The 52,782-nt window shown below is 50.4% G+C and overlaps 1 protein-coding gene and 1 pseudogene across 1 annotated transcript; one reads left to right on the forward strand and one right to left on the reverse strand.

The window, feature by feature from the left end:
* Positions 1-10,287: 10,287 nt before the first annotated feature.
* Positions 10,288-12,935, forward strand: LOC134154710 (uncharacterized; annotated as a pseudogene).
* Positions 12,936-15,657: 2,722 nt separating this feature from the next.
* LOC134154711 (transmembrane protein 209-like) lies at positions 15,658-29,367 on the reverse strand. The gene is made up of 15 exons (XM_062601390.1): positions 29,358-29,367; positions 27,291-27,417; positions 27,116-27,174; positions 26,244-26,375; positions 25,028-25,266; positions 24,412-24,616; positions 23,767-23,942; positions 22,742-22,813; positions 21,508-21,604; positions 20,014-20,139; positions 19,483-19,580; positions 17,383-17,497; positions 17,185-17,282; positions 16,291-16,364; positions 15,658-15,712 (listed from the first exon to the last, which is right to left on the reverse strand). Exons 1-15 carry the CDS (start codon positions 29,365-29,367, stop codon positions 15,658-15,660), a joined length of 1,683 nt encoding a protein of 560 aa, XP_062457374.1.
* Positions 29,368-52,782: the final 23,415 nt, after the last annotated feature.

Below are 52,782 nucleotides of genomic sequence, written 5' to 3' on the forward strand. Positions count from 1 at the left end.
TCATGTGGGCTTTGTGGGGGGCTTTGGCCAACTCTGTGCTGGTTCCCACCACACAAGGGCTTTATTCTGGGCTGCCTTCATGCCTTTCTCCTTCTCTGTTGCTGGGTGCCCAGCAGCAATCCATTGCCCATCCCTGAACACCGAGTCCTTGGGGCCACGGAGCAGTGGCTAATGCAGTTGGCAGGACGCAGGTAATGGTGTGAGTTGGAGGCTGTCCTTGTAGGGGACCCTGCTGCTCTCCTTGCTGCCTGGAGAGAAAGTCTTGCTGTGGGCACCCGGAGCTCTCCAGCGGGCACGTTGTGCAGCTGTGGGTGTTTTGGCGGGAGGTGATTTCCGTGTCTGTGGATGTGATCCCCATCAGTGGAACCCCCGTGCTGCTGCTGCAGAACTGCCTTCTGCTGCAGAGGCAGGTGCCCCCCCTTGGGAGCGCTGCGTGGAGTCCAAACTCCCCAGCTTCCCCGGGCTCATGCCACCTCCCTGGTGCCTATTCGCAGGATGTTTTCCACCACCCCAGAGTGTTTTGCCAAACGGCCGGCACCAGGCGCCTGGGAACAACCGCCACGTGCTAGAGTGCGAGCTGTGTGGGCTGTGAATGAAAGCGCTCCGAAGGCAAGACAGGTAGGTGCTCCTCCCTGAGCTCCTTTGTCTGCAGAAGCATTCTTCTCTGGGACAAGAGCCCTTCCCATGGGCTCTGCTGAGCCCTGGCTGACTTGGCCCAGGGCTTGCCTTCAAAGGCACTGCTTGGGCTCTAGTTTTGCAATATAGCTCTTGCTGCTGCTCCCTCCTTGAACACTCCAGCAGAGCCCCTGGGGCCCTCTCTTTTTTTCTGGCCATGGTAGTGCTGGGGTTTTCAGTGAGAGACCATGGAGAGTTTCTGCTCAGCTGTGTGATTATTGAGATGCTTGGTGTGGATGAGAAGGGGATGTTCAGCGTGGCTGGTCTTCCCTTCAGGGCAATAGGGTGCTGGCAGGAAGGCTCAGGAGAAAGGTCACAAAGCCTGGGACATGTTGCAGTGCCCCTTGCTCTTCTGCCGCTGGGGCTGCGGAGCCCCTGCCTGCAGCAGCCATTGTCTGGTGGGGTGCCCCAGGCCAGGTCAGAGCCAGGGGCCTGATGATTGCCAAGGTCCTGCAGTCCCCGGATGCTGGTGAGAAGCATGTGGAGAGCAGCGGAGTGGACTTGGAAGTGGGGCACATTGCACAGTGTGGAGTTGTCTTGCAGGTGCAGGAGGGTGCTGAGAATCTGGTTGAAGAAAAGCCCAGTATTCAGAAGATTGTCCGATACCAGCTGGGAGAAGACAAGCAAGTGACCCTGAAGGTCTACTTCTCCTGCCTAGAGGAAGAGGAGGAAGGGCTGGACAGTCAAGAGGGGCCTTGCAAGACAGGGCAGGTATGTGGCAGCTCCAGGAGAAGCCTGGCAGAACTGAGGGGCAGTGAGGTAGCAAGGGGTGCCACTTGTAATCCCGGAGCCACTGTGCTGCCTAGAGCGTGCTGTGACTTTTCCTGACATGAGATTTACGTGGCTTAAAGCTTGTCACTAAGTCCCTCCCTGCAGCCCCCAGCAAATGCCCAGCACTGCTGTGGAGCTGAAGGGCTGTGGCTGCAAATGGGAGCGGGGTTGAGGGAGTAGAGGAGGAGATAAGCAGAAGGGCTCTGAGGCCGAGTGAGAGAGACAAGGTGTCAGTGCGGCTGCAGCCCCATTGCCCCATGAGCAAGCCACAGGGCTGGCCTGGGCTCAGCCTTGCCTTCCAGCCAAGGGGCAGCTGTTGAGTGCTGAGAATGGCCTCCAACAGTGGCACCTGCAAGATCTGAGCAGCTGAGCGCAAAGGGATGCTTCCAGCGTTGGTGTGCCCCTTTGCAAAGCTCTCCCTGACTGCTGAAGCCAAGACGACACAGGTACCCGCCAGTCCTGGCACCAGCAGCCTCAGCCACAGGCTGATGAGCTGTGTCCAAACAAGCTCCCATGTCTCATGACGGTGAGGCTGGCAACACCCTCAGAAGCTCCCGCAAACATCCCCGGCCCTCACGAGTCTGCAGTCTTACTGGGCTTTCTGGCAGGGCAGAACACAGCCTGTTCTTTCTGCCTCCTTGTGCAGGGGGAAGAAGAGCCGTGTGCGGAGACACAGGCAGGCAGAAAAAAGAGCAGCAGCAGTGGCAAAGAGCCCAGCAGAGCCAGTTTTAGCAGAAGACGCAGCAGCAGTGGCAGGGGCAGTATCAGCGGCAGTGTCAGCGGGAGACCCAGAGGCAGCGGCAGTGGAAGCCCCACTGCAAAAGAGAACGGCAGCCCCAGTGTCAGTAGCAGGCAGCGTGGCAGTGGCAGTGGGAGCCCCGGTGGCAGACAGAGCGGCAGCCCCAGTGTCAGCGGCAGGGGCAGTGGAAGCCCCAGTGTCAGACCAAGTGGCAGCCCCAGTGCCAGTGCAGGACAGAGTGGCAGTGGCACTGGAAGCCCCACTGTCAGAGACAGCGGCAGCCCCAGTGTCAATGGCAGTGGCACTGGAAGCCCCACTGTCAGACCAAGTGGCAGCGGCAGTGGCAGTGCCGGACACAGCGGCAGCGGAACTGGAAGCCCCAGTGGCAGACGCAGCAGCAGATCCACTGGCGGTGGCAGCGTCACTGGGAGCCCCAGTGGCGGGCACAGCGGCAGCCCAAGTGCCAGCGGCAAACACAGCGGCAGTGACAGTGGGAGCTGCAATGTTGGACACAGCGAGAAACCCGCTCGTAGCAGCAGTGGCAGTGGAAGCTCCAATGCTGGACACAATGGCAGCCCCACTGGCAGTGGCAGTGGCACACGAAGACCCAGTGTCAGACAGAGCATCAACGGCAGTGGGAGCCCCAGGGGCAGCGGCAGTGGCCACAGCAGCAGCCACAACGGCGGCAGCGGTGGCAGCAGCAGCAGCAGCACTGCTTGTGAGCCACGCGAGCACCCAGGAAGTTCTCTGCAGCTGAATTAAACCAACTGCCCCAAGTCGGGTGCCTCTTGGCTGGGTGTGCGGTGAGCTCGTCCATTTGCAGTGTGGGAGCTTTGGGGAGGCCTGAAGAGGAGAGCTGAGGAGTCAGGGCTCAGGGGCTGCTGCCAGGGCAGCTCTCCGCCGCGGTCGTGCTGTGGCTCTTTGGCTGCAGCTGCAGCTGCGGTGGCTGTGGCCTAGGGGTGTGCTGCGTCTTATTGGTGCCGGGGAGAGGCATGGAGAGGGCCCTGCCATGGCCAACGCATGTCCTGGGGCCAGGGGGCCTGTGGGGAGAGGAGGAAAAAGCTGCTGTACGCCTCTGAGGGGAGGAAGTGCTTGAGCCTGGGCCCCCCTTGCTGGGGACCAGTGCTGGCTGCGTGGTGGGAGGGAACTGCCAGCTCTTGTGTGTGTCTTGGGTGCCCTTGAGTGCTGGGCTTTTGCGGGTGTGATGGGAAGAAAGCGGGTGCCCAGGGCCAGAAGGGGAAGTGGCCACCCCGGAGGCTTCGTGCCAGCAGAGTCCATGGCCACCTGGGCTGTAGCACCCCGGAACTAGTGGAGTTGCAGAGCCTGAGGGCAGGTAGGAAGGAGGGCAGCAGAGCCCAGAGGCTGGCCTTGAGGCAAGCAGGCTTCCCCTTCTGCAGAGACCTGCTAGGGGGACGCCAGGGTAGGCAGCTCAGAAGGGCAAAGGAGCTCAGGAAAGCTGGCAGGCCTTTAAGCTGCTGAAGGAGAGCCTCCTCCAAGTGCCACTCTGCTCCACCTTGACACTCCAGCAAGCCCAAGTCAGGGCAAAGCCTACGGCCCCTCACTAGCAATGGCGATTCTGGAGGACCAGGCTTCATCGTTCCATCTGGTACGTGCTCATCTGCAAATGCAGGAGCTTTGCTTGAGCGCCTGCTCAGGGAGACTTCCATCAGCACTTCATGAGCATCGACTCCCCTTCTCTCTGCAGACTGACAAGCCTCGGTAAGGATCTGCACCTCAGACCAGCTTCTAGCTTCTTTGTCCTCCACGCATTTTCCATTACCCCCACAGCAGGAGCTGCGAGAGAAAGCGCCCATCACAGAATCATCGAAGGGTGGAGGTTGGAAGGGGCCTCTGGAGATCATCTCGTCCACCCCCCTGCTCAAGCAGGGTCACCTACAGCACACTGCACAGGATCACACCAGGCAGCCTCTGAATGTCTCCAGAGAAGGAAACACGGAGGTTCTGCTTGCAGACTGCGGCTCACGAAGTACTTGAGGCCAGGGTTCCGAGAGCTGCAGCCCGCAGTGGGAGAAGAGGCCTTTGCTGTCTTTGGGCTCATTCCTCAGCTCTGTGCTTGCGTCCTATTTTCTGCCAGATTTTTCTGCTCTTGCACCTCTCATCCTTGAGGGGACGACAAATGGAACAAGCCTGCCCTTCAAAGGTAGAACTCTGAGAGACAAAAAGAGGTTGCTCTTGCAAACTAAGCAGCAAGCGGAGGGAGCCAGAGCTCCAGTGCTGGGAAACACGAGGCATTAGACTGATCTCATCCGAAGCTGGCGTCCTTTGATGGCTTTGCCATGGATGCCGAGGGAGTGAAGAGGCTTAGGCCAACAGCTTAGCAGAGCAGGAGCAGAGAGCACTGGCTCCAATCACATGGTGTTTCAGCACAGGCTGCCTCAGCAGCAAGTAGGCACAGAACAGCAAAGAATGCAATGATTGCCCCAACAGGGTCTTCTTCCAGCAGCCTGGGGCCTGGGAGCTTCGTCAGCCAGAGGCAGGAGCCACAAAGCCTTTGCCTGCTTGGTCCTTCCAGAAGCGCACCCCCACCTTGGGCTGAAAGCACACCGTCAACCTGTGGCAGGGCCACATGCGGCTCCTTGCTTGGCTTCTCTCTTCCTCTTCAAAGCACTTTTGCTGGCCTTCTTCTCACCTCTGCAGGGCAAGGAGATTCGGCTTTCAGCGACCTCTCTCTTGCCTCTCCTTCCTGACCAAGAGCTGTTAGCTCACAGCCTGCCCCGGTCTATGCAAAGTTCAGATGTGGTCATTTACTCCCCAAGAGGCCTTACTCCTCCTGCAGCAAATACCCTCTGGCACTTTATTGCCCAGCCATTCCCTGTGCATTGATCCTTCTGTAGCTCTTATTTGGGGAGCCTATAACATGGAGAGGAATGAGTGGTTCTGGTTTCGGTTTGTTTGAAAAGATTGATCCCTACCAGAAGCAAGCAAGGCAGAAAGACATCTTGGGCTGGCTTTTTTCTCCAGACCTTGTTTGTCACAGCAGAGAGTCAGCTGCCCGTATGTGAGCATGATTTGGATTGGAAAAGGGTGCGGGAACTCCTCATCACAAAGGCCTTAAGCCATACTGGGGAGCCAAAGTCCTCAGAGAAAGCCCACAATTTTCTCAGCCTGGTCTTCAAGTATGGCCTCAGAAGGCAAGTGGGCCTCTTGGCATGCTGGGCTGCCACCTTCAGCAGGAGCTCTCCTGGAGGGGCTGAGTTCTTGCTTTTCTCTTTACTCATACAATTTCAAGAAGAAAACAAGAACTCCCCGGCAGTGTCCCCGGCCACACTGAGACAACTGTGACTCCTAAGGGCACCATTTGCACAAGCACATGGGAAGAGTCAGCTTGCCTGCTGTCAGAGAAGGAAAGCTCCTCAGATCCATTGGAGATGTGGGCCTTCCACTTGTGTATGCAGTGTGCTTCCCAGGCTCCGACAAAGGAAAGGTATGGGGGGAGGAGGAGGGGAAACTGGTTCCTCTGGAGTCCCTGCTTTGTGACAGGACCTATTTCAAAGCACGGAGCTCATCAGAGAGGTCCTTTTTGCTCCAGGATCTTTTCCTCACCCAGCACTGTGATTTGTTTCTCTACAGCTTTTAACACTTGCTGGCGTGTCCACAAACCTATTGCCTAACACTAGCATTTTTGAATGTCATCCCATGCTGACTGGCAGCAATGTCATTTATTGGCTCCTGAGACTTTATCTGATTGTGATCGATGCAGGAAGACAGTGAGGGTCTTCTTGGTTGGTTTACATAGTCCTGTAGAGGAGCTTCCCTGGAAAAAAGGATGTTTTGACAGGGCAAGTGGTACCTGTGTCTGTGTTTGTGTATGCATATACATCTCCATCGAGAAGGCTCAGCAGAAAGCGGCTAAAAGATTTGTCCTCCATAAAACTGCCTTTCTGAGCTGTGAAGGAAGATGGGATGCTTGGAGACAGAGAGACCTGCAGGGGTCCAAGTTGGCCAGTGGTGTAAGTAGATATGGTCGGTGGGTTTTCTGAAAAAGTTTGGTGCATATCACAGAATTACAGAGTGGGTAAGGTTGGAAGGGACCTCAGGGGATCATCTAGTCCAACCTCCCTGCTCAGGCAGGGTCACCTAGACCATGTTAGACAGGGTTGCATCCGGGCAGGGTTTGAATCTCCCCAGAAAAGGAGACTCCACAATGTCTCTGGGAAACCTCTCCCAGTGCTCGGTCACTCTCACAGGAAAGAAATTCCTCCTCATATTGAGGCGGAGCTTCTGCTGGTTCAGTTTGTGCCCGTTGCCTCTTGTCCTGTTGCGTGGCACTAGTGAAAAGAGTTCGGCCCCATCCCTTTGATGGGGATATCCAGTGGAATTTCCTTCACTCTCTTTCAAGAGCCCGTTGAGTGATAATCAAACACAAAAAATCAAATGTCTTCCTCTGTGTGGGCCCCTTTCATTTTGATTTCCTCTGAGGGCTTTACATCTCTCTACATTTTTGCACTGTCCAATCCCATGTACTATTTATTTCCACAAACACTTTGGGCTATGTGTTCTGGAATACTAACACTGGATTTTTTTTCCCCCTCTCCCAGGTGCAGGTGAAGCTGGAAGTACATGTGTTGGCCTCCACACATCTACTGAAGGATCTTCAGCAAATGCCACTTTCCAGGGTAATACAGAGGCATTGTGATATTCTGAGCAGAAAGGATGTGACTGGAACAAAACACTATGCAAAGCTGGTGAAAAATATTTGCTTTACCCAGCACGGTAATGGTTTCCCACTAAATGGTCTGGCTGTGAGAAATCCTTGCCGCAGGCTGAACCTAAACTCCAAGGGGTTTCAAAAACTGCCAGGCACACTGCACTTCCCTCTAACAAGCCTGCAGGGATATGGAGCTTGTCTGGCACCGTAAAGTCCATGTCCCTTCTTGTGCGAGTAACCAACTGGCTAACCTTTCTTCTGCAGCTTGGTGGAGCTGCCTAAGTATTTTGTATGGAAGCACATGTGTGGTCTTGCTCCAGTCAGGCGCTGCCTTTTAGCCACAGCAGTCCCTCTGCTCCCTTCCATTCTCTTCCTGCTACAGACATGTAGCGTTTTCAGCGTTCTCTTAGCACTGAGCACATTGCTCTTGGATCTGTTATGTGTCCCCTACTTCAGTCCTCCTGCAGTGGAAAACCCTGTAGTGCAGCCCAGCATGGCCACTGGCAGGCACAAGGCTTTGATGCTGAGTGTGAGGGCACTTGTGCCTTGCACCCGGGAGCCTCGCAGCAGGAAAATGGTGTCAGTGCTGACAGGGAGGTGATTCCAGCCCCACCCACCTGGAAGCCAGGAGGAGGAACCTTGCTGCTGCTTCTGCTAGTGAGCTCACTTGGGCCTCAAGACCTGAGAGGCCACCAGTGGCCACAAGGCTGCTGTTAGTGCCTAGGAGGGCACAACCAGCCCGAGGAAGCAGCAGGGGTGTTGGTGTTAGAGAAATACTGTGGGAAAAACCTTGCAAATAGTTAACAAGACTCAAGGACACGGGGGAGAGAAAAACAGTACTGCAAAGGATAACCAGCTCCGGCTAAATGACCTTCATGAAACCACAGCGCTGTAAAGATTGCGAGGAGTAGGTAAGACAAAAAGATCAGAATAACCCAGAAGTGACCTTAGGTTCATTAAGGCTTATTAACATATTGAACTTCACACCCCTAAATGAATAATGAGATGGAAATGACATGATAATGATGTTACCGCCTCTTCTTCGCTTCCTATGCTAATTAACAAGAATGTGAAAGCGCAAGCGCAGAGCGATTACCTGAGGTAATGAAACTGTAACCAACAGGAAAACTTGCATGAAGTACTCTTTGAAAAGCGTGTATAAACAAAGAACGAGAAGGGGAGAAAGTGTGCTAGCTTTGTGGATTTACCAGCTAGCCCCCATCTCTGCGCAGAAATGAAATCAACAAACACCTCGACCCTGTGTGTCTATTGGTTGCTTGCACACCGGGTAACAGCACCCAGATTTTGGGACAACAGTTTGGCGACCCAGGTGGGACTTGCCAGAAGGCCTTGCCCGGATCATCTTGCAATTCCCGACAGCGGACTGGATCGGATCAAGCTCCAGGATGCACTGACCTGTTGATGGGAGAGTCCTCCGACCTCCCTCCGTAGTCGGGGCGACAAGAGCCGCAAAGGTGCAACGCTGACCAGAGGTATTTGTGCCAGGGTGAAAGGGGGGTGAATCTTTGGATTGGTGAGTATAAACTTTACCTACTTCCACGGAAGATTATGTTGGATTATGTCACACATAGACACTCGGCAAAGGTTGCCTTAAATTGGCCAGAGGGGTCAGAGCTGAGTGCGCACAAAGGTACGGGAAAAAAGGTATTTCTAGGTAATAAGGTTGGTATTTCTAGGTAATTAACATGGGATCAAGCCAATCCATGATTCCTCCCTGTAGCCCTTTGGGTTGTATTTTGAAACACTGGAATATTTTTGGAGGAGATAGGATGACAAAAAAAAAAAGAATGAAAAGATGTTGTAATCAATGGTGGCCAATATATAAGCTGGAATGTGATGAGAAATGGCCAAAAAATGAACTATAACACTATATTACAGTTACTGCTGTTTTGTTGCTGGAAGGGGAAGTGGGATGAAATACCCTATGTGGAGGCTTTTGTGTCACTATATAGGGAAGCAGAAATGCAGAGGGATTGTGAACTTATAAGTAAGGAGGAATCTGTAATGGTTGCAGTAGGAAAGAAGGAAGAGAGCGGGTATTGTGCTAACAGACAAATTCTGAATGGAGAGGAGCAGGAGGATGTACAACTACTGACAGTGCCCCCCTCTTGTGGAAACGATTCCACCGCAGTTGAAGCATCGGCCCCCCCGCTAGAAAGCCAAGAGTCCAGCCCTATTTCTGGCCGAACTAGGAGACGGAAACAACCTGTTCTACAGGCTCCTTTGAGACAAGCGGTGGGACCAGAAGGGCTGCCAGTATTTGTACATGTTCCTTTTACCTTGGATTTACTAAACTGGAAGCAGTCTATTGGATCATATAGGGAAAATCCTGAGAAGCTGCATCAGCTTTTGGAGACTATTATGATAACTCATAATCCGAACTGGGGAGATGTGCAGGCGCTGTTGAATGCTTTCCTGACGGGAGAAGAAAGGAGGCTGGTAATTGCTAAGGCAAAAGAAGAGGGTGAGAGAAGGGACAGAAAGGGGGATCCTGAGGTCTATTTACGCACCAGAAAGGATCCAGAGTGGGATCCAAATAGGAGCAAGGGTAGGGAGCTATTGAGGCAGTATCAACAGCTAATCTTATACGGGTTTCGGTACAGAGTTCCGAAACCAAAGAACGCATCAAAACTGTATGAAGTAAAGCAAGGGCCTGAAGAAAATCCCTCTGCCTTTTATGAAAGATTATGCGAAAGAGCCAGAAAATGGACAGACCTGGATCCAAATGAGGAAGCGAATCAAAGGCTGTTTAATATGCTCTTTATTGGCCAGTCAGCTCAGGATATTAGAAAGAAGCTGCAGAAGGTAGATGGAGCTGGGGGAATGTCTATTCCACAGCTGATAGAAATAGCGTATAAGGTATATAATAATCGAGATGAAAAGAGAACAAGAGAAACACAAAATCGAATGAAACTGCAGGCTTCTCTCCTGGCAGCTGTCCAGAGGAATGAATCCCAAGGCAGGGGCAGGGGAAGCAGGAGAGGTAACAGAGGAGGAAGAGGTGGAAGGGGAGGGAGGCCAGGAGGAGGCCTCCCTAGACCCGCTTTGGGTCCAAATCAATGTGCAATTTGTAAGCAGGAAGGGCACTGGAAAGATGAATGTCCAAAGCAAAGAAGGATAACAAAGCTACAGAGCCCAGCAAACACCGACCTAATTATGTTAGAGGAGTCAGATATGGAATGAAGGGGACCAGGGGAGAAAATCAGAATTTCCTCAGCTGATCCCCTGGTTCCAGTAAAGCTGGGGAATGAAACTATAGATTTTTTTATTAGATAGTGGAGCCACTCATTCAGTGATAACTAGTTGTAAAGGACCCTTAAGTAAGGGTCCACCATTGTTGGGGCTACGGGAAGGAAAGCTTTGAGGCCATTTTTTGCAACCAATGGAGTGCACGATTGGAGGTACTAAATTGACTCATGAATTTCTCTCTATGCCAGAGTGTCCCCTCCCTTTATTAGGATGGGATTTACTATGCAAACTGAATGCGCAGGTGACCTTTTCTGAGAGTTCCGTGCAGCTCCACAGCCCTCCAGAATCGGCATGGAGAGCACAGATCTGCCTTTTGATGGGATCGGCTCCAGACGATAACAGTGCAAGTATCCCTTCAAGTGTATTGGATGCGGTGATTCCCTTGGTTTGGGCCTCAACAAAGCCAGGCAAAGCAAAAAACGCGACTCTGGTCAAAATAGAGCTGCAACCAGGAGCGAAGCCAGTTAGGGTGCATCAGTACCCTGTTAAGCTAGAAGCACGTAGAGGATTGGAACCCCTAATTAATGCCTTCTTGCAATATGGCTTGCTTAGAGAGTGTCAGTCTGAATTCAATACACCAATCCTGCCGGTAAGGAAACCGCACTCCCAAGAATATCAACTGGTCCAGGACCTGAGGGCAGTGAACCAAATAACAAAAGATATCCATCCAAGTGTGCCAAACCTATATACTCTTTTAGCCTCAGTGCCTGAGACTAACAATTGTTTTACAGTGCTAGATTTAAAGATGCTTTTTTCTGTATTCCTATAGAGGAACAAAGCCAGACAATTTTCGCCTTTGAATGGGAAAGTCCCACTACAAGGAAGAAGGAGCAGTTATGCTGGACGGTTCTTCCTCAAGGATTCAAGGACAGCCCTATCCTGTTTGGTGAGATCTTGGCCAAAGAACTAGCCCAATGGCAGGAAGGTAACAAAAATGTCACTCTTTTACAGTATGTGGATGATATTTTGAGTGGAGTGGATTCAGAGCAAATATGTTTAGAGGCGACAGTGAGTCTGTTCAATTGTTTGGGACTTGCCGGGTATCGTGTTTCAAAGAAAAAGGCTCAGATTGCGAAGAAGGAAGTCCAATATCTTGGATTTAAAATATCAAAAGGAGAACGTGCACTAGGAGCGGAAAAAAAAGAGGCTATATGCCGAATTGCAGGACCCCGCACAAAAAGACAGCTGAGAAGATTCTTGGGAATGGCAGAATTTTGCCGTATATGGATCTCTAATTTTGTGCTGATAACTAAACCTTTATATGCAGCCCTAAAGGGTCCGGGAGAATGGTTAGAGCGGACCCCAGAATGCCGTGCTAGTTTCGATGAAATAAAAAAGAAATTGACGGAAGCTCCAGCACTGGGACTCCCAGATATGGCTAAACCCTTTCAATTGTATGTGCATGAGCGGCAGCAGGTGGCCTCGGGAGTAATGACCCAAATGCTTGGGAGCCGGAAAAGACCGGTGGCATATCTTTCTAAACAATTAGACAAAGTAAGTAAAGGATGGCCGGCCTGCCTCCGGGCTATAGCAGCCACCGTCTTTATTAATACAAGAGGCCCGCACATTGACTCTGGGTAGCAGCTTTGTACAGAATGGAGAGAGAAAGGCTGGATATGCAGTAGTGACTCAATGGAAAGAAGTAGAAGCTAAACCATTGCCACAAAACACCTCAGCACAAGAGGCTGAAATCATTGCCCTTATACGAGCCCTTGAAATCGGAAAGAGCCAAAGAGTAAATATAGATACTGACTCAAAGTATGCTTTTGGGGTAGTTCACACTCATGGAGCGATTTGGAAAGAACGAGGGCTCTTAAATTCTCAAGGAAGTAATATCAAGTATGGACAAGAGATATTAAGATTGTTCAAAGCAACAGTGGAACCCAAAGAAGTAGCTATAATGCATTGCAAAGCCCACCAGAAGGGAAATAGTGAAGTGGCACAAGGAAACAGGAGAGCAGATATGGCAGCCAAAAAGGCAGCACTAGCAGGACAGGTGATTGGGGCTTTATTACCCAGTAGAAAAATGCAAATGAGACCTCCTGAATATTCAGACAATCAATTGGCAGAAAGGCTAAAATGTACAAAAAATGCTGAAGGGTGGTGGGTCACTCCAAATGGACAAGCTTTAACTACAGCCAAAATGATGGAAGTGCTCCTCAAGAGACTGCATGAAGAAACTCACATGGGAGCAGATGCTATGATAAGCAGCGTAAAAAAGATATGCCGTGGGATCAAAGATGCTATCAAATGCTGACCTTATTGTAAGGAGATGCCCCACCTGTTGTGCAACTAACCCCAAAATTCAGAAGAAACCACCTATGGGAGAACTAAGAAGAGGGTTAACCCCAGGGGAACACTGGCAGATCGATTTCTCTGAATTGCCTAAATGCGGTTGGTTTAAATATTTATTTGTTTTGGTAGATACATTTTCTGGTTGGCCAGAAGCCTTCCCATGCTCCACCAATAGTGCAAAAGAGGTAATTAAAATTTTACTAAAAGAGAATTCCTCGATTTGGGATTCCTGAAGGCATATCCTGAAATAATGGACTTCATTTTATTTCAGAGGTGGTTCAAGGAACATCCAGATTTTTACAGATGAAATGGGAATTACACACTCCATGCAGACCCCAGTCTAGCGGTAAGGTAGAAAGAATGAACCAAACACTTAAAAGACGTATTTCAAAACTGTGTCAGGAAACCCATCTTAAATGGGTAGATGTATTACCAATGGCCTTGATGAGAATAAGAATAACCCCAAGAATAAAAAAGGGAGTAAGCCCTTTTGAAACACTTTACGGGAAACCTTACCCAATTAATGAAATAGGGGGATGAAGTGATCAAAGGCATGTAAGAGGGGAAGAAATGTTGAGGGAGTATTTATTGTCTTTGTCTCGGGTACTAACATCTTTACATAGGTACTTTAATCAACGTACCCCCCCTTCCATTGGATTCCCCTGTGCATGACTTCAAGCCTGGGCATCTAGTTTATATTCGGACATGGAAAGAAGAACCACTAAGAGAAAAGTGGAAAGGACCTTACCTGGTGCTTCTGACAACTGGTACTGCAGTAAAGGTGGAGGGAATAAGTTCCTGGACCCACTATTCCCGAATAAAGAAGGCACCTTTGAATGACTCGTGGACTGCCACACCCACAAGATAGGTCCCAAGATAATACAGAAGTTACAAAAGTGATGAATTGCACTTGGAAAATTGAACTCTTTTACATGGAAATAGAGTGCTCTTAAGTGTTATTAGGTGTTATTTTGCATTCTGATAGTATTGTTAATTATAGATAGAGCTGATTTACAAGAATATTGATTTGTTTAATTTAATTTGTTTGCTATAGAGTTAAGATGGAAAATGAGGACATTGTTAACTTTGTTATGCACGCTCATTGGTACAACTAACCTGATTTTGTAGCTTATACGGACCTTCAGAAAAAGTGACTCAGATTACCGCTTGCTTCCCTGTTCCCCAAATCTCCCGGATTACCCATGCCATGGGAAATACTTAGAATTAATTTAACATCCATGTAAGAATAATTGAAGTTGTTTAAATGAGACTTGCTAGATAAGTGATATTAACAAGTCTCGAAGGGGGGAATTGTTAGAGAAATACTGTGAGAAAAAAAACTTGCAAATAGTTAACACGACTCAAGGACAAGGGAGAGAGAAAAACAGTACTGCAAAGGATAACCAGCTCCGGCTAAATAACCTTGATGAAACCACAGCGCTGTGAAGATTGTGAGGGGAAGGTAAGACAAAAACAGCAGAATAACCCAGAAGTGACCTTAGGTTCATTAAGGCTTATTAACATATTAAACTTCACACTCCTAAATGAATAATGAGATGGAAATGACATGATAATGATGTTACCGCCTCTTCTTCGCTTCCTGTGCTAATTAACAAGAATGTGAAAGCGCAAGCGCAGAGCGATTACCTGAGGTAATGAAACTGTAACCAATAGAAAGATTTGTATAAAATACTCCCTGGAAAGCGTGTGTAAATCAAGAATGAGAGGGGGAGGAGGTGTGTTAGCTTTGTGGATCTACCACCTAGCCCCCATCTCTACACAGAAATGAAATGAACAAATATCTCGACCCTGTGTGTCTATTGGTTGCTTGCACACCGGGTAACAGAACCCAGATTTTGGGACAACAGTATCGCAGTTTTACCCCTCTGTTTAAAAAAATAAACCACATCAACTTCTAACCCCCTTTTTGATTTGCCTGAATTTGCAATGGATCCCCCCCTTAAAAAGTGGGGCCCGCTCTTTGAAACAAAGGCAAGTGTTTTCCCCCAAAAGCCAATTCCGCAGAAGGGGAACGGCGGCACGTGCAGGCGTGGTGAGACGCTCGCGCAGGCGTCGTTCCGCAGCGGGGACGTTCCACTGCTGCCCGAGCTTTGAGACCGTCACTGCAACGGGAACCGCAGCTTGGCCGGCGGCCCCAGAGCTTGACTCGTTCCCGAGAAGCCGGAGGCTCTGGCCAGGCGGCGGCCACTCGCCCCCAAGAAGTTCCTGGCGAGGCAGCAGGAACTTCGGGGTGTTCCCCGAAGTTCCTGGGATGAGCCCACGCAGGTGTATCCACTCTGGTTTCATGTGGGGATGCTGAAGCCACATGCCAGTCTGCAAGGCCCTAAAAGTAAGGAGCTGCTAGCAGAAAAGCTAACATGAGAAATAAAAGAATTTTTAAAAAATTAAAAAGCAAAGGCAGGGTAATGTTCTAGTCGTACTCGATCACCCACAACATCTTCTGTCTCGTAAGATGGTCACATTTGAATGGTATGCTTATTTTGTTTTGGTTTAAATCTATCTTATAAACACCTACTGAAACCAGCAAGTCAAAAAGTTTTCTCTTTCCCTTATATCTGCAGTGGAAACACCTGAAGCATCCAGAGAGGTCACAAAATCCAATTATTCCAATGAGCAGGGATAAAAGACAACGTCCTTTCAGATCGCATGTAATTAAATTAACCAAAAATCGGTGTAAGCGCTAACTTGGCGCCTGTTATGCCCGTCTGGAATCTCTTGGATCTTGTGAATCCGGCAGTTGGCCGCGTTGCAGTAACTGTCTTTTCAAGGGACTGCTCGCCAGCGAGCGGCTGGGTACAACTGCGGGAGACACGTCCCAGCTGCGCTGCTGCATTCCACCCTCAAACGCGGCAAGCGCGGGTTCATTGCTGAGCCCTGCGGGCAGTTAAGCTCTTTAGAGTGCTTGAAGAGTAAATGCAACAGAAATAGCAAGGGGGGTTTAAATACGATTTGTTAAGGTGAGGAGCCAAATAGAAAAGACCTGCCTGGAGTTCCTGTTTAGATACATTTCATCAGTAAAAAACAATACAACGTTTTACAGAGTATCCTCCCCAAAACTGTACAGAAATTACAAACATTTCCCCTCTGTCCATAAAGCAGAGTTTAAATTATCCCATTTCATAGTCCATATTCAAGGCAACAAGTGAAACAATGCTGCTCAGTTCGTCTTGTAGGAGAAGCAGGATCGTTCTTCTGAGCTGCAGTCCTGCTGGAGATGTTACTCTCCAAACACCCCTAGAACATTGACTCCTGATGCACCAAAATTCACGTGCCTGCAAAAACAGCATTATAACGATAAGACACAAGTAAGTTAAAGCTCCTATTTAAAACAAATCTTCATTACAAGAAAAACTGCCAATCCCACACATCAGCATTTTAACATTTATGTAGGTATCGTGTTTCACCTCGAATTAAAGACAGCTCTTTCAGAACAAAAAAGTCCGGACATTTCCGGCTTTCACTGTGCACTCGAAACTCCTCTTGTTATGCCAAAACCAAGAGATTACAGCACTATGGCAGTGTCTGTCTCCTGTTTATAAATAGCACAGTACTTCTAGCAAGAAGGTAGCAACCTGGTTGTCTGGCCAAGGCCACTATTCCGCAGCATGGACTCCACAGGATTTTTCAGCCAGCACAAGACCAAAGAAAAGCACAAAACATTTCCTGCACGCTCATGCACACAAAACTGACATGATTTTGTAAAAAGGCTGCCATTACTTAAAATGAGAAGAGCATTTTAATTCCATCAGTATCGTCCTATGATAGCAACTTCAGTTACGGTATTTCAAAACAGAAAGCTCCTGCTCAGATCTCGTGCGCAGCGCAATGATACGGAACGTTTGACACTTACCCAAGCATCCCAGATTCTTTTGTCTTTATGATGTACAGAAACATAAGCAATGTATGGAACATGTTGTTTCTGCCCTGAATACCACGGGAAGAGAAAAAAACTTGGAAATGAAATCACATGCAAACAACCACACTAATATCTTAGAATGTCTTATTTAAAACAACTGTCATCCCCTGTCCTGATCTTAGGTGGAGCAGCACAATTTTTCCTTCAAAACTTTTTGCAAGATACATATACTGCAGTGTGCGCCCTGTCGGCCTGTTATATCATCAGAGATGAGAAAAAACTATAACAGAGACCTCGCGAAATGGTATTACAGCTTAGACTGCTGGGGTTTTGCCTCAATTCTTATCTTTCAATTAGGCAAACACCAGAAAAAGACCAAGCTTGTTTTCTAGATGGATTATCACCCTCAAATATTTTTAAATGCTTTTTAAAAGAGCTTTTCTGAAATCAGAAAATCAAGTCACAATCGGGGCTCAATCATAAAATCAAGATGTACAGGAAAAGTCTAGTATTTTGATATTGAGATTAGATGTTTCCCTCCAAAAGCTCGTACAGACAAGCATCAGTCTCGTTGGCACTGAGGAATAGCAACACACCTCAGAGCTTACATAAATTAGGATTTTAGAATAAATCATCAGAAAATAAACAACAAGAGGAAGCTGCTGCCTGGGCACTGATGTACCTAAGCTAGGCACTGAAGCTATCGTTCAGCAGCAGACTAAATACCACATGATGGTCAAAGATCGTGGTAACATTTGCTTTCTGCACTGAGCCAGCCTACATATTCAATGGATGTGGCTAGTTCCAAAGGAAAAGGAAGAATGAAAAAGAAACAGATCAGGTCTGCTCAAGGTTTCCTGACAGCAGAAAAAACTAACACGATCATACCTCGGGCAGATTGTAGACCTGGCGGTGGTAGATCAGCTCATAGTGGGGTGGATTGATGTTGCTTTGGTAGATGCAAAATACATTTTCATTTGTAATGTCTGTGAATTAAAGTTTTAAAATAAGATAGGGATTTTAAGAGCGCTGATGGGATCCAAGCAGGAAACAGCAGCTAAACAAGCAGTCCAAGAATGCCAATACCTGGTTTATCTGGTGTTTGAACAAAGTGTTGGGCAGTGAAGGTTCTGCCATCGGGGTATTTGGGGCTAGGGGGCAGTCTGGCATCGAGGTAAGTGCAGAATATGTGCATAAGGATCTGTGCAAACAAAAACAAATCTCATTTTAGTATCATTAAGAAGACTGACAGGACAGCAGCTTTCTTTCCATAATCTCAGACATTAGTTAGGGTATTTGAGAGTCTGTTGCTGCATCATGGACTTAATTAATCCCACCATGTTTAGAAGCCCAAGGCAGCTTAACACTTAGAGCACTGAATTCAATGGTCCAGGGCACGCCACAGACATCAAGACAAGTTTATTCTTCCTGTAAATGAAACCCTTTCAGTCACAACACGTTAAAAAGGTGCTGCATGTGAACTGAACTCCTGACATACAAGTAACTATCTTCACATCTCACAGAATTTGCAAAGTCACAGATCTGAATAGCATGTATAGGACAAACTACAAGATACCTGATTTCATGATGGTTTCTACGCTAGCTGCAAAGATTTGGCTTAGAGAGGCCGATCCGATCTAATGACAACTTTTCCAAACACTACACTTACCCAGCAAGTTGCTCCTCTCTTGTCAAAAATGGCAAAACAAAATCAATGGACAAACTTGGACTGCTCATGAATCTTACCAGCTCTCAACATTTTGGAAGAAAGTCCTAGAACAAGTATCTTCTTAGCTAACAGCGAGAAAATCGCAGTACTGCATGTTGTGTTTTAACTCTTACAGTAGAGTTCTCAACATTCTTTGGGTGCAGCGTGACCAAATTACTCTGTAGTATGATACCTCCTGTGTTCAACATAGGATTTGTTTGGCAGACAGAAGAATTTCTATGGGCTAAATGCCCAAAGCCTCAAAAGGTCTAGCGGAAATTATTGCTTTAAGTTGCATGCAATGAGACTAACATTACCGTTAAAAACTCTTCATTTGGCACTTATTGTCTTAAGTTAATGCCAAAGCTTCGAGACAATGTTTAATATTAATTTCATCTGTTATATCAGAACTTCTTTTCCAGAATCTTTACAAGTTTAGTACATTGTCCAACACTACCTCTCTTAGCTGGTTTCATTAAAAGACAATGAATTCAGGGTGTGATGGTCTGTGTTACGGTCTTTAATACTTTCAAACTGCTCAGCTTGCTGTCTACCAAGATAGCTAGAGCTGCTTCCCAGCTTGTCAGTCCCAAATATTTAGTCATCTTCACAACTAGAAAATCAAATCTTATTTCAAGACAGATTTTGCTCAGCTTTAGCTTCCAGCAATTCAATCTTGTTGCATCTTTGTCAGCAAGGTTGTAAAACTTGCATATGAATCTTCTTTCTGCTTCTCCCCAGTAACTGAACATCTATAGAGGGAATCAAATCACCTGAACTCTCCTTTCAAATACAGAGTTCAACTGAAGAGTCACACGTGAAGCTTGTTCTCCACTCCCTGGGTTATCTTGTGGCCTTTCTTTTAACTATTTCAGTTGAATTTTCAAGTCACTGTATTCACTGAAGTGCTTTCTCCTGACCTTTTGCATTAATTGGCTAAGCATGACTACAAGTCTGTTCTCAAGTAAGATAATGTAATCCCTGTGGATCTCTCAAGAAATATTACTGAATTAAATAAACATCAAGACACGCCACTTAATAATCCGTTTGTTCTTCTAACCATTACAGCAAAGGAAAATTTTAAGGTTCATCTTGCATGAGAAACTTGGTTAAAGCAGACTTTTTTTTTTTTTTTTTTTTTTTTTTTTTAATAAGGTAAGAATATTGCTCTAACAAATCCGCAACCTTCTGTCAGGTTGCTCCCAAAACAGTTACCTGACTGACATCTCAGGTGAGTCTAAATAAGAGACTGGCTTAAGACTAAGACATGAAATCGCGTTTTTGTGATCTGCACAATGTCCAATCCCATTGGCATTATTCCTTGCATAATTTCACTGACTACAATGAGAATATCAGGATCGTGAGGCAAACAGGATTTTGACCATGTTCCTCAAAAGACTTAATTGCTACCACACACAAAAATCTACCCTGAAAGACACACTTTAGGAAGTTATATTAAGCCTTCTTTGAAAACTTACAGCACAGTCAGTGGGCAAGTCAGCATCCCACTTACGGCCCTTGAAATCTCCTCCTCTGTTCCATCGGAATGAGCTCATGTATCCTCCCTGAGAAAGCTCTGAAAAAACAAAATTTATTCAGCTACTGGAGGTTGAAGGTGCAAGGATATATTTGACACTAGCTTCAAGAACACTGCATGTATTTTCAGTGCACAAAATAGGAAAAATTAAACTAAGGAAGTGCTTATAAAGATATAAAGTTAGGGGAGTGGAGTTTACAAGGTATTTTTTATTGGTAATTAATGAAGGGATTAAATAGGACACTTCACACCCCAAACTGAGAGAAGAAATAAAAACTTCCATGCCAAGTCCCACATCATTACATCGGTCTGAAAAGAGGAAGTTGCAAAAACTACCTCTGCTACTTGAAAAGCAGCTCTTCTCCCTGCTGTGACTGTAGTTCAAACCTCTTAATTGACGGGGTATCTGACACCGCCGACGCTTGACCCAGCTAACTGAAACGTTTTAAAGTCAGTATGGTAGACCACATACCTTTGATCCTTTCAAACAAATACTCTTGGTTCGCTGCAATATCCAAATACTGCATTATAGCGTACAGTGTTGGCATGACTGGAGCTTTAACAAGCGCTGCTTGTTTCAGATTGCTGACGCTGGCTTCTGCATGCGACAAGAGCCAGCACGACATCTGCATCCACGACAGAAATTTGAACATTCTCCCTTACAAGGCGTTAACAAATGCACTGTTACAAGGAGGAACTGGCTTTTTTGTCTCACTATTTACTAAGGTAACTTACTAAGATAATTTACTAAGATTTATACACAGTTAACAGCTTATCCAATACTCCAAATGTTTGTTTCCAATCCCAGTGAAGTACTAGCTGTCTCCCTTAAACCACACAACATAAACGCTATGCAGCACTGTGCGGTTGCAAAAGACGACAGACCCTTATCTGAAGGGCTTGCATTCCATAAGAAAACAGAAACATATGGTGTGAAAAAGGGAAGAAGTAACATCCATTTTAAAGAGCAGTAGGAGGGCAGCAAGGTGGAGATGAGGTCAGTAAGTGATCAGTTTTTCACAGGCACCACAACAGATGCAGATCTTGAGGACAGACTACAAACAGGCCAAAAAAAAAAATTTTTCTTCTAATGCCCATAGCTCTCCAAAATACACCTGAGATTATCCTCCCCAACCCCACTTAGTGCTACACCTAGTACTTAAATAATCTTTAATGTATCTTAACCTTAAAATGATCTTAGATCTTAAATGCAAACGATTAATAGCCTATCTGTGATAACAGAACTATTCTAAGTTAAAATAAATAAATAAATAAACTTTAATGTATCTTAACCTTAAAATGATCTTAGATCTTAAATGCAAACGATTAATCGCCTGTGATAACAGAATTAATTTAAGTTAAAATAAATAAATAAATAAATACTTCCTAGGTCTATAGATTTATTATTATCACAGTCATAAGACGACTTCTCAGTTCTTAAACACTATTTGGACACAATGTATCACATCTAAGTTTTCATAAAACTTTTTGTGGCCTGTTTGCTTTCAGACAAGATAGCAGGTAACAATTTAAGGAAGTAACAGCAATAGGTTTTTCAGGAAGTAGCTGATTTTAAGTTTGGAAAGACACATACTAACGTAGACAGAGAGGGCTGACAGGCAACCATCCTTGCAACGTGTGATAGTTTTCTGACAGTTTAAAATACAAGGATGTTAATCTGAGCCTTTAACTCTCCAGGAATGAATTCAGAGGAAACAAGAGGCTTAAGAATTTTATGCTATTGCAGCATCAGCATGCCTTTATCAGTATTTCCAGAAATCCTATGAAGAATCCTTCCAGTTTAGTAAAATGCATTACATGAAGCAAAGATCACACCAATACAAACAGGAAACGGAACTGTAATTCTTAGCAGACTTGTTTGCTATACTACCTATGCAGTGCCCTGCTATGGGGTGGCCTGCTACCAACCACCACAGGGAACCCCCCAGTTACTCTATCATCATACCTCCAACCTGCATTTCTGGGTACCCCATTCTTCTCAGCTGACTGCTCACAGACTCAATCTCTTGTACAAGTGGCACTAAAATAGTCTCATTAATCCACTAGGAAAGAGAAATGCAAAAATTAAAAAGCTTAGAAGCAACAAGAATGTGACAAAAATGTTAGTTTACTCTCTAGTCAGCATCACTGTTACAATCACAAAGGAGTTTAACAACAGGAACTTTGAAGTCAACCAAGGAGCAAAAGTAATTAAGAGCATCAATTTAGATAGGGGTGATTGGCTCTAGAAAGACCCTCTAAAATGCCAAAAATTCACTATAGAGAACTTGGGAAAACAAATCTCCAGAAAGCAGTGATACTGATAAAGCTTTCCTGTACAATGAGAAAAGGGGTATTCTGAGGCACTGCATGTCACTCATAGTGGTAATTTAAACTTTCATGGGTCCACTCCCTCTCAAAACCCTTTCAGGAAATGAAGGGCCTGATAAACACAGTATGTGACACTTGTATGTGACACAGTTTGGGAACTGAAGCCAAGCTGCCTGTAGGTTTATGAACAGATGCTTAGGAATCTGGTACAGAACAGTCATAATCCCACATATCATAGAAATCTTTTACATTTCACTCGTCCCACTACTTAGAAGAACTACATATGTGATAGTTGCTGACTGAAGGGGTAATTCAAAGTTAGGCTTACAAATTATTTTGTCATAGTATGTGATTGTATTTCCTCTGCTAAAGCAATTGCCTAAGACCAAAATTTTCTTTTTGTTTTCTTATTACACTCCTCAAGGCTGTTGGAAAAAGTCAACGGGCTGGCATTTCCCATGCTTTATTTGAGTCCAGAAGGAGTTTGAAATACAGGAGAAAAAAAAACAGAAAAAATTCAGAAAATTGGGTTGTAGAAAGAAAAAACAAGTCTTTTCACATCCACTGTGTGTTAAGATGCACGTGTCTTCATTCAAAGGTGGGTGAACTTTACAACTGTGAAGTTTTCAGAACAGAAAACACCTAGGTCAGCAAGTGCAAAAGTTCAGGTTGAAAATGTGTCTTAATACTTCTTGGTTACAAGCATGCTGTTTTAGTCTCCATGTCCAAGCCCACCCTAATCCTCAAATAGACTCAAATATGTAATTCTTCTCACTTCCTTAGGTATACAGGGAGCACTGAGGTACTTTTTCATTCTGCTGTACCTATTCTAACAGCAAGAACAGGCAGTTCACAGGGACCGGACTTACACTTCTGAACCTAGCGGTCCAGGAATCCAGGTAATCAAGCTGTCGTCGATTCACAATCACCCTTGCCCAAACCTATGGAAAGAACATTATTACCTACATACAGCAACCTAACAGAATACTAAAGAGTTTTTAGGGCCTACGACGTTTTCTGACCGCAGCCACAGCACATAATGCAAATTGCATTTCTTCCAGAACTCTCATCTAATGTCTGTATCATGTGAATTCTACAGTAGCTTACCATACTACTCTCCTACTCTCTTTTCACAGTACACTAAATCTCCCGTGAGTCCAAACGCACAGTTTTGCGTTCCCTGCTCTGTTAGGATAAAATTGGTCCAAGTTGCAGGGTAGACTAAGTTAATGTACGACATAAAGAAAACAGATCAAATTTAATTAAAAGCTACATTAATGACATTCTTTTGAATCAGACTTATTCCAGACACAAGTGTAAAGGAGAACAATTTTACACACCTTCAACTATTTCACTACATTAGGTACAGGTCAGTTTCCAGTCAATTTTTATGTCACAAGTTTATTTTATCCAGAGTACAAAATGGTAAAAAAAAGTTCCGCAACCACCATTCTTGAGTTGAACTCAAAGTCTATCTGTTCTCAGATTACACAGTAATATTAAACAACTTCAGATAAAATAATTCTGAACAGTTGGCCAAACCAACAGAAGTTTCCAGCTTTCCACCGTGGCCCACACGGTGAGTATTAGTTAATTACAAAGACCACAAAGCATGAAACCTGAAATTCTCTCAGGAGTCAGTTTTCCACCTAAACACAGGTACCTTGTTCACCAAGGAAGAAATCATTTTACAATTTTACAATTGTAAAATTTTACAGTCCGGAATTTGAAATGTATACCCTTTGTGGCAAAAAGTCTTACAAGCTGTATGAAAATGGTTAAATGCTATAGGATTTCTCCCTTTCTAGCACCATTGACGGAGTTCACATTTGGATGGAGCCACATATTTTAGAGCCCTGTTTTTCTCTCTTGGCTCCTTTGGTGCTGAGCTTACTTCTTCTGCAGTCAGTGGAGAGCTCAGACGAGCTTCGTCCTTGTGTGCTGATGGAGCCTGGGGCATGCAAGCCACCTGATACTGGTACTTTCTCAGCACCTGTGCTTGCTCTACTAAGGAACGGCTGTAGTTCCAAAAGGTTGGGCTGCTGGAAGGAGAGCTGGAACATGAACTTGCTGAAATGACATTGAACAGTCATAAAATTATCACCAAGTAATCACAGAAGCAACACTACAGGCAATAGGTCACTATATTAAGGCTTTGACAGGAGAGACGTGCTCATGAATTATCATAAATACATACACCAAAATCTGTCTGCATAAACACTGATTTCATCTTTATATTAATAAGGCACTGTCCCTATCCCAGACAAAAACTGCCTGCAGGTAATTTACCACCTTTAGCTCAACTGCCTTCTCCACAAAATATCCCTCTCATCGAGGTGATAAAGCCCTTCAACTCATTATAGTCCACTATACACAACAAATGCTACAGAGATTATTAGTATATCTATAATATAGACTAGTACTTCAGCAGCTCTCTTTCTCTGCAGGAATCTTTTCCAACTTTTCTCATCCACTCTCAAATAAAACCAACATCCCCTCCTTGCCAAGCTTTTCAGGCTACATGAAGTTATTTATGTACCCAATTGAAGTCTACGCTGTTTCTCTTCTTCGCTTCGAAGGTATTTTTGCAGTGACTTGCGGTCTGTGATTTCATCATCTTGACTCATACGGGAATTATACCGCATTGGTGAAAAGTGGCAACGAGACCTTAGCCCGGTGCTTTCCACTGGCCCAACACTTGAGGCATATGGTGAACCAGCAGGAGAAGAGCTGAAGCTGGAAAGCTTTGGGAAACAAAAGCAAACAGTTGTGTCACATGAGGAAAGTGAGAGTTCCATTTTGACTTTATAAACTAAATGAATAGATCGACTCAACATAAGAATTGATTACTCTGCTGATTGCTGCTATAAAATATGCTCTCGTTTGGGGGAAGGTTTTTGCTATTTTGTAGTTACATTCTAGTTTCTTATTTTTGCTGTGCTCTGAAACAAGCTAGCTACTCTAAAACAAATAAATTAACACCAGGGAAAGAGGATGAATACTGACAAGACAAATTTCATCTGCTTTGCAAACAAAGCGAACACACACACAGGACCCTCCACTGCCGGCCGCACACCTCCAATGGCTTACAGCACAACACAAGGACACGATAAGCAAAGCCAAACCGTTCCCCTTGAAGCCACCTTGGTCATTACCTTACTGTAGCTGCTGCTTGGTGAATAGGTTAAAGCACTGCTATAAGAAGCGCTGTTGCTTGACAGAGCCTGCTGCTGAGGGCTGTACCCTGAGATACAACCAGAAGTAAATTTTGGACTGGCCCTGAAGGGCCGGGATGGGCTGTAACTCAGCACAGTTTGACCCTGGACTCTAGGAGAAGGCGTAGAAGAAGGGACTTTCTTCGCTGCCAGCTCATGTGCTGGAATTATTTGTACCGCTGCAATAAGCAAAAAAAACCACAATCAGCACTGTACATGCAGCAGCCCAGAACTCTCCTCCTCACTTTAAATACACAGTAAAACACACATACACAACTCTCTTCCCTTAAGGAAATTCTAGGACACTAAAAAGACTATTCTAGTCTGACCCCTACAGGATTCAGCAGTCAACCCCAAAGACATAAAAATCAGAAAACTGGGACACGTGATCATAATTCAATACAAATTCTACAATTTAAAATTTCAGTTAAATTCTACCAAGCACCTTTGCATAGCCCGAGGCAATTATTTAACTTATTTGGTCAGCTACTCTACCTGCCTGCTTCATGTGTCTTTAGCACATCTAATGTCTCATTTACCTGTGCAAACCCAGATATTACACTCCTCAGCTGCGGTGATATAACCCTACTCCCGTATCTGCCGCTCTTTCTCTGGAGGCAGCCTAGTAGTATGTAACACATTGTACTAGCACCTTGCTTTTGCTGTATTTTCAAACTCTGCCAAGTTTTTCTATATTTTACAACATCACTCAGACATTCAGAACTTTTCAGAGCAACTCCTCTCTAGCCTGTCATTTTCAGACTGCACACTAAGGTCTCTTTTCTCTTTCTAATTTGGCGCTCTCCAGTCAGTATGATGATAGTAGGATACCAAATTTAAATACAAACCTATACACTCTGCCTTGTTCTCAATCCCATTTATAGGTTACAAATTCCTTGTCCAGCTTCATAAAGTTTAAGTCTCTCTCACTGCCCTTTAACAGCCCACTCTCCTTTTGTATTGGTTGCTTCCTCTCCACTTCTCCCCTTAATTGCTCATCAATTTATCACTTTTATTTTGAATTTTTATAGGCTGCAGTTAGTTCATCTTACTGCTCTTGTCAGATGAGGTAACTGAGAACTCACTTCACTAAAGATTCATGGGCTTGAGAAAGATATCATCTTTAAAAAAAGTATTTATAATTTATAACACCTACCTGCATTCTGCATCCCTAGAAGGATCTGCTGTCTACGAGTCATGACCAAGGTAGTTGGTGCCATTGTGTACTTGAAGTACATCCAAAAATCAAATAAGGCATTCAGACTGAACAGGGATACAAGCGCAAGCTCTAGAACAAACACAAAGGTTTTTATCATGCTAGGCACCATAAACAGGAGTAACAGTAAATGATCTGAGAAAACAAGTTTATACACAAATCAAGAATAGTTTATTGTTAGGGCTACCAATAACTGCCAGTCTGAGCACGGACGTAAGACAACTTCTCCTTTTCATGCAAGAACCATTAGAGATAAATTTCCTTTCTATATTGAAATTCATTTCTGTTGCTACAATATGTATTTGTAAAAGCGAAAGGTATTTTCCAGACAGGATACAAAGCACTGCAATGAAGTTTCATGCTATTTATCAAGTGTCTTCTGCCAAACCTTCTGTCACTCGTTACCTGACATTGCTCTCACTCTTCTTCCTTTTCATCCGCTAATAGTATTAGATACAATTACTTTTGAGCCTACTCATTTGAAACCAAATTTGATTATTTGGAAATGTCCTGCAGCCCTACAATACAACACAGCGCTACTATTTCAACTATTCCCCAAAGCCTTATTGCACACATTAAACACATTTAAGGTAGGAAACCTGTTCTTCACCCTCTTTCTTACTTGTCACTAAAATGATGAAATTCCAACAGCACCAAAAGGGATAAAGGAAAACAAAATGAAGCTTGGTTATTAAAAAACAACAACAACAACGAAAAACCCCAAACCTTAAAAATGCTTTCCCCAGCAAGAAGAATGAAGGCTGAAACCTTCCCTCCTCCCTAAAACTAATTCACATGCTGTGACAACTCACCAATATACCAGAGCGGCCAAAATGCGATGTTGTAATAGGAACTTATAAGTTTTCCAGTCCTAAAAAGAAAAGGAAGAAGCGATCAATTTAACAGTAACTGGGTCCTATGAAATATTTAAGCATATACAAAGTAGAATGCTTTACTTAGTTGAGTCAGATATAACAATCAACATACATGTCAGTATATATCATCCCCCCAACAGACATATTAAGGAGGCCCCAGGCCCAGACCACTTTCCGCTCTTCAGCCTCCCTCCTAATCTTCACAGTCCTGTCAAGGAGCGAAGCTGCAGAAATCTGTTCTGCCGCCATTGTCTGCAACAGGAAGCACACAAAGAAAGTTAAAGACTGAAAATTTATATACAGTTAGATTCTCACTCTGTACAAGACCTTTAAAAAAGTAAAAAAGCAAAAAGAAATTACATAAAAGGACTTCACATTGAGGTACCAAATCGTGTGTAGTGTTAAGAATGAGCTTCAGTGGTTTAAAAACAAAAAACAAAAAACAAAAACAAAAAACCCAAAACAATATTCCTCTTATAAACTGCATAAGCACTGTCACCTCTTCACAGTGAAACAGTTTCCATTTTCTCCACTGAGGTACAGAGGACAGAAAAGAGAGCCAGATTCCAACAGCGTTTTTGAGAAATAGCATTTTTCGGAATGCTGAGGCAACACTGCCTTCTCCAAGCAAGGAAAACAGACCAAGAAAACATCTTGCACAACCTGGCAGTTTTCCTACTGAAAACACCCACCTATCTCCTTCTGTCAGCTCAGGACAGCTCTGTACCCTCCCCACACCCTCCCCCCTTTACACCACAAAATGCCCTATGTAACAGAAATAACGCTTCCTACATATTCTACTCCTCTCATCACTCTAGCACACACCATGCCACACACACACACACACGCGCGGGCGCGCTTGTCACCCGCCGGCAGCCCGCCGCACTCCCAGGCCTCGCTGCCAGGCCCTGAGTCGGCAGCGACACCGCCGCTCCGCTCCGCTCCGCCCCCGAGGGCGCCGCGGCCCAGGCCCAGGCCCAGGCCCAGGCCCAGGCCCCGCCCACCGCCCCCACCGCAGCCGCCTCCAACGATTGGTTGCGCGGACGTGACGTCACCGGAATCAGTTCTGCGGGGGGGGGGGGGCGGGGCGGGGGGGAACGCCGTTGCCGGGGAGATGCCGTTAACGGCGGGGGGGGAGGGGGGCGGGGGAGACGACTCCGCTTTTGAAAAACAACGTTCGCCCGTGCACAGCCCGGCCGCTTTCCTACTGAAAACCCCCGCCCGTGTCCGTCTCCAGACCCTCCGCACACCCTCCCGCCTTTATGCCACAAAATGCCGCACACAACAGCAGTAACACTGGCCACTTTCCCTGCTCCTCCCATCAGCGCAGGAAACTGCCACGCCTCCCCCGGCCACAGGCTTCAAAACCTCTCAGCTACTTCGTCGCTGAACACAAACATACAAGAGTTACCTCAGAGAACACGCGGTTTAACTGAAATGACAGGATTTCACACACACAGCCCTCTCCCACCTCCACCACCCTAGACCCTTCCCCACACCCCCCCCACTCTGGCACACACCACGACACGCACGGACACTTGTCACCTGCCAGCGGCCCGCCGCGCTCCCAGGCCTCGCTGACAGGCGCTGAGCGCGCACGCCCCGGCTCCCCCGCAGCCAAACCCCGCCGACCACAAGCAGACTCGGCCCCGCAACGAGCAGGCGCCCCGGGAGGGCGGCGACACCGCCGCTCCGCTCCGCTCCGCCCCCGAGGGCGCCCAGGCCCCGCCCCAGGCCCAGGCTCCGCCCGCCGCCCCCACCGCAGCCGCTCTCACCGCAGCCGCCTCCAACAATTGGTCGCGCGGACCTGTGACGTCACCGGAGGCAGTTCCGCGGGGGGCGGGGACGCCGTTGCTGGGGGGACGCCGTTGCCAGGGGGACGCCGTTGCCAGGGGAACACCGATCCCAGCCGGATGCCGTTGCCAGGGAGACGCCGTTGCCAGGGGAACGCCGATCCCAGCTGGATGCCGTTGCCAGGGGGACGCCGTTGCCAGGGGAACGCCGATCCCAGCTGGATGCCGTTGCCGGGGGGACGCCGTTGCCAGGGGGACGCGGATCCCAGCTGGATGCCGTTGCCAGGGGGACGCCGTTGCCAGGGGGACGCCGTTGCCAGGGTGACGCGCAGCCGCCCCGGACGCCCCGGCCGATGGCGCCTGCCCGACCCGGCCGCAAGCGGCGCCAGGCGCCATGGCGGCCCCAGCGCGGCGGCCGCGACGCCCCCCGCACCCTGCTGCCCGCCTTGGCCGCCACCGGCCGTGCCCACACCCGGCCGTACTCTTCCCCTGCTCGGCTCCCACTACGGCCGCGTGCGGGCACACCCCCCGGCTGCCCCACGCCAGAGCCTGGCCAAACGTGTTGCTCCTGCCTGCAAACCTCACCACGAGGAGCAGGGAGGAATAAAAGCACCGCTGGCCGCTGAAAGGGAGCACAACGAGTTACAGCAGACCGCTCTGTGAGCGCGGGCCAGCGGACAACCTCAGCTGCTCCAAAACCCTTCCTGCCTTTGCCTCAGATCCCAAGCACCAACCTGAAAGTAAGAAAGCCTAAAAAAGGAGATTAACTACAAGCCTAGACCGCACAGTTATCGATAAACACAGTGTCTAACGCTTGGCCACTCTGTGCAGTGTGCTGTAGGTGACCCTGCTTGAGCAGGGGGGGTTGGACGAGATGATCTCCAGAGGCCCCTTCCAACCTCCACCCTTCGATGATTCTGTGATGGGCGCTTTCTCTCGCAGCTCGTGCTGTGGGGGGAATGGAAAATGCGTGGAGGACAAAGAGGCTAGAAGCTGGTCTGAGGTGCGGATCCTTACCGAGGCTTGTCAGTCTGCAGAGAGAAGGGGACTCAATCCTCATGTAGTGCTGATGAAAGTCTCCCTGAGCAGGCGCTCAAGCAAAGCTCCTGCATTTGCAGATGCGCGCGCACCAGATGGAACGATGAAGCCTGGTCCTCCAGAATCGCCATTGCTAGTGAGGGGCCGCAGGCTTTGCCCTGACTTGGGCTTGCTGGAGTGTCAAGGTGGAGCAGAGTGGCACTTGGAGGAGGCTCTCCTTCAGCAGCTTAAAGGCCTGCCAGCTTTCCTGAGCTCCTTTGCCCTTCTGAGCTGCCTCCCCTGGCGTCCCCCTAGCAGGTCTCTGCAGAAGGGGAAGCCTGCTCGCCTCAAGGCCAGCCTCTGGGCTCTGCTGCTCTCCTTCCTACCTGCCCTCAGGCTCTGCAACTCCACTAGTTCCCAGGTGCTACAGCCCAGGTGGCCATGGACGCTGCTGGCACCAAGCCTCCGGGGTGGCCGCTTCCCCTTCTGGCCCTGGGCACCCGCCTTCTTCCCCTCACACCTGCAAAAGCCCAGCACTCAAGGGCACCCAAGACACACACAAGAGCTGGCAGTTCCCTCCCACCACGCAGCCAGCACTGGGCCCCAGCAAGGGGGGCCCAGGCTCAAGCACTTCCTCCCCTCAGAGGCGTACAGCAGCTTTTTCCTCCTCTCCCCACAGGCCCCCTGGCCCCAGGACATGCGTTGGCCATGGCAGGGCCCTCTCCACGCCTCTCTCCAGCACCAACAAGACGCAGCACACCCCTAGGCCACAGCCACCACAGCTGCAGCCAAAGAGCTACAGCATGACCGCGGCAGAGAGCTGCCCTGGCAGCAGCCCCTGAGCCCTGACTCCTCAGCTCTGCTCTTCAGGCCTCTCCAAAGTTCCCACGCTGCAAACGCACGAGCTCACTGCACACCCAGCCAAGAGCCACCCGACTTGGGGCAGTTGGTTTAATTCAGCTTCAGAGAACTTCCTGGGTGCTCGCGTGGCTCACAAGTAGTGCTGGTGCTGCTGCTGCTGCTCCTGCTGCTACTTGGCTGTGTCTCTGCACACAGCTCTTCTAACCCCTGGGAAGAAGGTAGAAATGAACAGGCTGTGTTCTGCCCCACTAGAAAGGCTGAGAAAGTCTGCAGAGTAGTGCAGGCTAGTGTTCGCTGATGGTTTTGCTATATTGACTGTCATGGGACTTGAGACCTTGTTTGGACACTGCTAATCTGTTGTGAACCAAGACTGGGGGGGTACCTGTGTCCAGTATTCAGCAGTCAAGGAGAGCTTTGCAAAGGGGCACACCAACACTGGAAGCATCCCCTTGCGCTCAGCTACTCAGATTTTGCAGGTGCCACTGTTGGAGGCCATTCTCAGCACTCAACAGCTGCCCCCTTGGCTGGAAGGCAAGGCTGAGCCCAGGCCAGCCCTGTGGCTTGCTCATGGGGCAATGGGGTTGCACCTTGTCTCTCTCGCTCGGCCTCAGAGCCCTCCTGCTTCTCTCCTCCCCTACTCCCTCAACCCCGCTCCCATTTGCAGAAACAGCCCTTCAGCTCCACAGCAGTGCTGGGCTTTTGCTGGGGGCTGCGGAGAGGGACTTAGTGACAGGCTTTAAGCCACATCAAGCCCATGTCAGGAAAAGTCACAGCACGCTCTAGGCAGCACAGTGGCTCCGGGATTACAAGTGGCACCCCTTGCTGCCTCACTGCCCCTCAGTTCTGCCAGGCTTCTCCTGGAGCTGCCACATACCTGCCCTGTCTTGCAAGGCCCCTCTTGACTGTCCAGTCCTTCCTCCTCTTCCTCTAGGCAGGAGAAGTAGACCTTCAGGGTCACTTGCTTGTCTTCTCCCAGCTGGTATTGGATGATCTTTTGAATACTGGGCTTTTCTTCAGCCAGATTCTCAGCACCCTCCTGCACCTGCAAGACAACTCCACACTGTGCAATGTGCCCCACTTCCAAGTCCACTCCGCTGCTCTCCACATGTTCCTCATCAGCATCTGGAGACTGCAGGACCTCGGCAATCACCAGGCCCCTGGCTCTGGCTTGGCCTGGGCCCCCCGCCGGACAACGGCTGCTGCAGGCAGGGACTCTGCAGCCCCAGCTGCAGAAGAGCAAGGGGCTCCACAACATTCCCCAGCTACATCACAGCCTGAGCAGGGTTCCCTGCCTTTCCCATGGGATCAGTCTCCGATGTCTCCTGCTGCCAAATAAATTGTGGAGGGCATTGTCACTTCCAGGAGCAGCAAGTGCGGGCTTCAACATGGTGGTTTTCTTGAAGGGAAGGTTACTTACACTCTCCTTTGAACCTTGTTTTGAACCTTCCTGTCAGCATCCTTTTGCCCCAAAGGAAAGCTGAACAAGGCTGAATATCCCTTTCTTGTTTGCACCAAGCATCTCAATAATCACGCAGCTAAGCAGAAACTGCCCATCTTCTATCACAGAAAGAACCAGAAATTCCACTGCCACCAGAAAGAGGACCCCAGTGGCTCTACAGGCGTGTTCATGGAGAGTGCAGCACTGAGAGATGCATTGTAAAACTAGAGCACCGCCTTTGAACTCAAAGCCCTGGACAAAGTCAGCCAGGGCTCAAAGAAGGGCACTGGAAGGGCTCTTGTACAACCAGCAACCACAGGACAATGCATTTGCAGAATGCAGGCTAGCACAAGAAGGACCCCAGTCAGGAACACTTACCACTCCTGTGTTCTGATGGCCTACATTCACAGGCTGTGTAGCACGTACCCTAGCTTCTGGACGTGGTTTCTTTCCACCTGCTGCTGCATTCTGTGCAGAGCACTGTGAGGAGACTGGGAATGGACTGCAAATATACACACGGGGAGGTGGTATGAGCACAGGGGGAGTAGGATCTCCACTCCCCCCTCACAAGCTGGGCACCTGCTTCTGCAGCAGAAGGCAGTGCTGCAGCAGAAGCACAGGGGTTCCACTGACTGCAGGTACATCAACAGCTGTGAAGACTACCCCCAAATAAAACACTCAGGGCTGCACATCATGCCCGAAAGAGAGCTCTAAGCTCGCCCACAGCATGACTTTCTCTCCATGCAGTGAGGATAGAAGCAGGGTCAGCTACAGGACAGGCTCCAACTCATACCACTACCCCTGTCCTGCCACATGCATTAGCCACTGCTCCATGGCCCCAAAGACTCTGTGTTCAGGGATGGGCAATGGATGGTTGCTGGGCTCCCAGTGTCAAAGAAGGAGAAAGGCATCAAGGCAGTCAAGCACAAAGCCTTTGGCAGCTGGGAGCCAGCACAGAGCTCTGAAGAACCCTTCCCCACAGACAGAGCCCATATGAAGGCGGAGCATGCGTGCAGGTCACTGGGACTCAGCCGCTGGGAAGCCTTGCTCCCAAAGCACTTTCAGAGCAGCCTGCCCCAGCCCTGGCAATGCAGCCCTAACCAACCTGTGCTGGGTGGCTGCTCCCTTCATCAGGCAGGGGGAAAGAAGCAAGGCAAAGTACTCACGTTGGAAAAATACTTGGAAGAGGAGTAGAGGACAAAAAAGGAGCCGCTCTAGTGGCTGTGAACATTGAGTCCCTCATCACCTTCATCTGCAAAGGTGAGAAAGAGAGGTGAGATGCTGCCAAGGAAAGGATCTTGCTGCTCACAAGGGCAGCCCATGTTTCCATGCTTCAGAGAAGAAGCTGCCTCTCAGAATTGCAGAAACAACCCTTGCTCTTGCTCTGCAGCCCCTCCATTCTACACAACAACAGCTGTGGGGGAATAGGGGAGAATGGCTAAAAGCTCTGGCAGGCTTTTGTCGAGGGCAAGAGCCGAGAGTCTGAGTTAAGAGAGCAGTTCCTGCCTATAGAGAATTCAAGGGAGGGAAGCCCAGGGGAAGGCAGCTCACTAAACTCTAGGGAAATGTGTCGGTCAGCCTGCTAGGGAGGATGAGAGAGAGCAGTGGGGGCTGCAATACATCTGTTTTACCAGGAGGAAACGTTTTTCTCAGTCCCTGCGCTCATCCTTTCCCTAAACCTTCCTGTCAGCACCCTTTTGCTCTGAAAGGCAGTTGAGCAAGGCTGAACATCCCTTTCTTGTTCAGACCAAGCATCTGAATAATCACACAGCTGAGCAAAAACTCTCCATCTCGTATTACAGAAAGGCTCAGTGCTTCCATGGCCACCAGAAAGAGCAGTGTGTTCATGGAGAGTGCAGGAGTTACAGATATATTGTAAAACTAGTGCACAAGTGGCATTTCTGAAAGCAAAGCCCCAGGGAAAGTCCGACAAGGCTAAGCAGAACCCATGGGAAGGGCCCTTCTACAGCCAGTGCCCAGAGCACAATGCTTTGGCAGAAAGCAAGCTGGCAAAAGAAGGACCTCCATCAGGAGCACCTACCTCTGTTGACTTCTGATGGCCATGTACAGGCCACGCAGCTGCTGCTCGAGCTTCTGGCATTTGCGTCCTCCTGCCCAGTAATTCCTTCTTCGCAGAATGTGAGTGAATTCCTGGAAGCATGCTGCAAATACACACCACGGGGATGTGTGCCACAGGACACTCAGGACTGCACAACATGCCCAAAAGAAAACTCGAGGAGCCCACAGTTGAGACTTTTTCTCCAGGCACCAAGGAGAGCAGCAGCGTCAGCTCCAAGGACAGGCTCCAGGACACACCATTACCCACTGTCCTGAGCACTCCAGTAGCCACTGCTGTGTAGCCCCCAAGGACAAGCTTTCTTGGAAGCTTCAGAAATGGAACCGGGAATAACTGCTCCGTCCCTTGCAGTCCTTCTCTCTTCAGGCACTTATGTCCCTCCTTCCCATCCTCTTCAAAGAGCCCAAACAACCTGTCCTTGCCTCTAAGGGCTGCCTGAGCCAAGGGCACATCCTCTCGAGCCTGCTGCTCGCCACCCCTGACTGCTGCCTGGAAATGACCTTCCTTCCTCCTTGCTGCTGGCAGTCAAAGGAAGGGCATTGCCCAAGGGGAAACACCACAGCTTTGGGGAGATATTCACCCAAGGCATCCTCCCCTCCAGCAGCATTCCTTGCAGCCCTCTCTTCCACCTCACTCCTCTCTACTAGGCTGCTCACCACAGCTCTACATGCCTGGAGACATTGTTGGCAAAGGATTCTGTGGCAGCAGGCACAGAGGCTCTCTCTCACCTGAAACAGGGCCCTTCTGCCTCTTCCAGGCCCTGCATGTATGTGCACACACATAGACTCCCCTTTGCATTCACATCCACCAACTCTGCACAAGTGTGTGTCATGCTTCAGTGACACACAGAGATGCCAGCCAGTGGGGTGTAGTCACACTCTGTTGGTGCCAGCCACCAGAGGGGACTTCAAAGGAAGAAAAGGGCTCCTAGCTCCCAAAATTCATCCACAACTCTGCAAACAGCCTCTGCTCCTTGGCCTTGCTGCCAGCAGGGCTCCGATTTCACTTTGACATACAAAGCTCGATCCTGTCCTGGCCACAAAAGACATCCTCCGCCTTTCCTCCTGCCTAACTGCATACTCACAGGTCTGAGCAAACAACGCACACCCTGTGGCAAAGCTCACACCAACACCTCCCTCTTCACAAGGCTTGACAAGAGCATGCAGACTTTTCCTCAGCCTCCAAAATTGCCCTGAGACACCCAGCACTGCTCTCCGCAAATGAGCAGCATCCACATTTATTTCACCTACGCGCTAGGAGAAAAGGCCCTCCTCTTCCAAAAGGACCACTTACATTGACTTTCCCAAAGGTCTGGAAGCTGAAAGCAGAAGCAGCAGCGGAAAGAAGCCAAGAGCAGGCTCTGACAGGCACTTGCTCCGGGCTGCCCAGCCAGCAAGAGAGGCCTAGTCCTCATGGCAGAGTTTAAAAGGCATTCAGGCGGCACGGCTCCCTTCTGCCGGGGAGGGCGGCAGGGCTGTGTGAGCAGGGTGTGCGTGCAGCCAGGTGTGCCCAGGGCTGTGCCTGAGAGCAGTGTTCTGGGAGGTCAGGGTGCCCAGGGCCATGCCTCTGCCACCTGCCTTGGTCAGCACTCAGCCTGCCTGGGCAACTGCCTGCAGGGCTGCGGGGAGAAGCCGTGGGGGGAAGGAGCAGCCCACAAAAGGGCAGGATCACAGTGCCCCAGAGCGGGGGCTGCGTGGGGCAAGGCTGCTCAAAGCTGCTGCTCAGCCCCAGGAGCTTGCCCAGAGGAAAGTCAAGGCAGGGACGACTCCACAGGGAAAGATGTTTCCCCAGTGTTGGCTTTCTGTTCCATGCTGTTTTTTGGGGGGAAGGGAAAAGGAGGTGCCAAGGCTGGAGAAGAGCTGGAGACTGGGGAGGCTGCTGAGGGGTCAGCAGGTCTGTGAGGAAGCTCAGAAAGTGCTTTTGCCCCTGCTCTGCCCATGCACAGCAGCAGCAGCAGCAGCTCTGCTGGCCCCAGGAGCCTTTGTGGAGCTGCTCCTTGGCACCTGCCAAGAGGTGCGTGCCCCGAAGCAGTGCCCTGCTGCTGGGAGGGATCTCTGGGGCACAGACAAGTGCCCCAGAAGTGGGCTGGGGTCTGTTGGCTAAGGCAGGCAATGGACGCAGGAGAGGGCATTTGGTGCTGACAGGAAAAGCTGCAGGCGGTGGAGCCATGGTGCGAGAAGGGGAGGAAGGTAGAGCAGAAGTGCGGTGGGAGGGAGAGTTAGGGAATTTAGCTCTCTTCCCCTCCAGTGCAGACGTTTTCTTCCCAGAAAACATGGAGAGGAATGAGTGGTTCTGGTTTTGGTTTGTTTGGAAAGGTTGATCCCTACCAGAAGCAAGCAAGGGAGAAAGACATCTTGGGCTGGCGTTTTCCTCCAGACCACGATTGTCGCAGCAGAGAGTCAGCTGCCTGTATGGGAGCATGATTTGGATCGGAAAAGAGCACGGGATCTCCTCATCACAAAGGCCTTAAGCCATACTGGGGAGCCAAAGCCCTCAGGGAAAGCCCACAATTTTCTCAGCCCGGTCTTCAAGTATGGCCTCAGAAGGCAAGTGGGCCTCTTGGCATGCTGGGCTGCCACCTTCAGCAGGAGCGCTCCTAAAGGGGTTGAATTCTTGCTTTTCTCTTTACTCATACAGTTTCAAGAAGAAAACAAGAACTCCCCGGCCTTGTCCCCTGCCACACTGAGATAACTGTGGCTCCTACGGGCTCCATTTGCACAACCACCCTGGAAGAGTCTGCATAGGTATTGTCAGAGAAGGAAAGCTCCTCAGATCCACTGGAGATGTGGGCCTTCCACTTGTGTATGCAGTGTGCTTCCCAGGCTCCGACAAAGGAAAGGCAGACTTTATGCACCCTGAGAGCTCCTGGAGAGACAACACAGCAGGGCCAGCAAGCAGACGGGCTCTGCTGGACCTCCTACTTAAAAAGAAGGGAAGGCTGCATGCGGATATCAAGACTGGCAGCAACCTTGGCTGCAGTGGCCGTGAGAGTGTGGAGCTGAGGATCCTGAGAGGATGGAAGAGCACAAAATGTGGGATGCCAACACTAGACTGCAGCAGAGCAGACTTTGGCCTCTACAGGCAGCTGTCTAGGAGAACCCCATGCCAGAGGCTCCCAGAAGTAAGAGGGAAATCAAAGAAAGCTTCTTTGGAGTCCCGGAGTTCCTCCTCCAGGCTGTGTCCAATTCTGGGCTCCACAACACAAGAGAGACGTGGAGCTACCAGGTGGAGTCCTGCCCCAGAAGGGCTACTAAGATCAGGAAGGGAGTGGAGCATCTCTCGCACAGGGAACGGTGGAGAGAGCTGGGCCTGTTCAGCCTGGGGCAGAGAAGGCTGAGGGGGGGAATCTCAGCAATGTGTATAAGTATCTGCAGGGTGGGTGTCGAGAGGATGGGGCCAGACTCTGTTCAGTGGAGCCCAGCGATAGGATGAGAGGCAACAGGCCAGAGTGAAACCCAGGAAGGTCCATCTGAAGACAAAGGAATAAGCCTTTTCCCTGGGAGGAGTGACAGAGCACTGGAACAGGTTGCCCAGAGAGGCTGTGGAGTCTCCATGCCCGGAGACAGTCAGAAGCCGTCTGGACAGGGTCCTAGGCAAGCTGCCCTAGGTGACCCTGCGTGAGCAGGGCAGGTGCACTAGAGGCTCTCCAGGTCCCTTCCAACCTCAAAGAGCTCTGTGATTCTGTGGTTCTGAGAGCTGAGGCCAGGTCCTGCACAGGGCCGTGCAGGGAGAGCTCCTGTCATGCCAGGGCTGGCTGAGTCTTGCCATGGCCCTGGCATCACTGCAGCTTCTGCTCACATGCTGCGTGGGATGGAAAGCAGAGAGAGCCTTTGTGGAGGCTCTGTGCAGGTGTTTGGGCTGCTTGATGGCCTGGTCAGGTTGCTGTGTCCACCTGTAGATGAGGTTGAGGTGAGACTTCAGCCCAGGCTCAGCCCAGGTGGAGCAGGGCTGCAGCCTGGGTCATTGCAGGCTGCTCAGGTGCTGTCCTGCCACTGGGGCCAGGCGTGGACCCTTGTCTCTGGCACGCAGCCCTCCCCGGCGAGGCCCATGCACAGCACCCACAAGCGGGCAGTGCCAGGCCAGCGTGCACCTGACACCTTCATGTTCACCATCAACCCAGCTGTCCCTGCCCTACCTCGGGGCAGGGATCTCGCCCCAGGCACCGGGGCTGCAGCTCGGCCGCCTTCCCCTCAGCACGGTCACACGGCAGCTCCTGGCCTGGCAGCAGCGCCGGCAGCAGCCGCTCTCCCAGCCCCCGGGGCTCCGCACGCTCCAGCTGGGGAAAGACGTGGCTGCGTTTGCAGAGCTCGCGGGGCTTTAGTCTCCTGGGGCTCCAGCCAGAGATGTCTGTTCCTGAGGTGCTGGAGCAGGTCAGGCTGCTTCCCGCGGCAGGAAGCCCAGCTGCAGCTGGCTCCAGCGCTGCGCCTGGCACAGCTGCATCCCAGCCCGGGGCAGGAGCTGCCAGCAGCGGCGGTCTCAGCCACAGGGGCCTCAGCTCTCCCTGCCTACCCGTAGGGCATAGACAGCAGGAAAGCATAGCACAGGCACGTTCTGTGAATATGATAGTGCTTGATGTTTGCCACAGCTCTTATCCATTGCTAAGCACGAGCAGTACTGACCAGGCCAGAAGGTGGGCTTTCTTGAAAAAAAGCCGAGCAGTCTTTAAGCACTGCCAGCCCCCTTGGACATCTTCAGATACTGCAGGCTCTTGTAGATGGAAATTCATCATTCAAAGGTCATTTCTCCAGAGACTAATTCAACCTCTTTCACAACAATTGCTCCTCTGCAGTCCCTGCTTTGGGACAGGACTATTTCAAAGCAGCGAGCTCATCAGAGCAGTGCTTTTTGCTCCAGGATCTTTTGCTTGCCCAGCACTGAGCTGTTCTTCTACAGCTTTTGCCAGTTGCTGGAATGTCCACAAACCTATTGCCGAACGCTGGCATTTTTGAATGTCATCCCATGCAGTGTCATTTATTGGCCTCTGAGAATTTATCAGATCATGTGGGATGGAGGAAGACAGTGAGGGTCTTCGTGGTTGGTTTAAATACTCCTGTAGATGAGCTTTCCTGGAAGCAAGGCTGTTTCGACAGGGCAAGTTATGTGTGTGTGTTCTAAGCTGACCAACGGCGTAAGAAGATGTTGTCTCTGGGTTTAAACAAAATGTGTGGTGCATATCCAGTGGAATTTCCTTCACTCAAGAGCCCATTGAGTGATAATCAAACACAAAAAATCAAATGTCTTCCTCTGTGTGGGCCCCTTTCATTTTGAGTTCCTCTGAGGGCTTTACATCTCTCTACATTTTTGCACCATCCACTCCCAAGTACTATTTATTTCCACAAACGTTTTGGGCTGTGTGTGCTGAAAAACTAACACTGGATCTTTTTCCCCTCTCCCAGGTGCAGGTGAAGTTGGAAGTGCATGTGTTGGCCTCCACGCATCTACTGAAGGATCTGCAGCAAATGCAGATGTACCCCAGGACTCCACTTTCCAGGGCAATACAGAGGAATCGTGATATTCTGAGCAGAAAGGATGTGGCTTGCACAAAAGACTATGCAAAGCTGGTGAAAAATATTTGCTTTACACAGCACGGTAATGGTTTCCCACTAAGTGGTCTGGCTGTGAGAAATCCTTACTGCAGGCTGAACCTAAACTCCAAGGGGTTTCAAAAGTTGCCAGGCACACTGCACTTCCCTCTAACAAGCCTGCAGGGATATGGAGCTTGTCTGGCACCGTAAAGTCCATGTCCCTTCTCGTGCGAGTAACCAACTGGCTAACCTTTCTTCTGCAGCTTGATGGAGCTGCCTAAGTATTTTGTATGGAAGCACATGTGTGGTCTTGCTCAAGTCAGGTGCTGCCTTTTAGCCACAGCAGTCCCTCTGCTCCCTTCCATTCTCGTCCTGCTACAGACATGTAGCGTTTTCAACGTTCTCTTAGCACTGAGCACATTGCTCTTGGATCTGTGTCCCCTACTTAAGTCCTCCTGCAGTGGAAAACCCTGTAGTGAAGCCGAAAGCTTTCCGAGGGCTCAGCTGGCAGCGCTGGGCACTACAGATTACTGCTGCTTCCGTGCGCCTCTGGAGGTGGCTGTAAAAGCACGGTCGAGTGAGAGGAGTGCCAAGACAACTACAGTGTGGTTTTGTTATACGAGTTTCACTACGCCACGTTGGTTTGGAGATACCTTAATGTTGCAGCTCTAGAGGCTTTCAGGCACTAGACTAACCACGCTGCCACTCCGGGGACACTTCCTCTGAGAAGTCCAGGGATGTTAAGATACAGGTGTGTCTGTCCCTGCCTCCTCATTCCTCAATCCTTTCTAGAAGCTGGCCTGACAGATGAGCCAAGCTTTCGGTTACTGTGACTTGCTGGTCACGCCAGAGCTGTAGCCCTGCTGAAGGGCAGAGTAAAGGGTGTCTGAGTAACACGAGTTTCTCAGCGAGTTCTCTGCCGTCATCGAACACCTGCATTTGTCATCCCACAGCTGCACGCATGCCCCTTGGAGGGCAGTGATCCCAGGCTGCTGGGACAGGGGAAGTTCCTTCCAAGGGCTGCTGAGGAAGAGCGGTTGTACTGCGGGGAAGAAAGAGCTCGGAAATTCTCTTCTACCTAGGATTTCTCAGTCCCTGAGAGGCAGGAGCCGTCACCTGGCTTCAGCGGTGCTTGGGAGGTGACTTGCGCCTCATCAGCTCCTAGGCCAGCAGCAGGCACGTGGATTTCCTCCTGGTTCTGATGCCACTTCTCCCGAAGAACCACCACCACCAGGCCCAGTGCCCCTTTGGGAGCTTCCGAGGTCACTTCTGGTAGGCCAGGAGCAGGCCCACTGCTGCTGCTCCACTTCAGGAGGTCACTTCTGCCTCAGGACCTGACAGGTCACTGGCAGGCCCAGGACGGCAGTGCTGACTGCGAGGCCACTACTCCCTCAGGCCCGGAGAGACCAGTGGCAGGCACAAGGCTTTGATGCTGAGTGTGAGGGCACTTGTGCCGTGCACCCGGGAGCCTCGCAGCAGGAAAATGGTGTCAGTGCTGACAGGGAGGTGATTCCAGCCCCACCCACCTGGAAGCCAGGAGGAGGAATCTTGCTGCTGCTTCTGCTAGTGAGCTCACTTGCGCCTCAAGACCTGAGAGGCCACCAGTGGCCACAAGGCTGCTGTTAGTGCCTGGGAAGGAGCAACCAGCCTGGGGAGGCAGCAGGGGTGTTGGCAAGCTCAGTGCAGGAGAGGAGAGCAGCAGGTGTTGTGCAGCTGCCTCCAGGAGGGCTCCACGCTGTCTCCCATTGCTTCTTCAACAATGTCCTGATGAAGCAGGGACTTGGTGTGTAACCAGGGAGGGGTGCTGATACCTGGCTGTGCTGGAAAGGAGCTTTTCAGAGAAGGACCTGGGGGTTGTGGTGGGCACCAAGCTGACCATGAACCAGCAATGTGCTCTGGTGGCAAAGAGCAGCCATGGTATCCTGGGCTGCATCAGGAAGAGCATTGCCAGCAGGTGGAGGCAGGTGATCCTTCCCCTCTGCTCAGCACTGGTGAGGCCGCACCTGGAGAGCTTGGTCCACCAGCACAAGAGAAACATGGACCTACTGGAGTGAGTCCAACCACAAAGAAGACTAAGGGCCTGGAGCATCTCCTGTATGAGGAGAGACAGAGATAGCTGGGCCTGTTCAGTGTGTAAGGGGAGAAGGCTCAGGGCAATTTGAATGTACAGAAGTACCTGATGGGGACATGGCATAAAGAAGACAGAGACAGATTCTTCTGTGACAGCCAGTGGCAGGATGGGAGGCAACAGGCACATGTAGAAATACAAGAAATTCCATTGAAATATAAGAAAAGACTTTCTACTGCAAGAGCGATGGAAGACTGGACCAAGTTGCTCAGCAGGACTGTGAGTCTCCATCCTTGCTGCTGCTCAAAACCCAACTGGACACAGTCTCAGTCAGCATGCTCCAGGTATACCTCCAGGTATAAAAGAAAAGAGGGTGGAGGCAGATGTTCTCCAGGGGTGCTTTCCAACTTCAGCAATGCGTTGATTCAGTGATTTGGTGATGCTGCCATTTGTGAAGTCACTTGTGAGCTGCCTAGAGGAACTTTGCTTATCCATGGAAGAACTCCTCTGTATCACAGAGCAGTCAGTGCCTCTGCAAATTACTTCTCAAGGGCTTCAACGAGGGGTGGGGGCTTTTTCTTCAGGGCCTCGTACAGGCGATCCTTGCACCAGGGAGTCCAGCTCAGCAACAGCCTGAACAGCTCACGCATCATGGTGTGGGATGTTTTCTCCGCCAGAATTCTTTGGTATTGCTCAAAGTCCAGAATGTCCCCGAGCAGGAGGTCCAGGACACCTTTCACTTCAACAACACGTTCAATCAGCTCCACTCGGTGCCTATCGACAAAGTGTTCCCCTGGGGAAGACAGAAGCAAAGGGTTAGTCATCTGTGGACACACTGGTGCTCCTTCAGCTGCTTCACAGGTCATGGAGCAGCAGCCACTTCACAGCGGGGTTTGCCTGAGCTAGCACGACCCAAGGAGGAAATGAACGGCACCACGGAGCACCCAGTCCTCTCTGCTATTAGTGGGTGATGGCACCGTCTAGCCAAAAGCCGAAAGCATTCTAGTGTGAATGTCTAATTCAAACTGGGGTTGTGCGGGGCCAATGCTGTGTTTTAGAGTGGGTGTTTGAGCCGCAGCCTCTGGTTTTGAGGCATTTTGCCCCCAAAAGTCTCACCTGTCACTGCAACATTTGAGCAGATTTGGGGATTTGTTCTCTGCCCCTAAAGCCTGTGGGACAGCAAAACAGAAAAGAAATGAGAGGGGAAGCAATGGGAGGGAGCTCCAATCTTGCACAGTCGACGGGGCGCTGCAGAAGGGAGGGACAGAGCAGACACCTTTCCAAAGGAGGCTCCTTCCCTTAGGAGACCAGGACTCCCAGGCCACCTCCCAGCCTTGCTGGTGACCCTCTCTCACAGCTGCTCCCATCCCCAGCGAGCCAGTGCCATCAAGTGACAGCACAGCTAACCGCAGCCCTATCAGAGACCACCACTGCGCAGTGTGAACTGGCCATGGGAAATGCTGGAGCTATGGATGATGTTCCATGAGCACCTCTGACAGGGAGGAGACATCCCATCACCTGGTTCAACCCGTATGTCTTGCTGGGAACTCACTGCATTGGAGTTTTAAGCTAATTTCAGACAGTGTCATGGCAAAAACAGTCAATCGAGCTCATCACCCTTGGTTTGTTCTGCAGCAACCCTGCACATGCCAACATGGCTGCCCCAATAACACGCCAATGACACACACACGCCAACGACACGGCTGCCCCTTTCACAGGCAAAGACATGGACACGGCAGCCCCACGCACACGGCAGCCCCACGCACACCCATGTGCAGGGCAATTGGGACGAGTGGGACAACATCCCTCCTGCCCCCCTTACACCCCGGGGGCCCAGGTGTCCAGGCACCCCTCAGCCCCCCACCCTGGGGGGCATCCAAGACCCCGCTGGGCCCCACCACCCCAGGGACCCAGCATCCGGACACCCCACTGCCTCCCCCCACACCAGGTGTCCAGGCCTCCCGACACCCCTCTGCCCCCCCCACACGAGGGGTCCAGGCGTCCGGGCCCCTCCTTCCACGTGCCCAGGAAATCCCCATCCCTTCCCACGACAGGGGCCCAGGCGTCCGAGCACCCCCCCTTCCCCCCGCCCCCCGTTACCCGAGCGCCGGCTCGGACGCCTGGGCCCCTCGCCGCGCCCCCTTCCCTCCCCCAGGCCCAGCGATGCTGCTGCCGCCCCGCGCCGGGAACTGCAATCCCAGCAGGCAGCGCGGCCGCCGAGCCCCGCCCCCTCCCTGGCGCCTCCTCGAGCCCTGACAGAGGGGACGAGAGAGACACGGAGCTGCTGGAGAGAGGGCGGCGTGGGGCTGCGAAGGTGGTCGGGGGCTGGAGCAGCTGCCCTCCGAGGAACGGCTGCGAGAGCTGGGGCTGTTTAGCCTGCGGAGGAGAAGCCTGAGGGGGATCTTATCAGTGTGTCTAAGTACCTGAAGGGAGGGTGTCAAGGGGACGGGGCCAAACTCTTTTCAGTAGTGCCGTGCGACAGGACTAGAGGCAGCGGGCACAAACTGAACCAGCGGACGCTCCGCCTGAATATGAGGAGGAATTTCTTCACAGTGACAGTGACCGAGCACTGGGAGAGGTTACCCAGAGAGGTGGAGGAGTCTCCTTCCCTGGAGAGATTCAAGGCCTCTCTGGATGCAGTCCTGTCTACGATGGTCTAGGTGACCCTGCCTGAGCAGGGAGGTTGCACTAGATGATCTCCACAGGTCCCTTCCAACCTTCCTGATTCTGTGATTCTGCTGAGCCTGCTCACCTCAAGGCCAGCTCTGGGCTCTGCTGCTCTCCTTCCTACCTGCCCTCGGTCTCTGCAACTCCACTAGTTCCCGGGTGCTACAGCCCAGGTGGCCATGGACGCTGCTGGCACCAAGCCTCCGGGGTGGCCGCTTCCCCTTCTGGCCCTGGGCACCCGCCTTCTTCCCCTCACGCCCGCAAAAGCCCAGCACTCAAGGGCACCCAAGACACACACAAGAGCTGGCAGTTCCCTCCCACCATGCAGCCAGCACTGGGCCCCAGCAAGGGGGGCCCAGGCTCAAGCACTTCCTCCCCTCAGAGGCGTACAGCAGCTTTTTCTTCCTCTCCCCACAGGCCCCCTGGCCCCAGGACATGCGTTGGCCATGGCAGGGCCCTCTCCACGCCTATCCCCAGCACCAACAAGACGCAGCACACCCCTAGGCCACAGCCACCGCAGCTGCAGCCAAAGAGCCACAGCACGACCGTGGCGGAGAGCTGCCCTGGCAGCAGCCCCCAAGCCCTGACTCCTCAGCTCTGCTCTTCAGGCCTCTCCAAAGTTCCCATGCTGCAAACGGATGATCTCACTGCACACCCAGCCAAGAGGCACCCGACTTGGGGCAGTTGGTTTAATTCAGCATCAGAGAACTTCCTGTGTGCTCGCATGGCTCACAAGCAGTGCTGCTGCTGCCGTTGCCGCCGTTGTCAGACAGTTGCGCTGTTGCCAGTCAGCGCCACTGCTGGAGAGGGCCACTCTCCAGGCTCACAGCACTTGCTGCCCATTAAAGCTCCAGCGAGCAGAAGAGGTTTGGGTGCAGGTAGGTGGGTACCATGTCATGGTGAGCTAGTGGTAAATAGGTACCTTGCAAAGTCTTCCCCAAGACCTGGTCCCCTCCCACCTCTGCAACACTGAATATGGTGCAGTTCAAGTGTTGAAGACAGAATTAAGAAACTATGACAGAGGGAGAAAGCAGCCAGACATGTGCCCTGGCAACAGAGTGAGAACCTAACACCTTTCTTCTCTGCTTTGATCCTGCCTTAACACAACAGCGGTGTGGCTGTATTCCAGCTTAGGCTGTCCCTTGTAGGATGACCTCGTAAGGCCACCGGACCAAGGAAGACAGGCAGCAAACCATTGCCCATCCTGGAACAGAGTCCCTGGGGCCACGGAGCAGTGGCTAATGTAGCTGGCAGCACAGTGCGTAATGCTGTGCCTCGGAGCCTATCCTGCCAGATGACCCTGCTGCTCGCCTTCCTGCATGGAGAGAAATTTTCACTGTGGTTGTTTCCAGAGCTCTCCTTCGGGCATGATCTGCAGCCCTGGGTGTTTTGTTAGGGGGTGATCCCCGTTCCTGTGGATGTGACCCCAGTCAGTGGGACCCATGTGCTTCTGCTACAGAACTGCCTTCTGTGGCAGAAGCAGGTGCCCAACTTGTCAGGCTGAAATGGGGACCCCACTCCCCCTGTGCTCATGCCACCTCCCCGCGGTGTGTATTTGCAGTCCATTCCTAGGCACCCCAGAGTGCTCTGCCCAGAAGGCAGTGCCAGGCGGGAGGAAGCCATCTTCAGAAGCTGGAGCACCTACTGAGTTGCTTGGGAATGAAGTGGACGAGAATGCCAGAGCAGTAAGTGTCACTGTTGGAGGCCCTTCTTCTGCCGGTGTGCATCCTGCAAAAGCCTTGTGCTATGGGCGCTGGCTCACAAGAGCCCTTCCCATGGGTTCACTGAGCCCTGCCCGACATCGCCCAGTCCTGCCTTCAAAGGCGCCGGTGGTGAATGTAGTTGTGGAATGCACACGCTGTTGCACCTTGCTCTCCGTGAACACACCAGCAGAGCCTCTGGGGCCCTCCTGCTGGTGGCACTGGAAGTGCTGGGCCTTTCTGTGATAGAAAGTGAAGAGTTTCTGCTCAGCTCTGTCATAATTCAGATGCCTGGTTCAAAGAGAATGGGATGTTCAGCCTTTCTGGGCTTCCCTTCAGGGTAAAAGGGTGCTGACAGGAAGGCTCCCGGGAAGGCTCAGAGCAGAGGCTGGGGAAGAACCTTCCCTTCTGCAAAATGGAGCTGCCATAGCCCCCCCCTACCCCCTCCTGTCCTCCCTAGCAGGACTGCCCTGCACATTGCCCTAGAGTTTAGTGAGCTGCCTCCCCCTGTGCTTGCCTCCCTTGACTCCATGCTCTTCTGGATCAGCCTTTTGGCTCTTCCCTTGACAAAAGCCTGCCAGAACATTTAGCTCTTTGCCCATATTCCCCTGCAGCTGCTCTTGTGTGGAATGGAGGGGCTGCTGTGAGCAAAAGCAATGGGTGTTTCTGCAGTTCTGAGAGGCAGCTTCTTCTCCGGAGCATGGAAACATGGGCTGCCCTTGCCAGCAGCAAGAGCCTTTACTTGGCAGCATCTCACCTCTCTTTCTCACCTTTGCAGATGAAAATACGCAGGGATTCAATCCCGACAGCCACTAAAGCAGCTTCGATTGTGTCCCCTGCACCTCTTCCAAGTATTTTTCCAACGTGAGTACTTTGCCTTCCTTCTTTCCCCCTGCCTCAGAAAGGCAGCAGCCTCTCCGCACAGGTTTGTTAGGGCTGCAGTGCCAGGGCTGGGGGAGGCTGCTCTGAAAGTGCTTTGGGAACAAGTCTTCCCAGCGGCTGGGTCCCTCTTATAGTTAGATTCCCGGGGGCCATATGCCCAGGTTGGCAAGCCGGCACAAACTCACTCACACACACACACACACAAACACTCTTTAGGAGCAAGCAGTTTATTAGTAGATACTTACGAACAGACCGACCCAATGGTAATCTCGAGGACCACCTCAATGCTTGTCCCAATCATCTGCATGATGAGAGAGCGAGAATCGGCAGGTACAATCTTTTCGGATGTCCCCGAGGAGGCAACGTGGTCCTCTGTTGTGTAGCAGCCTCTCTCTCCTTCAGAAAAACTCCGGTATTTATGATTACTTGTGGTAGGCGGGAGTCCCGGCACCTGGGGCCAGCAAGTGCAGGGAGTCTAGCCCAACTCCACCCCGGTTGCATAACCAGGCTATGATACTGCGCACGCGTGCAGACTTATTTCGGGGGCCACATTTGGCTTTGGGGGTCGCTATTTCACTACTCTTCAGCTTCTGACCTTCATGTTGACTGCTTCTCATGGTGATTCTGTAGCTGGAAGCCACCGAATCTACATGTAACCAACCACTGTTCTTTCTCACAGATTCCCAAGACCTTGTCAGTTACTTATTTGTATCCCGCTTAACACAGCGGTATTGTTCAGGCACTGAAAAGTTACAACACTAGACTATTCCCACCAAGTATCAGGTAGTACAGATACAAAAAGTTACAACACGGACCATTCCCATCAAGTGTCAGGTAGCAGGGATACAGTCGCAGTGACCTGCATGCATGCTCTGCCTACATCTGGGCTCTGAGGGTGGGGAGAGGGTTCTGCAGAACTCTGTGATGTCGTCCACCTGCTAAGGGCTTTGTGTGTAAATGCTTGATGCCTTTCTCCTTCTTTGACACTGGGTGCCCAGCAACAACCTATTGCCCACCCCTGAACACAGAGTCTTTGGGGCCACAGAGCAGTCTTGTGTAGTTGGCAGGACAGCAGGTAATGGTGTGTTTCAGAGCCTGTCCTGGCAGATGACCCTGCTGCTCTCCTCACTGCCTGGAGAGAGTCTCCCTTGGGCTCCTGGAGCTCTCCTTCAGGCATGACGTGCAGCCCCAGGTGTTTTGGTGGGAGGTGATGCTCTGATGTGGCCCCAGTCAGTGGAAGCCCTGTGCTTCTGCTGCAGAATTGCCTTCTGCTGCAGGAGCAGGTGTGAAGCTGGTGAGGGCCAGGTGGGGACCCTACTCTCCCTGTGCTCATATCACCTCTCCGCGGTGTGTATTTGCAGGCCGGTGCCAGTCACCTCAGAGTGCTCTGCACAGAGTGCAGCAGCGGGCAGGAAGAAGAAACGGAGAGAAGCCCGAGCACTAGTGCATGTCCTCTGAGCGAGGGCCGTCAGAGGTCTGGCGTGGTAAGTGCTCCTCATTGAGGCCCTTCATGTGCCAGCCTGCTCTCTGCCCAGGCCTTGTGCTATGGGTGCTGGCTGTACAAGAGCCCTGCTGGGCCCTGGAAGGCTTTGCGCAGGCCTTTGTTTTCAGAGATGCCAGCTGTGCTCTACTTCTGCAATGTATCTGCCTCTCCAGCGCTCTCTGTGAGCAACCCAACAAAGCCTCTGGGGCTCTCTGCTTGGTGGCTGTGGAACTGCAGGGCGTTTCCACGCTAGAAGATGGAGAGTTTCTCTTCAGCTGTGTGATGAGTAAGATCTTTGGTGTGAACAAGCAAGGGATGTTCAGCCTTGCTGGGCTTCCCTTCAGGGCAGAAGGGTGCTGACAGGAAGGCTCACAGGAAGAGTTAGGGAACAGGCCTTTCCCTTGCGGGAAAAGAGACCGGCTCTGGCCCCCACTGCGCACCCCTGTCCTCCCTAGCAGGATGGCCTTGGCCTTTCTGCCGCAGGAGGGCACAGCCTGTTCCTTTCTGCCTCCTTCTCCCGGGGGAAGAAGAGCCATGGGCGGAGACAGGGACAAGCAGGAGAAAGAGCAGCAGCAGTGGCAGTGTCAGCGGCAGACCCGGTGGCAACAGAAGACAGAGCAGCAGTGGCAGGGGCAGTGGCAGCATCAGTGGCAGCCCCAGTGTCAGCAGCAGCCTCACTGGCAGTGGCAGTGGAAGCTCCAGCTGCAGGCACAGCGGCAGCTCCAGTGCCAGTGTCAGACAGAGCGGCAGCGGCAGTGGAAGCCCCGGTGGCGGGCACAGCGGCAGCCCCAGGGGCAGGCGCAGTCGAAGACCACATGTCAGACAGAGGGGAAGCGGCAGTGGGAGCCCCGGGGGCAGCGGCGGTGGCCACAGCAGCAGCCACAACGGCGGCAGCGGCGGCAGCAGCAGCAGCAGCTCTGCTTGTGAGCCGCGCGAGCACCCAGGAAGTTCTTGTGTGCTGAATTAAACCAGCTGCCCCAGGCCGGGTGGCTCTTGGCGGGGTGTGCGGCGTGCTCGCCCGCCTGCAGCGCGGCAGCTCTGGGGAGGCCTGAGGAGCGGAGCGGAGCAGCCGGGGCTCGGGGCCAGGAAGGCTCCTCCTCACAGCGGCTGCTCCCGCGAGGCGCCAGGGAGGGGGCGGGGCTCGGCGGCCGCGCTGCCTGCTGGGATTGAAGTTCCCGGCGCGGGGCGGCAGCGGCATCGCTGGGCCTGGGGGAGGGAAGGGGGCGCGGGGAGGGGCCCAGGCGTCCGAGCCGGTGCTCGGGTGACGGGGGGCGGGGGGGAGGGGGGGTGCTCGGATACCTGGGCCCCTGGCGTGGGAAGGGATGGGGATTTCCTGGGCACGTGGAAGGAGGGGCCCAGACGCCTGGGCCCCTGGGGTAGGGGGAGGCAATGGGGTGTCCGGATGCCTGGGCCCTGGAGTCAGGGCGGGGCAGAGGGATGCCCGTACGCCTGGGCCGCTCGCGTAGTGGGCAGAAGAGAGGTGCCCGGACACCTGGGCCCCTCGGGTAGAGGCGGGCAGGAGAATGCCCAGATGCCTGGGCCCCTGGGGTGCAGGGGGGCAGAGGAGTGCCTGGACCCCTGGGGTGGGGGGGAGCAGGGGGGATGTTGCCCCAGTGGTCCCCATTGCCCTGCACATGGGTGTGCGTGGGGCTGCCGTGTGTGTGTCTTTGCCTGTGAAAGGCCCAGCTGTGTCGTTGGCATGTGCGTGTCGGCGTGTTTGTGGGGCAGCCATGTTGACGTGTGCATGGTTGCTGCAGAACAAGCCAAGGGTGATGAGCTCGATTGAACGTATTTGCCATGACACTGTCTGAAATTAGCTTAAAACTCCAATGCAGTGAGTTCCCAGCAAGACATACAGGTTGAACCAGGTGATGGGATGTCTCCTCCCTGTCAGAGGTGCTCATCGTACATCATCCATAGCTCCAGCATTTCCCATGGCCAGTTCACACTGCGCAGCTGTGGTGGTCTCTGATAGGGCTGTAATTAGCTGTGCTGTCACTTGATGGCACTGGCTCAGTGGAGATGGGAGCAGCCATGAGAAAGGGTCACCAGCAAGGCTGGGAGCTGGCCTGGGAGTCCTAGTCTCCTAAGGGAAGGAGCCTCCTTTGGAAAGGTGTCTGCTCTGTCCTTCCCTTCTGCAGCGCCCCATTGACCATGCAAGATTGGAGCTCCCTCCCATTGCTTCCCCTCTCATTTCTTTTCTGTTTTGCTGTCCCACAGGCTTTAGGGGCAGAGAACAAATCCCCAAAGAATCTGTTCAAATGTTTCTAAGTAGTGGGACGAGTGAAAAGTAAAAGATTTCTATGAGATGTGGGATTATGACTGTTCTGTACCAGATTCCTAAGCATCTGTTCATAAACCTACAGGCAGCTTGGCTTCAGTTCCCAAACTGTGTCACATACAAGTGTCACATATTGTGTTTATCAGGCCCTTCATTTCCTGAAAGGGTTTTGAGAGGGAGTGGACCCATGAAAGTTTAAATTACCACTATGAGTGACGTGCAGTGCCTCAGAATACCCCTTTTCTCATTGTTCAGGAAAGCTTTATCAGTATCACTGCTTTCTGGAGATTTGTTTTCCCAAGTCCTCTATAGTGAATTTTTGGCATTTTAGAGGGTCTTTCTAGAGCCAATCACCCCTATCTAAATTGATGCTCTTAATTACTTCTCCTCCTTGGTTGACTTCAAAGTTCCTGTTGTTAAACTCCTTTGTGATTGTAACAGTGATGCTGACTAGAGAGTAAACTAACATTTTTGTCACATTCTTGTTGCTTCTAAGCTTTTTAATTTTTGCATTTCTCTTTCCTAGTGGATTAATGGGACTATTTTAGTGCCACTTGTACAAGAGACTGAGTCTGTGAGCAGTCAGCTGAGAAGAATGGGGTACCCAGAAATGCAGGTTGGAGGTATGATGATAGAGTAACTGGGGGGTTCGCTGTGGTGGTTGGTAGCAGGCCACCCCATAGCAGGGCACTGCATAGGTAGTATAGCAAACAAGTCTGCTAAGAATTACAGTTCCATTTCCTGTTTGTATTTGTGTGATCTTTGCTTCATGTAATGCATTTTACTAAACTGGAAGGATTCTTCATAGGATTTCTGGAAATACTGATAAAGGCATGCTGATGCTGCAATAGCATAAAATTCTTAAGCCTCTTGTTTCCTCTGAATTCATTCCTGGAGAGTTAAAGGCTCAGATTAACATCCTTGTATCTTAAACTGTCAGAAAACTATCACACGTTGCAAGGATGGTTGCCTGTCAGCCCTCTCTGTCTACGTTAGTAAGTGTCTTTCCAAACTTCCTTAAAATCAGCTACTTCCTGAAAAACCTATTGCTGTTACTTCCTTAAATTGTTACCTGCTATCTTGTCTGAAAGCAAACAGGCCACAAAAAGTTTTATGAAAACTTAGATGTGATACATTGTATCCAAATAGTGTTTAAGAACTGAGAAGTCATCTTATGACTGTGATAATAATAAATCTATAGACCTAGGAAGTATTTATTTATTTATTTAAACTTAAATTAATTCTGTTATCACAGGCGATTAATCGTTTGCATTTAAGATCTAAGATCATTTTAAGGTTAAGATACATTAAATTTTATTTATTTATTTATTTAAACTTAGAATAATTCTGTTATCACAGATAGGTTATTAATCATTTGCATTTAAGATCTAAGATCATTTTAAGATTAAGATGCATTAAAGATTATTTAAGTACTAGGTGTAGCACTAAGTGGGGCTGGGGAGGATAATCTCAGGTGTATTTTGGAGAGCTATGGGCATTAGAAGAAAAGATCTTTTGGTTGGGGCAGTTGATTTTTGCTGTTTTGGGGTTCCCCCCCTCCTTTTTAAGCATTTTGATGAGCTAGAATTCTAGCTAAAATTTCATAGTGCAACTCTGAAGGAACTCCTTCCATTGCCTTATCACATGCATATCCCCCTCAATCAAGAGCAGGATTTGATAGGCTTCATTTAAACAAAGCCTACTTTTTTTTTTTTTTTTTTTTTTTTTTTTTTTTTTTTTTTTTTTTTTTTTTGGCCTGTTTGTAGTCTGTCCTCAAGATCTGCATCTGTTGTGGTGCCTGTGAAAAACTGA

The sequence above is a fragment of the Rhea pennata genome, unplaced genomic scaffold (genome assembly GCF_028389875.1).
Source record: "Rhea pennata isolate bPtePen1 unplaced genomic scaffold, bPtePen1.pri scaffold_33, whole genome shotgun sequence".
In the NCBI taxonomy this organism is placed as follows: Eukaryota; Metazoa; Chordata; class Aves; order Rheiformes; family Rheidae; genus Rhea; species Rhea pennata.

Excerpts from the sequence above, each read along its gene's own strand:
- LOC134154711 (XM_062601390.1), bottom strand. Across the intron at positions 22,814-23,766 it reads CTCCACTGACTGCAGAAGAA|GTTTGGGCAAGGGTGATTGT; the intron begins GTAAGCTCAGCA and ends TTCTTTCCATAG. Across the intron at positions 21,605-22,741 it reads GGACCGCTAGGTTCAGAAGT|TGGATTAATGAGACTATTTT; the intron begins GTAAGTCCGGTC and ends TCTCTTTCCTAG.